At 48.1% G+C, this 63360-nt stretch overlaps 3 protein-coding genes across 10 annotated transcripts; all 3 read left to right on the forward strand.

Annotated features, from left to right (window-relative positions):
• Positions 1 to 42605: 42605 nt before the first annotated feature.
• On the forward strand, positions 42606 to 46208 carry LOC119814255 (granulocyte-macrophage colony-stimulating factor receptor subunit alpha-like). Of its 5 annotated transcripts, none has more exons than XM_038329784.2 (10): positions 42606 to 43241; positions 43402 to 43767; positions 44007 to 44297; positions 44482 to 44807; positions 44907 to 45070; positions 45147 to 45277; positions 45372 to 45392; positions 45488 to 45623; positions 45762 to 46024; positions 46107 to 46208. In XM_038329784.2, the coding sequence occupies exons 2-9, from the start codon at positions 43528 to 43530 to the stop codon at positions 45860 to 45862; spliced, it is 1410 nt and encodes a 469-aa protein (XP_038185712.1). In that variant the 5' UTR covers positions 42606 to 43241; positions 43402 to 43527; the 3' UTR covers positions 45863 to 46024; positions 46107 to 46208. The 5 variants fall into 5 exon arrangements, with proteins under 5 accessions (XP_038185712.1, XP_038185713.1, XP_038185711.1 ...); XM_038329786.2 differs by having other exon boundaries at positions 42618 to 43767; positions 44482 to 44602; positions 44678 to 44807; XM_038329785.1 differs by having other exon boundaries at positions 42606 to 43767; positions 45762 to 46031.
• A 1501-nt stretch (positions 46209 to 47709) lies between these two features.
• LOC119814257 (interleukin-3 receptor subunit alpha-like) lies at positions 47710 to 50025 on the forward strand. 4 transcript variants are annotated; one of them, XM_038329789.1, is made up of 11 exons: positions 47710 to 47778; positions 47894 to 48012; positions 48097 to 48217; positions 48347 to 48479; positions 48627 to 48802; positions 48884 to 49002; positions 49131 to 49160; positions 49245 to 49356; positions 49562 to 49661; positions 49735 to 49807; positions 49906 to 50025. In XM_038329789.1, exons 1-11 carry the CDS (start codon positions 47715 to 47717, stop codon positions 49960 to 49962), a joined length of 1104 nt encoding a protein of 367 aa, XP_038185717.1. In that variant the 5' UTR covers positions 47710 to 47714; the 3' UTR covers positions 49963 to 50025. The 4 variants fall into 4 exon arrangements, with proteins under 4 accessions (XP_038185717.1, XP_038185719.1, XP_038185716.1 ...); XM_038329791.1 differs by having other exon boundaries at positions 47894 to 47976; XM_038329788.1 differs by having other exon boundaries at positions 47894 to 48217.
• A 927-nt stretch (positions 50026 to 50952) lies between these two features.
• Positions 50953 to 55802, forward strand: Sts (steroid sulfatase). The gene is made up of 10 exons (XM_038329782.1): positions 50953 to 51178; positions 51572 to 51721; positions 51914 to 52035; positions 52133 to 52255; positions 52691 to 53114; positions 53603 to 53739; positions 53906 to 54043; positions 54340 to 54499; positions 54589 to 54710; positions 54918 to 55802. The coding sequence occupies exons 2-10, from the start codon at positions 51576 to 51578 to the stop codon at positions 55223 to 55225; spliced, it is 1680 nt and encodes a 559-aa protein (XP_038185710.1). The 5' UTR covers positions 50953 to 51178; positions 51572 to 51575; the 3' UTR covers positions 55226 to 55802.
• Positions 55803 to 63360: the final 7558 nt, after the last annotated feature.

Below are 63360 nucleotides of genomic sequence, written 5' to 3' on the forward strand. Positions count from 1 at the left end.
CCTCCACCCCTCCCTGACCTGACCTGAGAAGCCACACCCACCCCAGTTCACAGGCCACTCTTAATCTAACTAACTAACTAACTAACTAACTAACTAACTAACTAACTAACCTGCATAAAATGTGGAATCTCTTCTCAATAAAATGCTGCTGGCAGCCATTTGATGAATTCATTCTCAGATCCTGTCCTTACAACCTCTTCGGGTCACCCACCTAAACAAAGTAGGAGGTCTCTGTCCAGCAGGGACGTCTTCTTTCCATGTCTTTTGTGTGTTGCAGTCAGTCCAGATGTGCTGGTATATGGTCCCAGAGATCTCTGAGCATAAAATGAGGAAAAAAAAAACAGAATTGCTTTTTATTTGAACAGTTTTAGGTAATTTATTGATTTAATATTCAGCTATTTCCAGCTTTATTTATCAGCACATTTATTATTACCAGTGAACACCTTCCTCTCAAAACATTGGACCATCCTACCCCATCTGTATATGTTGCACACATGTGTGTGTATGTACATGTGTGTGTCCCATCTACCCCTTCACCTGTCTGCCAATGCAACATCAAATTCCATTTCAGGAGCTGCTTTGCTGACACTCACCCAGCACCAGTGAGATGGAGGCCACCATATTCTTAGCCAGTTATGTTTCCAGGACAGTCAGGAGAAGAAGAGAAGGAAGGAAGGAAATAATCGATCTACATTCCTAAAGAAAGAAAAAAGAAAGTAAGTAAAAAAATAAGTAAATAAAAAAGAAAAATAAACATATATATAAAAATAAACAAATAAATAAGCAAAGAATGAATGAATAAATGAATAGAAATAAATAATAAAAAGAAATTGAAACAGTTAGTAAGTAAATAAATGAGTCGGGCTGAGCAGATAAATAAACAGATATATGAAAGAAGATAAGGAAGTGAAGGAATGAATGAACAAATAAATAAGTAAATGACTATGTGGGTCATTTTTTAAAAAAGTAAGTAAATGAGATGGGCTGAACAGATAGTAAGTAAGTAAGCAAACAAATACATAAGAAGTGATCTATCGGTATTCCATCCCGCCCTGCCCCCACCTTGGCCCTTTTGTCTGGGCTGCGACCCTGGGCTGCCTGGAATCCCTGATCCTGTGCCCTGACATTCCATCTGAACTGGTGAGTGAATGCGGACCCTGGGGCAACCTGCCCTGGAAGAGAGCACAGACCCCCTACCCCCCACTTCCCTCTGCAGGCTTGTGTCTCCCAAGCTTTCCCTAGTGTTCTCAGGTGTCCTGCTCCTGTTCTAAGGCCATCCACCCAGAGGAGTCAGACTCTGGGCTCCAGGCAGGTCTGAGGATTCCTGCAAGGGAGTGCGGGCTTCTTCAGATTGTGACGCAAGGAATAGGTCCTCCTCTGGCACTGGGGAGATCCAACCAGTTTCAGTCACAGCAAAGATTGGTCTAGGACACCAAACGCCTCCGGGCTCCTTTTGAAGGAAGAGATGGGCAGGCGCCAATGCAGGAGCTCCTCCAACAACATGAAAGGCAACATGACATCACCACAAGCCAGACATCCCGAAACAACAAGAATTGAATACCCTACCCCAGAAGATATAGAAGAAACCGACCTTAAACAGTACTTTATGAAAATAATAGAGGACCTTAAACAGGAGGTAAAAAACTGCCATAAAGAAATGGAGATGACAAACAAAAAGGTAGAGGAAATAAATAAATCTCTCAAAGATACCCAAGAAAAACAAGAAAGACAAGAAAAAGCAATCAAGCAGGTAAGGGAAACAGTACAAGACCTGATAAATGAAATGGAGGTATTGAAGAAAACACAATCTGAGGGACGACTGGAAATGGAAACTCTGAGTAAACGAACAGAAACTTCAGAGACAAGTATTTCCAACCGAATACAAGAGATGGAAGAAAGAATCTCGGACTCTGAAGATACTATAGAGGAAATAAACTCACAGATTAAAGAACTAAACAAATCTAACAAATTCTTAACACAAAACATTCAGGAAATATGGGACACCATGAAAAGACCAAACCTAAGAATAATTGGGGTAGAAGAAGGAGAAGAATTACAACTCAAAGGCCCAGAAAACATATTCAACAAAATTATAGAAGAAAACTTCCCCAACCTAAAGAAGGATGTTCCTATGAAGGTACAAGAAGCCTACAGAACACCAAATAGACTGGATCAAAAGAAAGCATCCCCACGCCATATAATAATCAAAACACAAAACATACAGAATAAAGAACAGATATTAAGAGCTGCAAAGGAAAAAGGTCAAATAACATATAAAGGGAAACCTATCAGAATTACACCTGATTTCTCAATGGAAACCATGAAAGCCAGAAGAGCTTGGATAGATGTGCTACAGACACTAAGGGAACATGGATGCAAGCCTAGACTACTATACCCAGCAAAGCTTGCATTCACCATTGATGGAGAAAACAAGATATTCCAGGACAAAAACAGATTTAAACAATACGCAGCCACAAATCCAGCCTTGCAGAAAGTAATAGAAGGAAAATCACAAACCAAGGAGTCCAACAACGCCCACAATAACTCAGGCTTCTAGCGACCCTTCACCAGCACAACTAGAAGAAGGGAAACACACAAACTCTACTACAAAAAATGACTGAAGTTAACAACCACTGGTCATTAATATCACTTAATATCAATGGACTCAATTCACCTATAAAAAGGCACAGGCTAAGAGACTGGATACGAAAACAGAATCCAACATTTTGCTGTTTACAAGAAACACACCTCAACCACAAAGACAGACACCAACTCAGAGTAAAGGGTTGGGAAAAGGTTTATCAAGCAAATGGCCCTAAGAAACAAGCGGGTGTGGCCATACTAATTTCTAACAAAGTTGACTTTAAACTAAAATCAATCAGAAGAGATGGAAAGGGACACTTTATACTCATAACAGGAAAAATCCATCAGAATGAAGTCTCAATCCTGAATATCTATGCCCCTAATATAAAAGCTCCCACTTATGTAAAAGAAACACTTCTAGAACTCAAGGCAGCCATCAAACCACACACACTAATAGTTGGAGACTTCAACACTCCTCTCTCACCAATGGACAGGTCAATCAGACAGAAACCTAACAGAGAATTGAAAGACTTAATGGAGGTAATGAACCAAGTGGACTTAACAGACATCTATAGAACATTCCACCCAAATAGGAAAGAATATACCTTCTTCTCTGCGGCTCATGGAACCTTTTCGAAAATTGACCATATACTTGGTAACAAAGCAAACTTCCACAGTTACAAAAAAATATTAGTAACCACCTGTGTCTTATCGGATCACCATGGATTAAAATTAGAATTCAACAACAATGCTACCCCCAGAAAGCCCACAAACTCATGGAAACTGAACAGTCAACTACTGACCCATACCTGGGTCAAGGAAGAAATAAAGAAAGAAATTAAAGTCTTTCTTGAATTTAATGAAAACAAAGACACAACATACTCAAACCTATGGGACACAATGAAAGCAGTGCTAAGAGGAAAGTTCATAGCACTAAGTGCCCACTTAAAGAAAACAGAGAAAGCACTCATTGGTGACTTAAAAGCACACCTGAAAGCTCTGGAAAAAAAAGAAGCAGACTCACCTAGGAGAAGTAGAAGACTGGAAATAATCAAACTGAGGGAAGAAATCAACAAAATAGAAACACAGAAAACAATCCGAAGAATCAATGAAACAAGAAGCTGGTTCTTGGAGAAAATCAACAAGATTGACAAACCCTTAGCCAAACTAATCAAACGGCAGAGGGAGAACTCGCAAATTAATAAGATCAGAAATGAAAAGGGGGACATAACCACAGACACAGAGGAAATTCAGAGAATCATTAGATCTTACTACAAAAGCCTGTATGCCACAAAATTGGAAAATGTAAAAGAAATGGACAGTTTTTTAGATTAATACCATATACCAAAGTTAAACCAGGACCAGATAAATGCTCTAAATAGTCCTGTTAGTCGCGAAGAACTAGAAACTGTTATCAGAAACCTCCCTACCAAAAAGAGCCCAGGACCAGATGGTTTCAATGCGGAATTCTACCAGAACTTCCAAGAAGACCTAATACCTATACTCCTTAAGGTATTTCATAATATAGAAACACAAGAGTCACTGCCAAATTCCTTCTATGAAGCTACAGTCACCCTGATACCTAAACCACACAAAGACTCAACCAAGAAAGAGAATTACAGGCCAATCTCACTCATGAACATTGACGCAAAAATTCTCAATAAAATACTGGCAAACCGAATCCAAGAACACATTAGAAAATTATCCATTACGATCAAGTAGGCTTCATCCCAGAGATGCAGGGCTGGTTCAACATACGAAAATCTATCAATGTAATCCATCATATAAATAAACTGAAGGAAAAAAATCATATGGTCATCTCATTAGATGCTGAAAAAGCATTTGACAAAATTCAGCACCCTTTTATGATAAAGGTCTTGGAGAGATTAGGGATACAAGGGTCATTCCTAAATATAATAAAAGCTATTTACAGCAAGCCGACAGCTAACATCAAACTAAACGGAGAGAAACTCAAGGCTATCCCACTAAATTCAGGAACACGACAAGGCTGTCCACTCTCTCCTTATCTCTTCAATATAGTGCTTGAAGTTCTAGCAATAGCAATAAGACAACATAAGGGAATCAAGGGGATTCAATTTGGAAAGGAAGAAGTTAAACTTTCATTATTTGCAGATGATATGATAGTATACATAAGCGACCCCAAAAACTCCACCAAAGAACTCTTACAGCTGATAAACTCCTTCAGTAACGTGGCAGGTTACAAGATCAACTCCAAAAAATCAGTTGCCCTCCTATACACAAAGGATAAGGAAGCAGAGAGGGAAATCAAAGAAGTATCACCTTTCACAATAGCCACAAATAGCATAAGATATCTGGGAGTATCTCTAACCAAGGAAGTGAAGGATTTATTTGACAAGAACTTTAAGTCTTTGAAGAAAGAAATTAAAGACGATACCAGAAAATGGAAGGATCTCCCCTGCTCGTCGATTGGGAGGATCAACATAGTAAAAATGGCAATTCTACCAAAAGCAATCTATAGATTCAATGCAATCCCAATCAAGGTCCCATTAAAATTCTTCACAGAGATTGAGAGGACAATAATCAACTTTATATGGAAAAACAAGAAACCCAGGATAGCCAAAAAAATCTTATACAATAAAGGTTCTTCTGGAGGCATTACCATCCCTGACTTCAAACTCTATTACAAAGCTACAGTATTGAAAACAGCTTGGTATTGGCATAAAAACAGAGAAGTTGACCAATGGAATCGTATAGAAGACCCGGATATTAAACCACAAACCTATGAACACCTGATTTTTGATAAAGGAGCCAAAAGTACACAATGGAAGAAAGAGGGCATCTTCAACAAATGGTGCTGGCATAACTGGATGTCAACCTGTAGAAGAATGAAAGTAGATCCATATCTATCACCATGCACAAAACTCAAGTCCAAATGGATTAAAGACCTCAATATTAATTTGAACACATTGAGCTTGATAGAGGAGAAAGTGGGAAGTACTCTACAACAAATGGGCACAGGGAACCGTTTCCTGCGCATAACCCCAGCTGCACAGACTTTAAGGGCAACATTGAATAAATGGGACCTCCTGAAGTTGAGCAGCTTCTGTAAAGCAAAGGACATTGTCACTAAGACACAAAGGCAGCCTACTGACTGGGAAAAGATTTTCACCAACCCTGCAACTGACAAAGGTCTGATCTCTAAAATATATAAGGAACTCAAGAGACTAGACGGTAAAATGCCAATTAACCCAATTAAAAAATGGGGCACTGAACTGAACAGAGAATTCTGAACAGAAGAAGTTCGAATGGCCAAAAGACACTTAAGGTCATGCTCAACCTCCCTAGCTATCAGGGAAATGCAAATCAAAACAACTTTGAGATATCATCTTACACCTGTCAGATTGGCTAAAATCCAAAACACCAATAATAACCTTTGCTGGAGAGGTTGTGGGGTAAGGGGTACACTCATCCATTGCTGGTGGGAAGGCACACTTTCGCAACCACTTTGGAAAGCAGTGTGGCGGTTTCTCAGGAAATTCAGGATCAACCTACCCCAGGACCCAGCAATTCCACTATTGGGAATCTACCCAAGAGATGCCCAATCATACAACAAAAGCATATGCTCATCTATGTTCATAGCAGCATTATTTGTAATAGCCAGATCCTGGAAACAACCTAGATGCCCTTCAGTGGAAGAATGGATGAAGAAACTGTGGAATATATACATGCTAGAATACTACTCAGCGGTAAAAAACAATGACATCTTGAATTTTGCAGGCAAATGGATGGAAATAGAAAACACTATTCTGAGTGAGGTAACCCAGACCCAAAAAGATGAACATGGGATGTACTCACTCATAATCGGTTTCTAGCCATAATTAAAGGACATCGAGCCTATAAATTTGGGATCCTTGAGAAGATAATAAGAAGGTGAACTCCCAAAAAAAGATATAGTAATCCTCCTGGATATTGGAAGTAGACACGATCGCCAGGCAAAATTGGGAACTTGAGGGTTGGGCAAGACTGGGCCAAGGGAAGATGGGGAGAGAAAAGTGTGAAGGGGAAGAAGCGGGGGGAGCTTCGGAGGAATGGGGTGCTTGGGATATAGGAAGGGTGGATATGAGAGCAGGGAAGCATATATCCTAATTTAAGAGCTACCTGAGGGTTGTCAAGAGACTTGACCCTAGAGGGGTTCCCAGGTTTCCAGGGAGATGCCCCCAGTTAGTTCCTTGGGCAGCTGAGGAGAGGGAGCCTGAAAAGGCCAGTTCCTATAGCCATACTGATGAATTTCTTGCATATCACCATAGAACCTCCACCTGACGATAGATGAAGAAAATGACAGAGCCCCACATTGGAGCACCGGACTGAGCTCCCAAGGTCCTGATGAGGAGCAGAAGGAGAGAGAACATGAGAAAGAAAGTCAGGACCGTGAGGGAACCTCCAGCTGGCGACAGATGGGGAAGGTGACTGAGCCCCACATTGGAGCACTGGACTGAGCTCCCAAGGTCCTGATGAGGAGCAGAAGGAGCGAGAACATGAGGGAGAAAGTCAGGAACGAGAGGGGTGCGTTCACTCATGGAGACGGTGGGACAGAACTAATGGGAGATCACCAACTCCAGTTGGAATGGGACTGATGGATCATGCGACCAAACCCCTCTCTCTGAATGTGGCCAACAGCGGGGGCTGACTGAGAAGCAAAGGACAATGGCTCTGGGCTCTGATTCTTCTGCATGGACGGGCTCTGTGGGAGCCTTCTCAGCTTGGTCGATCACCTTCCTGGACCAGGGGGGAGTTGGGAGGACCCTGGTCTTAGCATAGAATGGGGAACCCTGATGGCTCCTTGGCCTTGAGAGGGAGGGAGGGGAGGTATGGGTGGAGGGGAGTTGAGGGAAGGGGGAGAAGGAGGGGAGGGAAGGGGGAGGAGGAGGTGAGGGAGGGGGGAGGAGGAGGGAAGGAGATGGAAATTTTTAAATATAAAAAAAAATAAACCATGAGGAAAAAAAAAAAGAAGTGATCGATCCATTGCTCGATCAAGCAAGCAATCAATCATGAAAAAAATGAGAGACATAATTCAATCCATAAAAGACAAAACATGGAAATAAACATGTAAACTGTTTGATCTACCCACCCACGTTCACTCAGCCACCCACCCAAAGCAGGAGGGAGGTCTCTGTCCAGCAGTGCCGTCTTCTTTCCAAGTTGTAGTCAGTCAGATCTCTGGGCAAACAGAAAAGAAAGCAACTATTTTCTATTTTAATATTAACATTTTAAATATTATTTAAATGAATTAATAATCAGCTATTCCCAGCCTTATTTACCACTGGATGACCAGCGAGCACCTTCTTCTCACCACACTAACACCCTTCTCCCCCTTGCCCCATATGTACATTTCATGCACGTGGGACAGAAGAGGGAATAAATAAATAAAGAGATGAGCAAACAAGTAAATTTGGTGAAAAAGTAAGTAAATGGGGCTGGAGAAATGGCTCAGAGGTTAAAAGCTCAATCTGGCCTGCTGACATATGTACAGAATAAATAGATAGATAGATAGATAGATAGATAGATAGATAGATAGATAGATAGATGATAGATAGGTGGATGAATGGGTGGATGGACGGATGGACAGACAGACAGACAAACAAACAACAAATAAACAAACAAAAGTGGTTGAGGGCCGGGCGGTGGTGGCGCACGCCTTTAATCCCAGCACTCAGGAGGCAGAGGCAGGTGGATTTCTGTGAGTTCGAGGCCAGCCTGGTCTACAAGAGCTAGTTCCAGGACAGGCTCTAGAAACTACAGGGAAACCCTGTCTCGAAAAACCAAAAAAAAAAAAAAAAGTGGTTGAGGTGAGCTGAACAGATAAGTAAGTAAACAAGTGAATGGAAAACTAAAAATATTTTTTAAAACTGATCAGTCAATCCAGTATTAAAAAAATCAATACAAAAAAAATCATGTAAAAAGACAAGTCATTGACCCACGTTCAGTCAGCCAACTGGTTGACCTTCCTTTGCAGTTTGTAAAATGGCGGCTGAGTGGTCGACCTGTATGACATGTATATTTTATTAAAAAAAACCCCAAACAAAACAGTCCACTTAGCACTTAGCTTTTAAGGCCAACCTCTTTATAGGACAACTGGTCGACCCGCTTCTAGTATGAAAAAATAAATAATAGAATGCACAGAACCAACTGGTTGACCCACCAGATATACGAATCTCTCTCTCTCTCTCTCTCTCTCTCTCTCTCTCTCTCTCTCTCTCTCTCTCTCTCTCTCTCTACCTATCTATCTATCTATCTATCTATCTATCTATCTATCTATCTATCTATCTATCTATCTAGAGAGAGTCCTGTGGGATATCTGGTCGACCCACTGCAACCATAGAAAATTGCACGAGTGCAGGTCACCCTGGGGAGAGACTATTGGTCTACCCAGGTTCTTTGGAGAAGGAGGTGGAGAGGGGAGAAAAAAAATTAGCACCTACCCTTCTCTGCCTCCCCAAAGCTCACCAATGCGCCATGGCACGCAAGAAGAAGTTGAGAGAGAGAGGGGCCCAGTGCGCAGGAAGACCCTGCTCCATCCTGCATCCTGCATCCTGCATCCTGCATCCTCCATCCTCCCCCCATCCTCCATCCTCCATCCTGATTCCTCCATCCTGCATCCTGCATCCTCCATCCTGCATCCTGCATCCTCCATCCTCCGTCCTCTGTCCTGCATCCTCCATCCTGCATCCTCCGTCCTCCATCCTCCATCCTCCATCCTCCCTCCATCCTCCATCCTGATTCCTCCATCCTCCATCCTGAATCCTCCATCCTCCATCCTGCATCCTCCGTCCTGCATCCTCCATCCTCCATCCATCCTCCGTCTTCCATTCTCCATCCTCCCTCCATCCTGCATCCTCCATCCTGCATCCTCCATCCTCCTGGAAGAGGCCAGGAGAGGAGCAGAGAGAGGCTTCTCCTCCTAGGAGGCGCAGTGGAGAACCACCAGGGTCCGGGGCAGGCAGATGGCGCCACGGAGCCCAGCGCTCCCCGCGGAGGAGCCTTTCCTCGTGGATCTCGGTCCCACCGGCCTCCGCATGCACGCACACCCCGTGTCCATCTGAGAAAAGCCCGCACCTCAGCACCAGGGTGCAGATTCAGCCAGAGTTTTCCCCCTTCATAGGGTGGTGCTGGAAAGAGAGAAAAAAAACAAACCCCTGTGCGCAGGGCTGACTCTCAATAGAGCACAGCGAGGGAGCTGTTCTGCTGCTTCCGAACCCCGACAAGGTTCCACACGATGCCATAGACGGGAAAAGCCACCTTTCTGGCTGCACCCACTTTCCCAGGACACGTGGCTCTCCGCACCTAACCTTGGTCACGATAATAAAATATGCATAATCTTCTGAAAGTGTATTTAGCTTCTCAACAGAACCCTCAAAGAAACACACTAAGCTTTCTGAGAATCATGCACAATACTTTTCAGGTTTCTCTTGACTGTTAGCGCTTTTATAAGCTTTCATGAAAACCACACATGCGTTTCTCTCTAAAGAGAAGCAATTTCTTTTTCAAAATTTATTTATTTATTAAAAATTTCTACCTCCTTCCCTCCTCCTCCCTCCCACTCCCCCCACTTCCTCTCCCCCTCCTTCTTCTGTCCTAAGAGCAGTCAGGGTTTCCTGCCCTGTGGGAAGTCCACGGTCCTCCCCCCTCCATCCAGGTCCAGGAAGGTGAGCATCCGAACAGGCTAGGTTCCCACAAAGCCAGTCCATGCAGTAGAATCAAAATCCAGTGTCATTGTCCTTGGCTTCTAGGTCAGCCCTCATTGTCAGCCATGTTCAGAGAGTCCGGTTTGATCACATGCTCGTTCAGTCCCAGTCCAGCTGGCCTTGGTAAGCTTCCATTAGATCAGTCCCACCATCTTAGTGGTTGGACACACCCCTCGCGGCCCTGACTTCCTTGCTCATGTTCTCTCTCCTTCTGCTCCTCATTTGGACCTTGGGAGCTCAGTCCGGTGCTCCAGCGTGGATCTCTGTCTCCATCTCCATCCATGGCCAGATGAAGGTTCTATGGTAATATGCAAGAAATTCATCAGTATGGCTATAGGATCTGACCATTTCTGGCTCCCTCTCCTCAGCTGCCCAAGGAACTAGCTGGGGGCGTCTCCCTGGATACCTGGGAACCCCTCTAGAGTCAAGTCTCTTGATAACCCTAAGATGGCTCCCTTAATTAAGATATAAACTTCCCTGCTCCCATATCCACCCTTCCTCTATCCCAACCATCCCATTCCCCCAAGCGCTCCCCATCTCCCCATCACTCCTAACTGCCACCCCACCCCCACCCCCGTGCTCCCAACTTTTGCCTGGCAATCTTGTCTACTTCCAATATCCAGGAGGATAACTATATGTTTTTCTTTGGGTTCACCTTCTTATTGTCTTCTCAAGGATCATGAATTATAGGCTCAATGTCCTTCATTTATGGCTAGAATCCACTAATGAGTGAGTAAATCCCATATTCCTCCTTTTGGGTCTGGGTTACCTCACTAAGGATGGTGTTTTCTATTTCCATCCATTAGCATGAAAAATTCAAGATGTCATTGTTTTTTTTGGGTTTTTTTTTGTTTTCTTTTCTTTTTACCACTGAGTAGTACTCTAATATGTATATATTCCACACTTTCTTAATCCATTCTTCTATCGAGGGGCATCTAGGATGTTTCCAGGTTCTGGCTATTACAAATAATGCTGCTATGAACATAGTTGAACAAATGCTTTTGTAGTATGATAGGGCATCTCTTGGGTAAATTCCCAGGAGTGGTATTGCTAGATCCTGGGGTAGGTTGATCCCGAATTTCCTGAGAAACCAACACACTGACTTCCAGAGTGGTTGCACAAATTTGCATTCCCACCAGCAATGGATGAGTGTTCCCCTTACTCCACATCCTCTCCAGCAAAGGCTATCATTGGTGTTTTTGATTTTAGCCAATCTGACAGGTGTAAGATGATATCTCAACGTTGTTTTGATTTTCATTTCCCTGATCGCTAAGGAGGTTTAGCATGACCTTCAGTGTCTTTTGGCCATTTGAACTTCTTCTGTTGAGAATTCTCTGTTCAGTTCAGAGCTCCATTTTTTAATTGGGTTAATTAGCATTTTAAAATCTAGTCTCTTGAGTTCCTTATATATTTTGGAGATCAGACCTTTGTCAGTTGCGGGGTTGGTGAAGATCTTTTCCCAGTCAGTAGGCTGCCTTTGTGTCTTAGTGACAGTGTCCTTTGCTTTACAGAAGCTGCTCAGCTTCAGGAGGTCCCATTTATTCAATGTTGTCCTTAATGTCTGTGCTGCTGGGGTTCTACATAGGAAGTGGTCTCCGGTGCTCATGTGTTGTAGAGTACTTCCCACTTTTTCCTCTAACAGGCTCCGTGTGTTCAGATTGATATTGAGATCTTTAATCCATCTGGACTTGAGTTTTGTGCATGGTGATAGATATGGATCTACTTTCATTCTTCTACAGGTTGACATCCACTTATGCCAGCACCATTTGTTGAAGATGCTTTCTTTCTTCCATTGTATACTTTTAGCTCCTTTTTCAAAAATTGGGTGTTCATAGGTTTGTGGGTTAAGATCCGGGTCTTCTATTCGATTCCATTGGTCAACTTCTCTGTTTTTATGTTAATACCAAGCTGTTTTCAATACTGTAGCTCTGTAATAGAGTTTGAAGTAAGGGATGGTAATGCCTCCAGAAGGTCCTTTAATGTATAGGATTGTTTTGGCTATTCTGTTTTTTTGTTTTTCCATATAAAGTTAATTATTGTTCTCTCTGTGAAGAATTTTGTTGGGATTATATATTGCCTTTGGTAGAACTGCCATTTTTACTATGTTGATCCTACCCATCCAAGAGCATGGGAGATCCTTCCATTTTCTGGTATCCTCTTCAATTTCTTTTCAATGCTTTAAAGTTCTTGTTAAATATATCTTTCACTTCCTTGGTTAGAGTTACCCCAAGATAATTTATGCTATTTGTGGTTATCGTAGAAGGTGAAGTTTCTCTGAATTCCCTCTCTGCTTCTCTATCTTTTGTGTATACGAGGGCTACTGATTTTTTTTTTTTTTGAGTTGAGCTTGTAACCTGCCACTTCACTGAAGTTATTTATCAGCTATAGCAGTTCTTTGGTAGAGTTTTTGGGGTCGTTTATGTACACTATCATATCATCTACAAATAACCAAAGTTTGACTTCTTCCTTTCCAATTTGATTCCCCTTGATCCCTTTATGCTGTCTTATTGCTATTGCAAGAACTTCAAGCACTATATTGAAGAGATATGGAGAGAGTGGACAGCCTTGTTGTGTTCCTGAATTTAGTGAAATGGCTTCAAGTTTCTCTCCATTTATTTTGATGTTAGCTGTCAGCTTGCTATATATTGCTTTTATTATATTTAGGTATGAACCTTGTATTCCTAATCTCTCCAAGACCTTTATCATAAAGGGGTGTTGGATTTTGTCAAATGATTTTTCAGCATCTAATGAAATGATTGTATGTTTTTTCCTTCAGTTTATTTATATGATGGATTACATTGATAGATTTTCATATGTTGAACAAGCCCTGAATCTCTGTGATGAAGCCTACGTGATCATAATGGATAATTTTTTGGATGTGTTCTTGGATTCGGTTTTTTTGAGAATTTTTGCATCAATGTTCATGAGTGAGATTGGTCTGTAATTCTCTTTCTTGGTTAAGTCTTTTTATGGTTTTGGTATCAGGGTAACTGTAGCTTTATAAGAGGAGTTTGGCAATGACTCTTCTGTTTCTATTTTGTGAAATACATTAAGGAGTATAGGTATCAGCTCTTTTGGAAGTTCTGGTAGAATTCTGCATCGAAACCATCTGGTCCTGGGCTTTTTTTGGTAGGGAGGTTTTTTGATGACAGCTTCTAATTCCTCATGACTCATAGGTCTATTTAATTGTTCACCTGGTCTTGATTAAATTTTGGTAAATTGTACTTATCTGAAAAAAAAGTCCATTCCTTTTACATTTTCCAGCTTTGTGGCATACAGGCTTTTGTAGTAAGATCTAATAATTCTCTGAATTTCCTCTGTGTCTGTGGTTATGTCCCCCTTTTCATTTCTGATCTTGTTAATTTGCGTGTTCTTTCTTTGCGGTTTGATTAGTTTGGATAGGCGTTTGTCAATCTTGTTGATTTTCTCCAAGAACCAGCTTTTTGTTTTATTGATTCTTTGGATTGTTTTCTGTGTTTTTATTTTGTTGATTTCAGCCCTCAGTTTGATTATTTCCAGTCTTCTACTCCTCCTGGGTGAGTCTGCTTCTTTTTTTTTTTTTTCGAGAACTTTCAGGTGTTGGAGCCTAGTTTCAGCATTAGAGACAAGTAACTGTGAGAAAGCAGGCATAGAATATTCCTATATACATGAAAGACAAGAAACAGAGCTTACTGCAGCATGTGTGACGATAATAGGGGCGCTTGAAAGAGAAAAAAGTTACAAAATCCAGGAAAATATATAATGATGTGAATGAACCCCTTTCAAAAATCTAGGAAAACATAAAGCGTGCAAGGAAATGATTAAAACTGCTCAAGACCTGATAAGGAAAGTAGAATAGATGAGGACGATCCAAACTGAGGAAACTGGGAATGAAAAGTGTGAGTATTTGAGCAGGAACTACAAAGGCAACTCTCAGCGATAGAGTACAAGAAATAAACAACCAAAAAAAGAAAAGAAAAAAAAAGAAATCAGGCATTGAAGATAAGGTGGAGAAAATGGATACATCAGTCAAAGAAAATGTATCCTAATTCTTGGCTACATTAGGGTAGCTTTTAGGCGGCAGAGTATCTGAGAACAGCACTGCCCTAGTCCACTGCTGCGGTCCATTGAGGAAGACAAGGTCCCAGGACAGGCGAGCAGAAGGTCCTGCACTGCTGGGCTCTCCCTGCACTTGGGCCCCAAGTCCCGAGCATGGCTCTTACCGCTCTTGTCAACACTGCACGGCTTCAGCTCCACATCCCTTTCCCCACACTGTGCTTCCATGGTCTCCTTTCCTTTATCTCTTAGGTGGTAGGTAAAATGGGTTTTCAGGGAGCTTTGTTATACCTACATTATAGAGTCCCCCGAAAACCAACTAGGGGACTGAGTCCTGTAGGTAAAATAAAGAGCCTTTATTCTTAAACAAGTTTGCAAACTCAGTCTCTCTGCATGTCCAGTGTGTTTGAGTGATCTGAAAGCCCTGAGCTCAGTAGGGGTGGTGTTTGTAGTAGCAAAGGTGGCTGAGCCATTTCTAAGGCTCAGGACCCCTACTTGGCTGACATTTGTCTTAGGGTGTCCTGGTCTAAAATGAGTGTGTACTGGCAGATTATTTTACCTACAATGGTTGGAATGTTAGGAAATTCCTTTGGATGGTTTGTTCCTGGGTGGTGCCTGGGTGGTCTCAGTTTGTAGTCTTTCTTGGAACCAGGGTAAACTACTGAGAGTCATGCCTCTATTGAGCTTGTCATGACTGGGTCCTACACTAAAGCTGCTGAAGTTCTTCATTGAGTCTCTATATCCTAAAAAGAAATGAGTTAGACGCATTTAATCTCTTCTAACATTCTCCCATAGCACTCACCCCTTGCCTTGTATTTTATACTGAACACAACAGACCACTTCTCCTTAGGTGGTGTTGGTTTCCCTACTAACGCTATCCTTGCCGGGCTCTTCAGTTTTGCTACCCATCCTTCCAGATGAGATCAGGGGAGAAGTAGCTGAAGCTATAACTGAGAAACATCCTTCAGTGGTCATCTACCCTCAGAGACACCAAACTACACACACAGCTTATTAGCCTCACAGGAACTGAAGAAACCAAGTAGAAACCGCCAGAGAAGCTGGTAGGCTAACTGCAGATCCTCACCCCTCTCTCCTTTCCTCCAAATCCAAGGACCCAGGCTCACACTCAGCTCTGTAACACACCACCTGCTGAAGCCTCTGCTTCCTCTCTGTCCCCATCTCCAGGAGATCATGCAGATCTTCCCCTCCAGTCTTCCTCTCCAATCACGACATTGACCCAGGCCATAATGCCAGCAGACATTCCCTGGGACCTGCCAGCTCAAGTAGGCCAGTGAAGCAAGTAGGCCAGTGAAGCAGGCAGGCAAGCTTGAGACCTTCACCGTCCCTCCTCTCCTCTAAATCCACTGCTTCAGTCTCATGTCCAGCTCTGTAACAGTTACCTGTTGTGGCCTCTCCTTACCCTCTGTCCCCATTCCCAGAGAACTAAGAATAAACCTAGTGAACATCCTGCTTTCCTAACTCCTGGGAATACCCTAAAAACCTCTGCCTTCAAGCCCATCCCCAGTTCTAAGTGTCAGCTCCCAATTCTAAAATGCACATTCTAGTCAGAAGACCCATGGCCTTTTCTTGCAGGATCCCAAAACAATAACCTACTTGGCAACACACAGAAAACACACCCACCTAAGAACCAGAACAGGGAACACAAACCAAGGTATATACAAAACACACACCCTACAAAGACAAAAGAAGCTAACAGTATCAATAAGATGACTCATCCCAAACCCACATGCCAGTATGAAAACACATTCAAAAACAGCCAAAACAAGATATGCCCACTAGAGGGCAGCAACTCTACTAGAGTAGGCCCTGGGAAATACAACATTGCAGAAACACAAGACAAGATCTTAAAGTAGACTATATATACTAGAGAGCCTTAAGAAAAAAATGAATTAATACCTTAAAGAAATCTTTTTACAAAACCATATAATCAGTGGAAGTAAATGAATCAAGCAATTCAAGACCTAAAAGTGGAAATAAAATTAATAAAGAAAACTCAGCCTCAGGGAAAAATGGAAATGATATATTTAGGAAGTCAAACAAACTGTCGTGTTAAGATTCACCACCAGAATAGAAGAGATGGAAGAAAGAATCTCAGACACTGAAGATAAGAAGAAATGATGGATAACTTAGTCAAAGAAAATGTTAATATATATAATCTGGGCACAAAACATCCAGGAAACCTGGGGCACCCTGAAAAGCTGATATCTGAGAATACTAGGAATAGAGGAAAGAAAAAATCCAGGTTTAATGGCATAAAAATATTTTCCACAAAATCATAGAAGAAAGTTTCCCTATCATCTGGATCAATGCCTACCAAGGAAAAAGAAACATACAGAACACCAAATATACAGGTCCAGAGAAGAAATTCCCGTGGCAAATATTAAGTAAAGCATTAAATGTAGGGAACAAAGAAAGAATATAGAAAGCTGAGAGAGAAGAACACAAATGAAATGTGAAGACAGACCTATTAAATAACACTTGACAGCACAATGGAGACTCTGAAAGCCAGAAGAATCTGGACACATGTTGTGAGAACATGATTTAGTTCTGACTACCATCCCTAGCAAACTTTTCTAATGCAATAGATGGAACAAAATTCCAGCATAAAACCAAATTGAAGCTGTAAATATAAAAAACAAAACAAAACAAAAAACCAAAAATACAGCCAGTACAGAAGTTGCCAATAAGATACCCTCAAGCTGAAAAGGCTAACAACACCCCAAAAAGCAAAAGGAATAATAAGCCACATCAATAAATCACAAGTAGGGAAACATGTGTGCATGCACACACACACACACACACACACACATATACACACACACACACACAGACAAACATACACACACAGAGTTCCCACAACTAAAAATGAACAGGAATCAACAACACTGCTCACTGATATCTCTCAAGCTCAATGGTCTCAATTCCCCAACGAAGAGATACAGACTAACAAACTGTTAAAAAAAAGGACCCATCCTTCTCCTGCATCCTAAATCACAGCTTACTTCTCCTGCATCCAACAATCACACCTTACTTTAAGGATTGACATCACCTCAGGGTAAATGAATGAAAATGATATTCTGAGCAATTACTGGACCTAAGCAGAAAGTTGGTCATTCTAGTAACTGACTAAGGAGATGTCAAACCAAAATGAATCAAACTGCACACTCTCTAAAGGAAAGTCCTCCAAGGAGACATTTCAGTTCTTAACATCTTTGTAACAAAAACAAGGCCACCAAACTTAAGTAGAGAAACACTAGTCCAGCTAAAATAAAATGTCGACCGTTGCTGGCCACTACTAGTGGGACACTTCAATACCCCATTGCCCTGGAGGCTGGGGACAGATGTCTCCCTTGACACTGCCTGGAGCCTGGTGCTGAAAGGAAAGGGTGAGGCAGAAAGGTTCTTGTTCTGGGTGTATGTGAAGAATCGAGGGCAGTAAGGAACCCACTGGCATGGGTGTCCTGCTTGTTACTGAGGGCCATAGTGAGGTCTGAGCCTGGGATGCTCGCAAGGACCATATCTGTGTCCATGTCTCTGACACAGCTATGGTGGTCTGTGTTATGTCCATGGCTCCTGTTTGAACCAAAGGCCTGCAGACATCTGGAAATCAGGCAACCTCATATGACCATATCAGGATCTGTGAGATGTGCCTGCTCAGGGTCCATGACATTTAAAAAGATCTATCCTGCTATTCAAGTTCGTGGTGACATCTGGGCCCAGACTGTTACCAAGGACTATAACCATGCCCATGACCCTACAGTATCAAGGATCTCTGTTGCTGTTAGGGGCTCTTGTTGCCAAGGAGGAACGTGTGGAGGCTTATGGTTTGAACCAACATCTGAGGCCTTGTGGTGTTTGAGGGTCATGTGTGTGTTTCTGGCATGCTGCTGCTGGGGCCATGCAAATCTGGGTGACTTGCAATACCAGGTAGGGCCACGATGACATCCAGGCCCAGGCTGATGCCAGGGACCATGTCTGGGTCTGTGGTGACACTGCAGCTTGGGTTTGTATTGGTGTCAATGGCCTGTGTTGCCACTAAATGCCACATCGAAGCCCAAAATTTGAACCTGGTTGGTATCCAAGAACCATGCAGCTGATGGGGCCATACAGACCTCAGTGACATGTCGTACCAACTAGGGCAGTGTTGCCATAGTGGCCAAACTGTGGAAGGGACCATGTCTGGGTTTCTGGCCCAGCTGCAGCAGGGAACTGTGTTGGTGTCTGAAGCTTTTGTTGCCATCAAGGGCAGTGCAGATGCCCTGATCTGGGCTGCCACCTGAGACCATGTCGGTGTTTGAGGGTCACACAGTTGCTGGATCCATCCTCATCTTGGGATCCTGCACTGCCACACAGAGCCATCACGACATCCTGGCCCAGGTTGTGGACAAGAAATATGGCTTGGAATGTGGTCATTTCACAGTCAGGATCTGTGTTGATACCCATGGCCATGTTGCTAAAGGGAAACATGAAAGCACCTGGGCTCTGCTGCCACCTGGGATCATTTTAGTTGCTGAGGTCTGTGCTGCTGCTTATGCCATGCAGAACAGAGTTGCTTGCAGTAGGGCCATGGTGTCTTCTGGACCTGCCATGCTGCTAAGGGCCATGTTTGGGTCCGTGCCCTGCTGTATCCTCTGACCGTGCTGGTATCTGTGGCTCCGATTTCCACTGAAGACAGTGAGAATGGGCTGCACAGAGTTGGCCCTGTGCCTCACTGGCTGCAGCACAAGAGAGGACTGGCCCTACACCCACCAACTGCAGCATTCAAGGGACCTGCACCTCACCTGGGCAGCACAGTGCAGTTGACCCTATTGGTAGGGGTGCAGATGAGTCAGACTTGAAGATATGAGAGTGGGAGAGCTGTCCCCATTATCTGTCTGTCACCAGTGGTGTGGGTGAGGAAGGGATGCCCGCCCCCTGTGTCCCTCAGCATCTACTGCAGGCAGGAGAGCTGGTCCCAAGATCAAGAGAGCAGGAGAGCTGACCCTGTCCCTCGAGAACTGCTGCACTCTGGATACCAGCCCTGCACTTATCCTGGACAGCATAATGGAGTTGACACTATTGAAGGGCAGCAGGTGATCTGACCCCACAAATGTGCATTAGAAAAATACACTGGAAAAACTCCAGGATCTTCAACAGACATTGCAGGTCGACTGCGTGGCTGCATGTAGAAGAATGCCAACAGATGCATACCCATCTGCTACACAGAATTGAACTCTAAATAGATCAAAATCCTCAACATAAAACTAGATATGCTAAACCTAGTAGAAGAGAAGGGGGAATAGCCTTGACCTCATCGGCACAGGAAAAGTCTTTCTGAATAGAACTTGATTAGCACAGGCACTAACATCAACAACTAATGAATGGATCACATCTAACTGAAAAGCTTCTGCATGGCCAAGGAAAACATCATCCGTACAAAATGGCAAGCTAGAGAATGGGAAAAAATTATCATCATCCATACATCCATATATCCAACACAGAGTTAATAATAAAAGAATGTAAAGAACTCAAGAAACTAGATATGAAGAATAAAGTAACTCAATGTAAAATACTGTATAGATCTGAACAGAGAATTCTCAAAAGAAGGAACTCCAATGGCTGAGAAACACTTCAAGAAATGTTCTACATTATTAGCTATCAGGTAAATTCAAGTCAAAACAATGTAGAGATTTCATCTTACATCCATCAGAACGGCTGGGATCACCAGAACAAGCGACAGCTTAGCTGGTGAGGCTGTGGAATACGGACGCCCAGGCGTTACTGCTGGGACTGAGAACTCATACAACCACTATGGAGACCAGTGTGAGGTTTCTCAGGACTATGGGAATCAATTATCTTCCTCAGGAACCAGCGGTAACAGTCATGCGCACATTCACAGGATACTCTCATCATAGCAGAGACACACTTGCTTAACAATGCTCATCGCTGCTCTCTTCAGACGAGAGGGATGGAAAACAACCTAGATGTCCCTCAAAAGAGGAGCAGACAAAGAAAATAAGGTGCATCTACACAATGGAGTATAAGTCAGCCATCAAAGAAAATGGCATCATGAATTTGCAGACAAAAAAATGGAAATATAAAAACTCACCCTGAGTGAGGTACACAGATCCAGAAAAATATGCATAGCATGTATTCACTTATATAAGAATATTCAATTAAATGAATCAAAAACTAAGCTATAATCCACAGACACAGCAAGGTTATGTATACAAGAAAGTATTAGGGAGGACACATGGATCTCCCTAGGAGAGAGAAATAGAATTTATGGGTTAACTAGGGGCTGGGGAAATGATAAACAGAGGATCAGGTGGTGAAGGGAGTGTAGATTGGGTTGAGGGATAAATGCAGAGAGAGGCAGCTGAATTTGAGGGACATTTCAAGGTGATATGGAAAACTAGTGCAGGGAAAACTCCTTAAAATATATGCAGGTGATCCTAATGAAGTCTAATACAGAAGAAGACAGAATCCCAACTGGCCATCCCTTGTCACCAAACAAGACTTCCTGTACCTAGACCTTTTTCTATTCAATTGACTTGTTGGTCAACGGGTACCGTGGAAATTCCCCCAAACAACTCGAGCTGTTGACAGGACAATACGTCGCTCTCCACAAACTGACAAGGTCCCATTGCTGAGGTCTACACCACGTACCTCAGTGGGTATGGAGAATCAAGCTGCTGACCACATGGAGCCTTCACCTTACATTACGGTGTCTTTGGTGCAAGGAAGGTGCTCTATAAGCTACTAAAACACAGACACAAACACAAAATGGCCACAAATCATTTGACCCAAATCTGTTCTGTCTTCAAGATATGCTGGGGCAATGGGGGCACAGAATTTGTGGGAGAATCCAACCAATATCTGATTTGTATTGAGGTCCTCTCCACAATATAGAACCCATACCAACCATTGTTTGTGTGACCAACCATAAAGGACTAGATAGCCCATAATCCTTTGGAAAAGCCAAACACTACTAGTCAAAAAGGCGGGAGTAGTGGTGGACATGTGGCAGAGGCATGGAGCTTTAATCCCAGCAATCAGGAGGCACAGGCAGGTGACACTGTGTTAGCATTCAACATGATCCACACAGCTAATTCCAGGAAAGTCCACTGGCATCGACTCTCAGCATTTTGAAACATTGTACATTCCTGTTACCCAAGCTACACTGTACAAAATCCTAACGAGGTTGGAGATTGCAGTAATTCATGGGAGTAAACATAACAATTTGGTGGAAATTCGATACTCTGACCATTTAGCATAAGAGTAATACTTGCACACATTGAGAAAGGAGCTCTCCAACCTTGGACTCACCATCATATTTGCAGTAATTTTTATAGATGAAATAATTTTCAATGATGAATAGGAACAGAGGATAAATAGTAGCAGAAGTTATACACGTGAATTCACTGATATTTTGGAAAACAACACGGCAGCTCTTGAGGAAACAAAGACATAGCCACCATGAGATCCAGCATTAGCACTGTTGGGTACAGATCCAGAGGACACAGCCATGTGTCAGAGGTTTGCTCAAATACTCACAGCAGGGCCATTCACAGTAGTCAAGGAATGGGAACCACAGGGTGCCTGTCCGCTGGGGAATAGCAAAGACATGGAACAGCCACACAGTGGGAAATTCCTCAGTCATCTCAAACTCTAGTTACAAAATCCAACCCAGTGCTGGCTTTCAGCAACTACGGAACATGGCCTATACGGGAGTAACAGTAAATTATAGCTTATACCATGCTGTCTTATTCTTGTTCCCCATAGTGATAGCCATGTTAATTAAGGTGTCAGCTTTAATGCCCATGTGCTGGGTAAACTTGGGGTCTTTATGACATGGGAACGAGCAGTGAAGGCTCTGAATCCCCACTGGGAACACTGGGCAGCTAGGCTCACACTATTTCTCCTAGAGAGACGGGAAACTGCAGACGCTGGGGGAGATCAGACTGATGGAAAAGTGACGCAAATGTTCAGCTCATCGAGAAGCAAACTTACTGAGGTCATTTAACCCAGACCACATGGACATGTGAGATTCAACATGGAATTAACACGTGAGTTACCTTAAGATGCTAGTGCATGAGACTGGAAAATTAGTTCCACTTTAAGTTCTATTTTCAGGATTTTAATCAGGTTTGGTCAGAATTTGTCCTTGCACTGCTCGAAAGAGGGTGATACTTTAAGAAGAGGGGACAACTTTTCACAATAATGAATGGCACTGGTATCTCTGTGCCAAAATACATCCACATAAAAGCAATGCTCCTTCTTGGATGGTCTGCTACAGCCACAATGAGCCTGTGCAGGCCAGAGCACATGACCAGACTCAGGTCACAATGGCTACTCATTTACCTGCTGTGCAAGCCTGTCTTTCCTTCAGGCAATCCGATTTTACACATTCTACAAGTGACGCCCACAGGGTCCTTGTGCTCATGAGTGCTGGTACATGAGAGGCTACTTGAATGCAAACACACACATTGTGTCTCCATTGAAACATCCTCGTGCCAGAGCTGGGCATTGCCAGGGTAAGTGAGCTAAAGGTTTACAGATTGTGACAATTATATACCAAAATTTTCAGTAATTTGAAACACTACACAGAATGCACATTGGTCCCATGGCCATGTGCCCAGAAATCTCCAGTCATGGGTGTTGGTCATGTTTTACATCCAGTGTCCCTTAATAAGAAACACTGGAAACCTGGCGATTGACAGACTGCAGCTACTGCCCAGGGGAAACAAGAAGCAACAAAGACTCCCAAGTCGGGGAAGGGCTAACACAACCAGCACCCAACACTGCATGACCTGCAAGTCTATGAGCCCAGTGGCTTGAAACACAACTGGACAGAATGATCACTGAGAACCACAGCTATTCAGGTGGAATGTCCACTGAGGATGGGGCAAGGAAAAGCCTGTGCTCCCAGGATTCTCTGCATCTCAAGTGCATTGCACTCTATTGTGAGTCATGCATGCTTTATGTTTATTCATTATTTATCTGTATATTTTACTGCTATTCCCTCTGAAACTAAGGACCACTGGTTTTGCAGGCAAACACTCAGCTAATAAACCACAATCTATCACAAGCTAAAACATTACTTGTGCAGAGAGGTAAGGCAGTAAACAAGGTATAGTGAATTTTGAGGCCAAAGACAAGAAGCAGAAGATGACACCTTGCAGGTGGGTGCCAGCTATAAACCAGGATGCCTATGGAGAATCTGAGATGAAGAGGCAGAGGGTGAGTTCAGACATTTGAGATGAGGATGCAGCATTGTCTACTGTATTCCTGCTCAGAAAAGACTGAGGGCTGACACAGGATGTATGTAGGTGATTCCCATGGAGGTGTCTCTGGGAAACACTTCAAGCTACCACCACAAATCTAGATGTTTCCAGGGATGCCTGACACAGCTTGGGAGAGAACAAGGAGGGACCAAGCTGGGAAGTCACTGAGGCCATGATGCCCTTTGTGATTCCCAGGATGATGAGAGGGGAGGCTTCTGTGATGTCACAGGTAATCCCCTACCTTAGCAACAGCAGTGTTCTTTGCCTGAGGACAACACAGAGTCCCACAAGGAGGGGAGGGATTCAAAGCAGGCCCAAGTGTCTGGGTAAGTCTGGGCTGTTTTCCGGGAGGGACACTACCTGATCAGGACATGAGTGACTCATTCAGCGTGAGGCACTTCTTCATTGGGACCTTAAATATGGAGACTACACAGAGTGAGGGACTGGAAATGTTCCTGCCTGAGGACAGTTCATTCCAAGCAGGATGTGAAAGAGTAGGATGAGAAGTCTCATAGCAGTGGGCCAGGCCCCCAAAGACCACAGGGAGAGAAACCCTCCTCTCACCAGAGGGAGGGGCCTTGGAAGGAAGCTGCACAGGTGTCAATGGACCAGGACTCCAGCTTGCAGCCTAGGTAAGGAAGGATGAACATTGCTGTTTGCTGCCCACATTAAACCATCACTCAGAGCTTGTCCGGGGAAGGGAGGCAAAGCATCCAGGACACTGATGTCTGCTTCACTGAGGACTTCTGTTGTATCAATGTTTTCATTTGTACGCATAGCTGACGCAATATTCGAACAAACATTACTGTCACTATCATAAGAAACACCATGGCAGCGCTCTACCCTCTAATTCTCTACTTCTGTACCTGTTTTTCCCCTTTATGTGTGCTCATGTCTGCAGGTTTATATCAGAGGTATGAAATAACTTATAGAGGACACAGAATGCTGTCCCATATCATCCCTAAAATATACACATTGTTATATGTGTCAGGGTGATTTTATATTCATACTTTGTTAATAAGATGATGACCTCACACATGGGCAGCCTTCTACGTTGTCAGGACAGGGTGCTTAGCACGGTGTGGGAAAACATGGTTGTTCCTCATGCTACACCCAGACACAAAGAAGCTGGACAGAGGTGTGGTCATGTATCTGTTACCTCATAGAACAGCTCATTGCCAAGGAAAAGGCTGTGGTGTTGTTGGGAGGGAATCCTGTGTACAGAGTGGACTGCATTTCAGAAGGATTTGAAGGTATGCAGTGAGGTTTGAACTACGTGGAGAGAGATATGCATGCAGGATATATGGAATAAAGCCTAAACAAGCATCAGTGTGTTATACTGGAAAGTGGAGGATGATAAAGGGTATGAGGCACAATGTGGATTTGAGGCCCCTTTTTTTGTTTTTGAGTCATGGGTTTTCTGTGTAGCTTTGGTGTCTGTCCTGGAACTAGCTCTTGTAGTCCAGGCTGGCCTTGAAATCACAGAGATCTGTCTGTATCTTACTCCTGAGTGCTGGAATTAAAGGCATGTGCTACCACTTCAGGCCAAGGTGCCTTTTAACAGGACCTGTGCCATAGCAGTGGAAATAATTTATCTATTGTGATGTATGCCAAGGAACTTGCCAAACAAGGATTCAAGATGACACCCGCAACTCACCAGAGAATGAGGTCAAGGGATGAAAACACCCAAAGTGTAACACAGACTGGGGCACGATGAAGCCTGCTGTTGTGCCCTACATCCTGGTCACCTGTCAACTATGGCAGCTCAAAGTGTCCAGGGCAGGCAGGAAATGCTTCAAAGACTCCTAATGTAGGGGTTCTGAAGGAACTTTGCTTCTTCCAATTTTTAATATCTAGTGATTGTGCCCAATATGGCTGAAGTTAGAGACAGAATATAAAACAGAACTAAAGCCATCTTCCTTACCCGAAATCCTTCCCATTATCCACATTTATATTAAATGATATGTTATACCATGTACATATATGTATGTGTATATATGTCTATATGTACTCACACACATGCACATGCACACACACGGGTGTATATATAGACACACACACAAACACACGTGTGTGCTTTAAAGGTATGACAAGCAGGTATGCAGGTATTAACACCTGAATGACGGTGACAGGGGCTCAATGCAGTCCTCCAGGTATCCTGATCTAAAACACAGGAATCCTGGTAAGGATCCAAAAGAGCAGTGAATACAAGCCTGTCTGCAGAGTGACATGCCACACAAAATATCCAGACAGGAACCTACACAGCAGAAAGAAAAGGTCTAGAGATGACCTGGTCTAAGACTCAAGGGTAGAAACAACAGAAGGTTTAGGATCAATAACTTACAGCAACAACTTGTGGCAATCTTTCGGGGCACATGCAGCACAAGGAAGACAGGAATTGCTTCACTGGGACCTTCTCTTGTGTGTCTCCAGACATGAACTGCCTGAAAACAACCACTTTTATTCAGGACCTAGGCCCTTCACTACTGGGCCATAGACAGTGATGTCACACTCTCAATATCAAGAATAACTTGTCAAGGCTTATCTCTGTTTCTCCCGTCCCTGCCTCTCCCAAGCCTTCCCTAGCGTTCTCAGGTGTCCTGCTCCTGTTCTAAGGCCATCCACCCAAAGGGGTCAGACTCTGGCCTCCAGGCAGGTCTGAGGATTCCTGCGGAGGGGTGCGGGCTCCTGCAGATTGTGCTGCCAGGTTCCCTGTGTGATATTCCATCCCGCCCTGCCCCCACCTTGGCCCTTTTGTCTGGGCTGCGAACCTGGGCTGCCTGGAATCCCTGATCCTGTGCACTGACATTCCATCTGAACTGGTGAGTGAATGCGGACCCTGGGACAACCTGCCCTGGAAGAGAGCACAGACCCCCTCCCCCCCAGCTCGCTCTGCAGGCTTGTCTCTGTTTCTCCCGTCCCTGTCTCTCCCAAGCTTTCCCTAGTGTTCTCAGGTGTCCTGCTCCTGTTCTAAGGCCATCCACCCAAAGGGGTCAGACTCAGGCCTCCAGGCAGGTCTGAGGATTCCTGCAAGGGAGTGCGGGCTTCTTCAGATTGTGACACAAGGAATAGGTCCTCCTCTGGCACTGGGGAGATCCAACCAGTTCAGTCACAGCAAAGATTGGTCTAGGACACCAAGCGCCTCCGGGCTCCTTTTGAAGGAAGAGATGGGCAGGCGCCAATGCAGGAGCTCCTCCAACAACATGAAAGGCAACAAGACATCACCACAAGCCAGACATCCCGAAACAACAAGAATTGAACACCCTACCCCAGAAGATATAGAAGAAACCGACCTTAAACAGTACTTTATGAAAATAATAGAAGACCTTAAACAGGAGGTAAAAAACTGCCATAAAGAAATGGAGATGACAAACAAAAAGGTAGAGGAAATAAATAAATCTCTCAAAGATACCCAAGAAAGACAAGAAAAAGCAATCAAGCAGGTAAGGGAAACAGTACAAGACCTGATAAATGAAATGGAGGTATTGAAGAAAACACAATCTGAGGGACGACTGGAAATGGAAACTCTGAGTAAACGAACAGAAACTTCAGAGACAAGTATTTCCAACCGAATACAAGAGATGGAAGAAAGAATCTCGGACTCTGAAGATACTATAGAGGAAATAAACTCACAGATTAAAGAACTAAACAAATCTAACAAATTCTTAACACAAAACATTCAGGAAATCTGGGACACCATGAAAAGACCAAACCTAAGAATAATTGGGGTAGAAGAAGGAGAAGAATTACAACTCAAAGGCCCAGAAAACATATTCAACAAAATTATAGAAGAAAACTTCCCCAACCTAAAGAAGGATGTTCCTATGAAGGTACAAGAAGCCTACAGAACACCAAATAGACTGGATCAAAAGAAAGCATCCCCATGCCATATAATAATCAAAACACAAAACATACAGAATAAAGAACAGATATTAAGAGCTGCAAAGGAAAAAGGTCAAATAACATATAAAGGGAAACCTATCAGAATTACACCTGATTTCTCAATGGAAACCATGAAAGCCAGAAGAGCTTGGATAGATGTGCTACAGACACTAAGGGAACATGGATGCAAGCCTAGACTATTATACCCAGCAAAGCTTGCATTCACCATTGATGGAGAAAACAAGATATTCCAGGACAAAAACAGATTTAAACAATACGTAACCACAAATCCAGCCTTGCAGAAAGTAATAGAAGGAAAATCACAAACCAAGGAGTCCAACAACGCCCACAATAACTCAGGCATCTAGCGACCCTTCACCAGCACAACTAGAAGAAGGGAAACACACAAACTCTACTACAAAAAATGACCGAAGTTAACAATCAATGGTCATTAATATCACTTAATATCAATGGACTCAATTCACCTATAAAAAGGCACAGGCTAAGAGACTGGATATGAAAACAGGATCCAACATTTTGCTGTTTACAAGAAACACACCTCAACCACAAAAACAGACACCTACTCAGAGTAAAGGGTTGGGAAAAGGTTTATCAAGCAAATGGCCCTAAGAAACAAGCGGGTATGGCCATACTAATTTCCAACAAAGTTGACTTCAAACTAAAATCAATCAGAAGAGATGGAAAGGGACACTTTATACTCATAACAGGAAAAATCCATCAAAATGAAGTCTCAATCCTGAATATCTATGCCCCTAATATAAAACCTCCCACTTATGTAAAAGAAACACTTCTAGAACTCAAGGCAGCCATCAAACCACACACACTAATAGTTGGAGACTTCAACACTCCTCTCTCACCAATGGACAGGTCAATCAGACAGAAACCTAACAGAGAATTGAAAGACTTAATGGAGGTAATGAACCAAGTGGACTTAACAGACATCTATAGAACATTCCACCCAAATAGGAAAGAATATACCTTCTTCTCTGCGGCTCATGGAACCTTTTCGAAAATTTACCATATACTTGGTAACAAAGCAAACTTCCACAGTTACAAAAAATATTAGTAACCACCTGTGTCTTATCGGATCACCATGGATTAAAATTAGAATTCAACAACAATGCTACCCCCAGAAAGCCCACAAACTCATGGAAACTAAACAGTCAACTACTGATCCACACCTGGGTCAAGGAAGAAATAAAGAAAGAAATTAAAGTCTTTCTTGAATTTAATGAAAACAAAGACACAGCATACTCAAACCTATGGGACACAATGAAAGCAGTGCTAAGAGGAAAGTTCATAGCACTAAGTGCCCACTTAAAGAAAATGGAGAAAGCACTCATTGGTGACTTAAAAGCACACCTGAAAGCTCTGGAAAAAAAAAGAAGCAGACTCACCTAGGAGAAGTAGAAGACTGGAAATAATCAAATTGAGGGCAGAAATCAACAAAATAGAAACACAGAAAACAATCCAAAGAATCAATGAAACAAAAAGCTGGTTCTTGGAGAAAATCAACAAGATTGACAAACCCTTAGCCAAACTAATCAAACGGCAGAGGGAGAACACACAAATTAATAAGATGAGAAATGAAAAGGGGGACATAACCACAGACACAGAGGAAATTCAGAGAATCATTAGATCTTACTACAAAAGCCTGTATGCCACAAAATTGGAAAATGTAAAAGAAATGGACAGTTTTTTAGATAAATACCATATACCAAAGTTAAACCAGGACCAGGTAAATGCTCTAAATAGTCCTGTTAGTCACGAAGAATTAGAAACTGTTATCAGAAACCTCCCTACCAAAAAGAGCCCAGGACCAGATGGTTTCAATGCGGAATTCTACCAGAACTTCCAAGAAGACCTAATACCTATACTCCTTAAGGTATTTCATAATATAGAAACACAAGAGTCACTGCCAAATTCCTTCTATGAAGCTACAGTTACCCTGATACCTAAACCACACAAAGACTCAACCAAGAAAGAGAATTACAGGCCAATCTCACTCATGAACATTGACGCAAAAATTCTCAATAAAATACTGGCAAACCGAATCCAAGAACACATTAGAAAATTATCCATTACGATCAAGTAGGCTTCATCCCAGAGATGCAGGGCTGGTTCAACATACGAAAATCTATCAATGTAATCCGTCATATAAATAAACTGAAGGAAAAAAACCATATGGTCATCTCATTAGATGCTGAAAAAGCATTTGACAAAATTCAGCACCCTTTTATGATAAAGGTCTTGGAGAGATTAGGGATACAAGGGTCATTCCTAAATATAATAAAAGCTATTTACAGCAAGCCAACAGCTAACATCAAATTAAACGGAGAGAAACTCAAGGCTATCCCACTAAATTCAGGAACACGACAAGGCTGTCCACTCTCTCCTTATCTCTTCAATATAGTGCTTGAAGTTCTAGCAATAGCAATAAGACAACATAAGGGAATCAAGGGGATTCAATTTGGAAAGGAAGAAGTTAAACTTTCATTATTTGCAGATGATATGATAGTATACATAAGCGACCCCAAAAACTCCACCAAAGAACTCCTACAGCTGATAAACTCCTTCAATAACGTGGCAGGTTACAAGATCAACTCCAAAAAATCAGTCGCCCTTTTATACACAAAGGATAAGGAAGCAGAGAGGGAAATCAGAGAAGTATCACCTTTCACAATAGCCACAAATAGCATAAGATATCTGGGAGTATCTCTAACCAAGGAAGTGAAGGATTTATTTGACAAGAACTTTAAGTCTTTGAAGAACGAAATTGAAGAGGATACCAGAAAATGGAAGGATCTCCCCTGCTCGTGGATTGGGAGGATCAACATAGTAAAAATGGCAATTCTACCAAAAGCAATCTATAGATTCAATGCAATCCCAAAGAAGGTCCCATTAAAATTCTTCACAGAGATTGAGACGACAATAATCAACTTCATATGGAAAAACAAGAAACCCAGGATAGCCAAAAAATCTTATACAATAAAGGTACTTCTGGAGGCATTACCACCCCTGACTTCAAACTCTATTACAAAGCTACAGTATTGAAAACAGCTTGGTATTGGCATAAAAACAGAGAAGTTGACCAATGGAATCGTATAGAAGACCCAGATCTTAAACCACAAACCTACGAACACCTGATTTTTGATAAAGGAGCTAAAAGCACACAAGGGAAGAAAGAAAGCATCTTCAACAAATGGTGCTGGCATAACTGGATGTCAACCTGTAGAAGAATGAAAGTAGATCCGTGTCTATCACCATGCACAAAACTCAAGTCCAAATGGATTAAAGACCTCAATATTAATCTGAACACATTGAGCTTGATAGAGGAGAAAGTGGGAATTACTCTACAACAAATGGGCACAGGGAACCGTTTCCTACGCATAACCCCAGCTGCACAGACATTAAGGGCAACATTGAATAAATGGGACCTCCTGAAGCTGAGCAGGTTCTGTAAAGCAAAGGACATTGTCACTAAGACACAAAGGCAGCCTACTGACTGGGAAAAGATCTTCACCAACCCTGCAACTGACAAAGGTCTGATCCCTAAAATATATAAGGAACTCAAGAGACTAGACTGTAAAATGCCAATTAACCCAATTAAAAAATGGGGCACTGAACTGAACAGAGAATTCTGAACAGAAGAAGTTCAAATGGCCAAAAGACACTTAAGGTCGTGCTCAACCTCCCTAGCTATCAGGTAAATGCAAATCAAAACAACTTTGAGATACCATCTTACACCTGTCAGATTGGCTAAAATCCAAAACACCAATAATAACCTTTGCTGGAGAGGTTGTGGGGTAAGGGGCACACTCATCCATTGCTGGTGGGAATGCACACTTGTGCAACCGCTTTGGAAAGCAGTGTGGCGGTTTCTCAGGAAATTCGGGATCAACCTACCCCAGGACCCAGCAATTCCACTCTTGGGAATCTACCCAAGAGATGCCCAATCATACAACAAAAGCATATGCTCATCTATGTTCATAGCAGCATTATTTGTAATAGCCAGATCCTGGAAACAACCTAGATGCCCTTCAGTGGAAGAATGGATGAAGAAACTGTGGAATATATACATGCTAGAATACTACTCAGAGGTAAAAAACAATGACATCTTGAATTTTGCAGGCAAATGGATGGAAATAGAAAACACTATTCTGAGTAAGGTAACCCAGACCCAAAAAGATGAACATGGGATGTACTCACTCATAATCAGTTTCTAGCCATAATTAAAGGACATCGAGCGTATAGTTTGGTATCCTTGAGAAGATAATAAGAAGGTGAACTCCCAGAAAAAGATATAGTAATCCTCCTGGATATTGGAAGTAGACACGATCGCCAGGCAAAATTGGGAACTTGAGGGTTGGGCGAGACTGGGCCAAGGGAAGATGGGGAGAGAAAAGTGTGAAGGGGAGAACGGGGGGAGCTCAGAGGAATGGGGTGCTTGGGATACAGGAAGGGTGGATATGGGAGCAGGGAAGCATATATCTTAATTTAAGGAGCCATCTGAGGGTTGTCAAGAGACTTGACCCTAGAGGGGTTCCCAGGTTTCCAGGGAGACGCCCCCAGTTAGTTCCTTGGGCAGCTGAGGAGAGGGAGCCTGAAAAGGCCAGTTCCTATAGCCATACTGATGAATTTCTTGCATATCACCATAGAATCTCCACCTGACGATAGATGAATAAAAATGCCAGAGCCCCACATTGGAGCACCGGACTGAGCTCCCAAGGTCCTGATGAGGAGCAGAAGGAGCGAGAACATGAGGGAGAAAGTCAGGAACGAGAGGGGTGCGTTCACTCATGGAGACGGTGGGACAGAACTAATGGGAGATCACCAACTCCAGTTGGAATGGGACTGATGGATCATGCGACCAAACCCGTCTCTCTGAATGTGGCCAACATCGGGGGCTGACTGAGAAGCAAAGGACAATGGCACTGGGCTCTGATTCTTCTGCATGGACGTGCTCTGTGGGAGCCTTCTCAGCTTGGTCCATCATCTTCCTGGACCTGGGGGGAGTTGGGAGGACCTTGGTCTTAGCATAGAGTAGGGAACCCTGATGTCTCCTTGGCCTGGAGAGGGAGGGAGGGGAGGTATGGGTGGAGGGGAGGGGAGGGAAGGGGGAGGAGGAGGGGAGGGAAGGGGGAGGAGGAGGGGAGGGAAGGGGGAGGAGGAGGGGAGGAGCTGGAAATTTTTAAATATATAAAAATAAACCATGAGAAAAAAATAAATAAATAAAAAGAATAACTTGTCCTTTTATTTAAGAAACTTGTGTTACTCTACCTGTTATCTGTGGGTAAATCTTTACATACATGTTCATGTGTGAGTGTTCAATGTATGTTCTTTGCGTCTACTACACCTGTATTTTTTGAAAACATTGTGAAATCAGCTGAGGCAGGCAGTACCTGTCTCAGGACTCCTGGTTCCAAACATCAACAGGAGGAAGCTCTGTTGTTATTCTGTTCTGCAGGGATAAACATTCTCAGAAGTCATTGACTACACCATAAGGGCCATGCTTGGAAACTTCATGGTATCCTGTTTCATAGGCAATCCTATTTTAAGCTGTGTTCAATGGTGGTGAAGGGACAGGTTACAGGGCAAATTTAACAGTCAGATGGGTGTCCAGGATCTAGCAGATGGCACGCTCTAATTCTCCTGTCTGTACAAACTTTGTAACTGCCTGATAATCAGAAATGATTTACCAAAAATTATGCTTTGCACATTGGGCTTGGGTATGACTCATGCCCACTGAACCTGCTCCTGCTTGTTGTGGAGTCCCCTAGAGGAGGAGGAGGACTGGATGTGAGCTTTTCCTCAAGATATGGTCAGAAAAGGAGCCTTTAGGTACTTCCTGAAGATACCAGGCCAAAAAACAGTTGTGTGCTACAGTTTCCTGTCTCTCCTCACTATAGATTTCATCTCTCTATTTGTACAATGTATAATTTGTATCATCTGTATTGTGGGGAATAGATGTCTGTGTTTCTACATGTTTCCCTGAACACAGGTCATGGAGATTCCAGAAAACTGTAGGAGGGAGGACTCGCTTGTTTTTCTTAAGTCCTTAAACATGTTAAATGCCATAGTCTGAAGGTCTCTGAAAGATCTGAAGAATACTTGTGAAATATATCCCTATACCTCGAGAAAATCTAACTAACATGACTACAAGCTTGATTATTATAGATGATTATCTATTAACATACATTTCTTAATTACACATTACATTTTTAAAATGAACTACACAACCACAGCACCTTAATCAATAGCAGAAATATACATATAACAAGATTGACCTTAAATTTGTGTCAATAAACCAAGATTTATTCCAGTGTAAATTATTCATCTCTATAGCATATACACCTTTAAATGCAAACAAACAATTATAAAAATTATTTGGGAATATGGGCATAGTTCTGTCCATACCTCTTCCTGCTGTTTGGGGCACTGTTAATCAAGTCTTTCATGGTGTATCCTGTGTGATAGGTTCATCTCAGTCAGCGGTTAGGCAAAGTAACTTTTTGAGTCTGTTCAGAGTGACCTTTCAGGGGCCATGGTCTATCAAATCATATTTTCCTGGAAGTATTCCACAGGTTCTCATCTTCTGTGGGAACAAAAGTAAAATATCTTTTACAAAACACCATATCCTGAGACCCAGATTCTGAAGTCAAGATACCTTTATAATATACATGCTGGTTTAGCTTAGCAGCCCATAGAATGAAATGTTTCTCTGTACTTAGCTCCTTCACAGTGAAAAATTCAAAGAAAACAATAATATACATAATCCAGACTCTCTGTGAATTTTCCATTTTTTCGTGACTTATTTTTCTTTACTGTTTTTAATCTATGACTGTCTATACTCTGTCTCTTTAAAGACTTCTTAAAACAATTAACTTCTTTTACAATTCTCTATACTTTTCTCTCTCCTAAGCCTATGTACATTTATCCAACACTGACCCATTTATAGGTCTTTTATGTCTGAATCTGTCCTAGTGCGTATCTGTAATTCTTTTTTGTCCAGAAGTACTTCTGAAAATGCTAAAGATTCTTAAAAATTTAAGCTGCATCATTGCTGGGTCAAATACAGTAGTGCATGCCGGCCCCGCCCAGTCCAGTGATAGTGGAGCCTCCTGCACCTCTGAGCTGCTTGTGCCTCTGACCTGCCTGTGTTGCCCCACGTCCAGGCCCAAAGTGAGTCCATGGTCATCAAGCAAGCCACAGCATCCTGCTCACACACACAACTCAAATGCTCTGTAGCTGGACCTCCTGCCTGAAGGAGTCAGAGGTCATGCTGGCAGCACAGCCCAGAAAGCTGGCATTTAAAAAAAAAACACAGGTTTTTTTTTCTGCTGCTGCTGAGTCATGAAAATCTTTCTAGAAGAAGCTGTGGCATGCTGCCAGCAAACAGCAAAAAGCTATGTTAAGCTTTATAATTTTTTTCTAGAATTCTATTTCATATTTTTTCAGGATATACGTTGATTTAGCTAGCACACACTGGATGGCCGATCTTGATCACTTTTGACAATTCTATTGTTGTGATGTTTCTCTTTCTCTTTCTCAGAAAAGCTAAGCTGATATGAACACTAATGGAAAAGGGTTCATCTTTTACACCACATCACTTTGCTGGGTCAGTTGCTGAACCCCAAAAATCCCAGGCCCAAGGAAGAAGAGGGGTGGCCCTAAGACTATCCATGTTCTTCAGGGGCACACAGCAAAACAAGAAACCACGTAAGCCTGAGACATTAGGTAAGAATGAATGGCCCCAGTCCCTAAGAATAGATGCTGATCTTGTCCCACCATTTATCATTAAGAGGCTATGACAGAATGGAGAAGATATGTAGGCAAAGAACATTCACTTACCAATAAAAGGTTCAAAGAAGAAGAGGTATGGGGCTGGACCAAAGAATTACCCTGTAAAGACATTGGCCAAATGAAAAGCCGAGAGTGCTTGGACCTACCACTTACCATGAAAAACACGGACCTGATTAAAACAGATATGGGGGCCTGGTCTTAAACCTTACAAAATATGTCTGGGCCTAATGAGGAGGTGATGTGGGCCTGGGCCTAACACTTACCCTGAATAGGCCTGTGCCCAGTGAAGAAGAGATGGGGGCCTGGTCCTATGCTTACCCTGCAAAGGCCTGGCTCCAAAGAAGAAATGTGGCCTTGGCCGAACCCTTTCCCTGAAGATGCCTGGATCTAATGAAGAGCAGATGCAAGCCAGGCCTAATCATTACCCTGAAGAGGCCTGGGCCCAATGAAAAAAGATTGGGGCCTGGGCCTAACTTTTTCCTGATGATGCCTGGGCCCAAAAAAGTAGTCACACACACATACTTCATTTGATGCAGACCACACCCTCAACACATGTAAGCATGTATGAACCACCGCTGTAATGTGCCATGGGCTCACGGAAATGATATATCAATATAGACATAACATATGAAAAAGAAAGTCCTGCTGTGCCTGCAGCTGTCTGAGACGTACATACCCTTACCTTGTACTCAGGAGATCTTAAACCGATATTTTTAGGAATGAACAGATCTCAAATGTAACTCACACAACAGCCTGTTTTCTAAGAATTGCTGACTAATGCATATTTGGTCTTCTGAGTAACTGAGTCCTGGACACCTTATTTCTCCCAAGATTCAGATCCTGATGATGACCACCTGATTACTAACCTAGGAGCCAGGCCATGAACAGACCTCAAAGGCAATCAGTCTGCTCCTGAACGGCAGGTAGCCTGAGTGACCATCTTCAAGGGTGTGCGGGCCGCACCCTTGCTCCCTGCGTTCCAGGACAAAATCCCACCACAAAGGAGCCAGGCTTCAAAGGGACCAAACCCCATCTTAAGGATCAAAGGAAATGGACACCCCAGTAACCATGACCTGGTCTCAAGCCAGGACTTATCTTCATGTCAATTTTTTTGACCACACCGCTGCCTCATCTGTGACCAAGGCCATGCCGTGTTCACCAAGACAATGAGAATCTTCACCAGCGAGTGACATCAGATCATAGGCCATGAACTCTGATCAATAAGGAGATTGTCTATCAGCTCCTTTTGGTTTTGTTCTATTCGTGATTGTCCCAACACAGGCAAATTCTCACAAATGTGCCAAGGCAACATCATGGCTTCGAAATAATCTGTACCACACACGAATGTCAAACAACAGGGACACAGCTTGGAATGGAGGGTGAGCGGGCCGCACCCAGCAAATCCTCTGTGTCCAGGTCAAGAACAACTGTTTGACCTTTGGTCTGACCTTTGTCATGTACACATTCTACACAGTTTAACACCATGTGTTGGGTGTCTGAAGATTGAGATAAGGACAAAGACCATAATCTGGCATCAATGAGGCCCTGCCAGATTCCTGATTACCAGTACATCAGGTCAAGGTTAAATTCATGGTGTATTTTCCACACCCTATCTTTACAAGGCCCTGTATTTTGCTGATAGTAAGGGAGCCAGGACCACAAACCATGGCCTTGAATGTGACAAAGACCAATCTCCTTTGTGATAAAAACATTGTCATAACTTATTATCAAGTGTGATTACTTGGCAGATGATCCTACACCGACTTTACCAGATTTGGTAGACTCTGTTCATGAACCATAATAAATGCAGAAAGAAGGCTTACTGAGTTGATGACAGACCCCAATTTGGATAGCAATGTGGCTTGTGGCTCACTTTCCACCCAGAAACCTGTGTCAAATTTGTATTCTCTTCATCAAATGCAGGAGATATTCTCACCATGGAGAGGACTCAGGACCAGGAAACATGGCTGTCATCACATATTGGAGACATAAGAGAAATAATCCGGGCAGTTTTGGCAAGATGGGTCTGTGGGCCGCACCCATGAGCTATCATGTGTGCAGCTGTCTCCAATAGATCCAGGAAAGTGATCATGTTTGTGTTGGCCAACACCATAGTCAGAGAAAAATGGAACAACCACAATGACCAGAGTTGGTTTTGTCGTATGTGACATCAGCCTCACAAGCTTCCAGAGTGTTGTCCAAATCTTCATTTCCTGATATGCCAGGTTCCCCACCTTCTCATTGCTGACTTTGTCCCTCAGCATGACCTGATTAGAAACATCAAGTAACCATTGGATTAAGATGACCCAGGAGTACAGACGTAACTTTAATAAAAATGTGTAACAGAAATCCCTGAACTTCCTCCTCTGGGGGCACATGTGGTGGCTATCAAAGACATGTGTTCCTGTGTTTCTTCACAGGAACCCACCTAGAAGACGCCAGAGTTATAACCTGATGACTACAGATCCCTTCTCTGTCTAAAGTTTGTAGTCATCAGTATTACTGTGAATGTCGTTCCTGCAGTTTGTATATAGTTTTGAATAAATATGTTGATATGCTATTATGGTTCACCTTGAAATTTCTATTTTCCCTTCCCTTTTTCTGAAAATTGATGAACCTCCATCCATGGTTTGTGTCTTTGTCATTTGCAGGAATTGCTTTAAAAAAATAGTAAAAGGGGCCAAGTAGGCAAGATCCCTCACCTAGCTATAAAATCACTGGGATAAAATTTCTAATTTGGTGGGGCTGCTCCCAACCCCATCTGGTGCCAAAATCTGATTCAAGTTGCTGAGGAAGGTGTGGGAGGCAGAGCAGTAACTGAAGGTTCAGTGTGGACACAGGACACCAGCATCTGGACATTGTCCTCCAGTGAGACCCCACATGAGGGAGAATGGACTCCCACTGATGTCCTCTACATGGTGCCACAACACAGCCAGGTAGAGTCCATGTTAGAGGAACAGTCACATGTGCTCTGCTCCTTCAATTAGAGGCCCTAGAGGCTGACCTGCTGCATCTCTGGACTTGCCCCTCACAGACTTTGAAGCACAAGTTGCAGCTTTGTTGGTGAGTTCCATATTTTAACAGACACAGTGAGGGGGTCTCCCAGAAATGACATGGAATCTGCACCCAGGAAACCACAAAATATGGGAGCCAAAAATGAGCTGTGGGTGGAGGAAACCTCATGGGGACACAACCTGAGACAGAGGGCTATGGGCAACCGAGGATTGCTGATAGAGGGAGAATGAGCTGTCCCTAGAGATGAGTCCTCTGCCTGGTCATCCAGTACCCAGTACGCAGACCTGACGTCTACTCATGCAGCATCACTGAACAGGCATAGCCTACTGGAGTCACACATGTATGCATTTTTCTAAAAATATGTAACAGTAAGAAAAACTGTTTCCCATTTATTTCGGGAAAAGAAGGAAAAAGATAGAGAACAAGAAGGATAGTGTAAATGTTGAGTTTTTATTTTCAGTTTACAAATTATAATTGTAAAATTGTGGGAACTATTTAATGGGAGACTTTGACCATGTTATATACTGAATGTTGTAACATTTATGCAGTGAATCAGACTTCCTGTGTAGGTATTATATTTCAACACTCTTGTCTCCACACCTAGATCTCTCTTCTCCCAAGGAGACACAAATACATGCATGTGCTCTGGCGACAGGGGGAGCCATCGCGAGCCTTTAAATCAGCTGACATCAGGACATAAAGCTCTATCCTCTCCCACAACCCCTCCACCCATACATTTCCCCAAGCCCATCTCTCATAGTAAACCAATGGCTACTGTGCTGCCTGCATCTGGAAGGAAAGCACCACACAGAGAGGAGCACAAGCTCACTCAGCCGCTCACTGGACCCTTTTGTTTCAGATTTGTACAGGTAGCCGAGTGAGTCAGACTCCAGAAAGCCAGAAATTGACCTATAATTTTTAAAAATTTATTATTTCAGTAACCTGAGAAGAATTGATTCCGATACGACATTCAACTACTTTCCCATGCTATGAATACACTTAAAATGCTTTTTAAAATCTTTTTGCATTTTAATCACCTTTGTAGCTGTGAAATATACAGCTCTTGTGTTTTTAAAGATTTTTTCTGTCTCTGAGTAAAGAAATTGTCTTTTACAGTCACAACCTCCTTGTCAGGCTGGGTCACCTGTCTCCTAGGCTCACTCGCTGGCCAGTGTCTTTATATTTTATCTTCTGACACCTCCTATTGGAAGAGAATCTGCATGCAAATGAGCAGTCAGGATGTATTGTACAAGAGAAGAGTAAATAAAAAGAAAAAATTCCTGCTTCTACCATAATATATTCCAAAAGTTGCGGGGACAGGCCATTCCATGTAGAATCGCATGTCACGGCAAAATAACAGCAGTCACAGTCTAATGACTTTTTGATCCAATGAAGTTTTTCACTTATTGTTATCCTCGTCACAGTTTCCCCTCCTTCGTCTTCTTCCGTTCCTCCCCCTCTATCTGCCCATCCACTCCTCCTCTGCTTCTCTTCAGAAAGCGGAGGCCCCTTAGGTGTCAACAGAGCATGGCCTATCAAGTTGAGGTTGGACTAAGCTCCTCCCTCTGTGTTAAGGCTGGGACAGGCAACCCAACTGATGGATCGGTTCCCATGCACTGGTTCAAGTGTTAGGGGCAGGCCCTGATCTCAGTTCCAGGTGTGGGGCCGAGTGTAGAACACGCCACACAACTGTCATACATGTGCAGAGTGCAGCCTCCTCGGCTGTCAGGAGCTCCCAGGAGCCCGGGGTGTTTGATTCTGTGGGTTCCCCTGCGATGCCTTCACCCCCAAGGCTGATACAATCCTTCCTCTCTGTCATCAGCTGGATTCCTGGGCTCCTCAGCCCGGCTCGGCTGTGGATCTGCTCTGCCGCCATCGTCACTGGACAGGGAGGTCGCCAATCTGCGGACAGTAGACGCCGGTTCAAGCGCCCTCTCCACCATTACCAGGGATCTTGGCTGGGGTCATCCTTGTGGCCCCCCGAGGGCTCCCTGGCCGCAGGTCCCCCCTAACCTCGAGATGGACCCCATCAGGAAGTCTCCTTTGCTGCTCCCCCTGTCCTGCACCCACCCAGCCCACCAAGCCTGCTTCCTCCAGTTCCCACCCCACCCCCACCCCCCGTTAGCCCCATCTCCTCTACTTCCCCTTCCCAGGGACCCTGCTTCCCCCTCCGCGCCCTCCTTGCCGTGCAGCCTCTGCGGCTGTGGTTTCGGGTTGTTCGTCCCAACGCCCGCCCGTGAGCTCGCACCGCGCTCGTCTCTCCGGTTACCTGGAAGCAGCACAGCCGCTGCGCAGCGCTGGTCGGCGAGGAGAAGGCTCAGCTGTGCAGCGCGGCGGCCGCGTCCTGCACAAAGCGTTTCCACTGGAAATGCCGGCTGCTGTGGCGCTGCGCCTCCCGCCTCGCACAGCGGCGTTTTACACCGATTCTCTTTCCCTCCCCGGGCCTCAGTGAAGAAAACTGAGCTTAGGGTCTTGCACGGCCCTCGCCCCTTTCCTCTTTGGTTGTCCGTTTAGTTCCCCACCGAATTTTATCTGTCTGTGATTGGTTTTATGTTTGAAAGTATGATTACCTTACTACACAATTCTACAATAAAATATATACTAACATCAAAACATTTTCTGTGACCATATGTCTTTAATCGTGAAATTTTCTCATATTATTAGTTAATACTTAATTGATCAAAATGACAAAACTTATGAAAACATTTGTAAAATAATTTGTCAGAAACTTTAGTTTGAGAGGTGTACCTCTCAGTGGCTAAAGGAGCCTTCTTTAATGCACACACACAGACACGCACACGCATGCATGCACACACGCACGTTATACTGGTCTAGATGAGACAATGTTTGGCATTAATACTATTCCTGTTTTTTCCTCTTGGTTTGGCCAGTGCTGGCCTTGGGCCATGTTTTCCACATAAAGGAATCAGCGGGAGCGGGCGCGGTCTTCCCTGGTGCCGCCCCCGACGGCGCCTCGTGGGCACTGCGGGGCCTGCGGGTTCCCTCGCCGCCCACTCGAGCCCGTGGGGTCCGGATCTGTCCACGCCGTCATCTGTGGACCCAGCCCGGGCTTGAGACGCCAAGTCTGAGACATGGGGTTTGCGGTGTTGTGCGTTCAGCAGGCGCTGCGCTGCGCGTCTGTTTCTAGGCGACCTGGTCCGTTTTTATCGTCAGCTCCGGGCAGCGTCGGGCGATGAGACGGACGCGGGCGCGCGGGGCCCGGGCTGTGCACATGTGCGCACACACACGCACACACACATGCACACGCACACACATGCACACGCACGCACACGCATACACACAAAAAAAACCCTCAAAAAGTTGTGTAACAACATTTCTAGACTGGGCCAAAATCAAAACAGCAAACTTAAGAGGAGCCAGCGAGGGCGGAGCCTGCGGGACCCGACGCCAGCGCAGGGCGGGGAGGAGACGACGCGGTGCGTCCTGTGTCCGTGTCCCCCGCCCCGCGTCCCTGCCCCGTGTCCCTGCCCCGTGTCCCTGCCCCGCGTCCCTGCCCCGCGTCCCTGCCCCGCGTCCCTGCCCCGTGTCCCCTGCCCCGCGTCCCTGCCCCGCGTCCCTGCCCCGCGTCCCCTGCCCCGCGTCCCTGCCCCGCGTCCCTGCCCCGTGTCCCCTGCCCCGTGTCCCCGCCCCGTGTCCCCTGCCCCGTGTCCCTGCCCCGTGTCCCCTGCCCCGTGTCCCCGCCCCGCGTCCCCGCCCCGCGTCCCCGCCCCGCGTCCCCTGCCCCGCGTCCCCTGCCCCGCGTCCCCTGCCCCGCGTCCCCTGCCCCCTGCCCCGTGTCCCCTGCCCCGTGTCCCCTGCCCCCTGCCCCGTGTCCCCTGCCCCGTGTCCGTGTCCCCTGCCCCGTGTCCCCTGCCCCCTGCCCCGCGTCCCCTGCCCCGCGTCCCTGCCCCGCGTCCCCTGCCCCGCGTCCCCTGCCCCGCGTCCCTGTCCCCTGCCCCGCGTCCCCTGCCCCGCGTCCCCTGCCCCGTGTCCGTGTCCCCTGCCCCGTGTCCCCTGCCCCGTGTCCCCTGCCCCGTGTCCCTGCCCCGCGTCCCCTGCCCCGTGTCCCTGCCCCGCGTCCCCTGCCCCGCGTCCCCTGCCCCGTGTCCGTGTCCCCTGCCCCGCGTCCCCTGCCCCGCGTCCCTGCCCCGTGTCCCTGCCCCGCGTCCCTGCCCCGCGTCCCCTGCCCCGCGTCCCCTGGGTCGGAGAGCTCCCCGCGGGATTCGTCGTCCTGGGGGAGAGCGGGTGCGCGTGCCTGCGCGCGTGCGCGTCACGGTTTACGTTCTCCACCTGCCTCAGGCTCAGGTTCCCCCCCCCCCCCCGTCCCACGTGACGTCAGAGACGAGGCGGGGCCGCGCGGGGAGAGACTGTCACTCGGGACCCGGAGGCGGGACTTCCGGCCCCCAGCCTCTCCGTCACCCGCGCCTGATTCGATCCCGGAAGTGGAGGACCCCGCGTCCCCGCCCCCTCTGATGTCACCGCGACCCCCGGGCCGGGCCCCACGTGACCCCGCGACCCCCGTAGACCACGCCCCCCGCTCTCCCGGACCTGCAGCAGGAGGATGACGGCGGTGGACGCGGCGGGGCCGGGCATGGCGGGGACCGAGCACCGAGTACCATGGACACCGAGCACCAAACACCCAGCGGACTGAGCACCGAGGGAACCGAGCACGGCAGGGACCGAGTAACCCAGGGACTAAGCACCGAGCACCGATGGAATTTAGTACCTAGCACCGCGGGGACTTAGCACCGAGCACCCAGCGGACTGACCACCGAGCACCGCGGGGACTGAGCTCGGTCTCCCCACCCGGCCCTGGCATTTTGGGGACGTCTAGGAAGGAACTGCGCGTGCGCGGGGGCAATGGGGCTCTCGGCTGACTCAGCGATCAGGGGTCAGATATGGGGTGGGGGTGCTGGGTGATCCGGGTGCTGTGCTGAGTACTCCCGGCTGGGCTGCTGCGCTCAGTCCGCCTCCACTGCATCAGGGGTAGCAAAGCATCCTGGGAGGGGGAATCCCAGGCCTCCTGTCAGCTGCGCCCCCTTGATTGACAGGTGCCATGGCTATGAGGTCATCTATGGCCTCAGACCACCTGACCTCAGTGACATTGGCGATCCCTGGTGATTGACAGGAGGCGGGGCGTGCGCCCACCGCCACTTGCTGTCAGCACCAGACACCCCATGATGACGTCATCAGGGACCGCTGTCAATCATCACCCCGGGTTCCTCCCCTCCCCACTGTCAATCACCTTGAGGCGGTCCCTGCCCACTTCCCGTTTCCTGCTGTCCATCACCCGCCTGTCAATCACTCAGTTCCTCTCCCAGAATAGGAAGTGCAGTCGATGGCGACCTGGTGAGGAGCAGGGAGCTGGGGGTGCTGGGTGCTGTGCTGAGTCCCCAGGTGCTGTGCTGTCTCTCAAGGTGCTGTGCTAAGTTCTCCTGAGTGCTGGGTGCTGGGCTGAGTCCTCCTGGGTGCTGGGCGCTGTGCTAAGTCTTCCTGGGCGCTGTACTGAGGTATCTCTGGTGCTGTGCAGAGTCCTTCCTGGTGCTGTGCTGAGTCCCCAATTGCTGTGCTAACTTCTTCTGAGTGCTGGGTGCTGTGCTAAGTCCTCCCAGGTGATCAACAGCTGACACCATAGCCCTTCTGTCTTGATTGACAGGTGACCGCCCGGCCCCGCCCCCCGCGAGGCCCTGTCCCGGCCGCCATGTTGCTCCTGCTCTTCATGGCCCTGACCCTACATGTGGGGGCGGGAGTTCCGGGTGACCCCCTGCTGACATTGCTCCGCCTGGTGATAGAAGGCCCCGCACAGGAAGTCCCGCCCTCTGCCCTGAACCTGACTTTCGACCCCGGCACCTGGACGCTGACCTGGCTCTGCTCTGGTGACATCACAGTGACGTCATGCTTTGCGAACCAAACCCTGCATGGGAGGCCGAAGAGGCAGAGGATGCAGGTGGAGTGGGGCCCATGGTGATGTCATCCGTTCTGGGCGGGGCGGGGCCTCCGGTGACGTCATTCCTCCCTGGAGCTTTAGGAATTACCCATGACGTCAACCCTAGCAGAGGGTCGGGTTTTTTTAAATGACATCAATCGTCCTGGGAAGGGGGCGAAGACTCTGATGATGTCATCTCCCCCAGAATCCTCGCGGGTGTCACTGCCAGTTCCGCCCCCTGACCCTGCACCTCGGGGTCACGCTGGAGGTCAATGCCACCATGGGAAACGTCACTTTCCAGGAGAGGCTGGACTACGTCATGCCCGGTGCGGGAGCCGGACTTCCGGTCTGGGGTGGGGCTTCCAATGTGCGCGATGATGTCATCCCTCTCCTCCCCACAGGGCCCCCGGGGTCCGAGGCCGTCAACATCTCCTGCGAGATCCACGACGCGACTGCCATGACGTGTGCCTGGAGGGCGGGGCCTGCAGCTCCACCGGATGCGCGCTACTTCCTGATCCTGCGCAACGCCACGTGAGGCTAAGGGTGATGTCACGGGGGCGGGGCCATAGCCGAGGTGCCGTTGTAGTTAGGAGGGATGATGTCATCGCCATGACCCCGCCCCTCCCCCAGGGGCCACCAGCTGCCTGGATGCCCTGGCGGTCCCACCCCCTCCGGCTGCCGCATTGATGATGTCACGGGGCTGCCGCGCCTGCTGCACGTGACCGTGGCCGGATGGAGCTGGTCGGGTGGCGCCCTCAGGGCCTACGATGTCATCCTGAACACCAAGGCCATCGGTGGGTGACATCACAGCGGGGGCGGGGCCTCCCTGGGCTCGGGCGGGGCCTCCCTTACCACTGGCCCCTCCCCCAGAGCAACTGTCCCCGCCCCGTGACGTCACCGGAAGCTGCAACTTCTCGCACTGTGCCGTCTCCTGGGCGCCGCCCCAAACCTGGGCCGCCATGGGCTTCGCTGACTTCCGCTATGAACTCGAATTCCTGTCGGTGCGACCCCATTTCCTGTCTCCATGGGGGATGCTGGGACACGACGGGGGAGGGGCGGGACTTCCTGTCATTCTGACCCCTGTCTCTGCCAAAGGACACGGACCTGGACGCCATGGTGAGCTAACCCCATGGTGACCCCGCCCACAGCCCCCGCCCACGCCGGAAGTCCCACCCCCTACGTGACCCCGGAAGTCCTGCCCCTTCTCCCAGGTCACCGTCTCCAGCCGCCCCGAGAACCGGTTTGAGTTCCCGAGTCCCGAGCCCCGCGCGGGTCACGTGGTCCGGGTGCGCGCAGGTGATGTGCGCAGCAAGCGGTGGAGCGCGTGGAGCGAGCGTGTGGAGTTTGGTGGGTCTGCCCCTTCCTGTGTGAACCCCGCCCCTTCCTGTGTGAGCCCCGCCCCTTCCTGTGTGAGCCCCGCCCCTCCCCACCCAAGCCCCATCTCCCATGGCCCCGCCCCTTCCGGCCTAAGCCTCTCCCCCGCAGGTGCCACCCTTCCCGCCCTTCCCCGCCTGCGCGTCTACATCATCGTGGTGGCCGCGACCCTGACCTGCGCCCTGGGCCTGGCGCTCGCCTGGAGGAGGTGAGGGGGGCGCCCTGACCAAAGATGGCCAACCCGTCTCACACTGGTCACCCTGCCCAACATGGCTGCTGTGACCCCCGACCCTAGGTTTTCCGGGCGTGGCCTCCTCCCCCGCATCCCCAACATCCGAGACAAAATCAGCGACAATGCCCTGGTCAACCCGCAGGTCAGAGGTCAGATGTTGGGAGGGCGGGGCCAGGCCTGTCCATGACCTCGTGACCCCTACTGACCCTGCCCAATCCCCACAGATGCTTAGGAAAGACCTGGCCGTGTAGGAAGCCCCGCCCCCGCCGACCCGGAAGTGATTTACTCTTCTACTTTATTTTAAATAAACCCGAGCATGGCAATGATGTCAGCATCATGTGTGATCCATCACCTGTCAATCACCCCCGGCGAGGGGGAGGCGGGACTTAACGGATTTACACACTGGTCAGGAATCCTCTGCTGTCAATCACCTGTACCTGGTGACGTCACCACAGCCACCACAGAGTCGGTGACGTCACTTCCGGGAATCACAGCTCCTTCCTGACCCCAAGAGTGGGCGACTTCCTGGTGTCCTGTGATGTCATGGTGGGGTGTCAGGCCAGCGATGACATCAGCTCTGCCCCAATCCCGTGGACTCAGCAAACCCTGGAAAATACAGGAAGTGTCCTGTGATGTCACAACATAGACCCCGCCCCTCCTCTGTCGATCACACCGAAGCTCCACCCACTGCACTTTGGGAGGAGCCTGAACCTATGTCCCGGAAGTCCCGCCTTCCATGCCACCGGTGACTGGCATGTAGTCTGCCTGGGAACAGGTTCCTCTGAATGAATGAACGAATAAAGGGATCTGCGGTGTGGTCGGAGCAGGGGACTGAGAATGAATGCTACGTGTGCGGTGTGACGTCAGCGGGGCAAGACGCGAGACACCGGGCCCTAAGGGCTGCGCGTGTGCGCACGCGCGATTGGTCACTGGTGACAGCAGGAGCGCCTGTGGTGACCCATGAAGAGGGCGGGGTCCCTAAAGACACTAAACTCCCCCAGCTCCTTCCCCCCAAATACAGGGAGATTCCGTGACGTCACAGCCTAGAGCCAGGCCGCTCTGCTGTCAATCACACCGAAGCCCAGCTAGAGAAACGGACTCCCGGAAGTCCCGCCCTCTCCGTCTGACTGACGCTCATGGCGGTCGCCCCCGCTGCCGTGACCCCTGCGACCCCACCGCTCCCGGTATGGCGCCCGCAGCTCTCAAGCCCAGGTTTCCCGAGAACTTCCGGCGGCGGAGGCGGGGCCTGCGCGGCTGTCAGTCACTCCGCACTTATGGTCCCCAAGCCCGGGAAAAACAAACGGGAGCGTGGCGAAGTCACCCTGAACTCCGTGACGCCACCGCGACCCCGGCTACGACCCCCGCGCGCGCGCTCCCAGCATGCCCCGCTGCCGCGCAGGAAGTTGCTCAACCCCGGGCCCAGGGATCCGGAGCCGCAGCCGCCGCAGTCGCCGCAGTCGCCGCGCGGGGAGCGAGCAGCGCGGACCTCGCAAGCGCTGACGGCCGCGACCCGCGACCCCGCGACCCGCGACCCCGCGACCCCGCGACCCCGCGACCCCGCCCCTCAGCAGCCAGCGTCAGGTGCGCACTCCCGGGAGCCCTCGCGGCCAAGGCGGACGGGGGCGGGGCCGTAGGTAGTGGTGACGTCACCACACACGCGGGCCCCCCACGCGGATTCTTGGGGGGCCGTCAGGGTAATGTGGGAATTCCAGCGGGAGGGGGAAGACGAGGGGAGCGACTTCCGGTTCCCTGTCGTGATGACGTCATAACTAGCGCTCCCCAGGCGCCACAGCTTCTGCCCTGCGCCCCGCCCCCCGAAGACCCCCGCGGTCATGGCTGCCCGGCTGCTGCTGCTGACCCTGGCCCCCCTGGCCTGCACGCTGACGTCAGAGCCGGGTAGGTGACGTCACCGCCCGTCCAGTTGGTGCTTGGCCCTGCCCCTAACCCTGGGATGGATGACATCACCCAATCGCTGTTCCCAATGATGTCACGTCCCGGCCACGCCCAGCAGCCCCGCGTTTCCGGAATCTGCGCCTGGAACCCAATGAGCTGCGCCTGTCCTGGGACTCTGACATCACTTCCGGCCCCTGGGAGGTCGCCTGCAGGAAGGGGGAGGAGTCGCCCGTGTGGGTGAGTGGGCAGGGCCTGGGATGTCAATCAATGTCGCTGCCCCCAGCTGACTTCCGGGCCCGCCCCCTGACCTCCGCCCCACAGGCCCCGACAGGCCACACGTACTGCACATTCCTGTCGCTGTCGCTGTGTCACGTGACCAACTTCTCTGTCTTCCTCCGCGGTGACCCGGGCTCCACCGCCCAGATCCGGTTCCCTGAGTCAGGTGACCCTGCGATCCCCGGGTGCTGCGCTGAGTCCTCCCCTCCCTGCCCTGGTGACCCCGTGACCCCAAGAGTCACTGACTCCGTGACCTTCAGAGACGACCCTGCTCCCTGACCCTTGACCCCCGCAGACCCCGACCGAGCCTTGGCGGCCACCGACCTGCGCTGCTGGGTGCACGACGTGGACGTGATGACATGTCGCTGGGGGCGGGGCCCCGGGGCGCCCGAGCACGCTCAGTACCGGATGTTCTGGCGGAAGGCAGCGTCAGTGGGCGGGGCTAACGGGGGGACTTCCTGTGTGGATGGGGCCTGGGCAGTAAGTGACATGGGCCTGGTGGGCGAAGCCTGGGCTGTGAGTGATGTCAATCTGGTGGGCGGTGTGTGATGTCACTTCCTGTCCCCCCCCTGCAGGCTTGGGCGGGACCAGGACCGCGAGTGCACCCACTATGACGTCACCGACCCCTGGGGCGTGCGCCTGGGCTGCCGGGTGGATGGCGTAGCTGCGCTGCCAACCCACGTGACCGTGTCGGTGTCCGGAGGGGGCGGGGCCTCCTGCAGTGACATCTCAGTGGACCTGCAGCGCGTGGGTGAGCGAGCAGCGCGGCTGTGCGCCAACTGTTTGTTTGCCCCGCGCCTGCTGGCGCCGACTGTTCGTTTGCCCTGGGCAGAGGTCCTGACGCCGCCCGAGCTGAGCGCCGCCTGCAACGGGAGCGAGGACGCGCGGCTGCGCTGGGAGATGCGGAGCCACTTCCACCATGGCTTCCAGTACGAGCTGCAGATCAACAAGGTGCTGTGTGTTGTGCTGAGTCCTCCCCGGGTGCTATGCTGAGTCCTTCCTGGTGCTGCGCTGAGTACTCCCCTGGGTGATGTGCTGATTACTCCCTGGGTGCTGTGCTGAGTCTTCTCCTCCAACAGTCTTCTCACTTGGAGCCCGAGATGGAGAAGGTGAGTGTGGTAGGTGTGGCCTCCCCGAGAGTGGTGACGTAATAGCCCCCTCTGGTGACGTCAAGGCCCCGCCCCTGCCCGCAGACCTCCGAGAACCACTTCCGGGTCCTGATCCCTGGCTCCGCCTCCTTCCGCATCCGGGCGAAGCCACAGGAATCTGCACGGTTCAGCGACTGGAGCCCTGCAGTGAGGCTGGGTGAGGTGGAGCCCCGCCTATGACGTCATCGTCCCAGGCCCATGACGTCATCGGCCAGCTTCGAGGCCCTGCGAAGTCACAACCCTCGCCCAGACCCCTCCACTCAGCAGCAAGGGCAGGGGTTCAGGGGTCATTTCCGGTTCCAGGCGGGGCCGGGCCATGTGACCGACACCTGACGTCACCACCTGACCTCTGACCCCCACAGACTGCGCCCCTGCCCGGAAGCATGTGACCGTCATGGCCGCCGCCCTGGGCGCCCTGGGGGCAGGGCTCACGGTGCTGGTGACGCTGCTGCTCTGCCGGAGGTGACATCACGGGCAGGGGTGGGCACGCCTCTGGGCGGGGACAGCGGTGTGTGACGTCACTTCCTGTCCCCAGGCACCTGAGGGCAAAGCTGTTTCCTCAGATCCCGCGGGTGAAGGATCCGAGGGGCGTGGCGGAAACAGAGACGGTGAGGGCGGGGCTTCGGGCGACGAGGTGGGGGGGGCTGGGCGTGGCCTCCTAGCTGGCGGGCGTGGCCCTCACCTGAGGCCCCGCCCCCTCCTCCAGGTAACCTGGTCAGCGGCACCCGAGGACCCGGAAGTAACCTTCGTGACTGAGGCCTGAGGCCCCGCCCTCCCCGGTTGTCAATCACGCACAATAAAGCCAGGAGGATTCTGGGAAAACGGAGTCCGGGTGACACCTGTCAATCACGGGCATGGGGCGGGCGCTCTGGTCTCCCCTGCCAATCATTCCCCAGGAGGCGGGTGCTTCCGTTGCCATAGCGACGCCGCCCTGTCACTCACAGGCTCCTGGTGGGTTCTTTCTGTCTTGGCCGAGGCGGGACTTCCGCTGTGCTGAGAAACCGCGTTGGTCAATCATTGCCGGGGGGCGGGAACTTCTGGTGGTCGCTGTCAATCACCTGCGGACCTATCCGGGAAGCCCCGGGGAGGTGATTGGAGCTGAGTCTCCCGGGTGCTGTGCTGAGTCTGCCCCACGGATGCTGATGACTCGGCGCTCAGTACCCGGATTCCTCATCCGCCCGCGGTGCTGATCGCTGAGTCCTCCTCATTCCGCGCGGTGCTCAGTCCCCCGCCCTCCCGGAATTGCTCGCGGCTCAGGACTCAGGGCGCTGGCAGCCGCGGTGCTTGTGACGCGGTGCTAAGTACCCCCGGGTGCTATGCTCGGTGACCCGCCCTCCCGGAAGTGTCCTTAGTCCCGCTCCTCTCCTGCGGCCCCGGGTGCGTGGTACTTAGGACTCGGTCTCCCCGGGTGCTGTGCTCGGTACCCACGATCCCGGAAGTCCCGCCCGGACACCGTGACTGACGGCGGCCTACGCAGCGGAAGCGCTGGTCCGTGAAACCGGAAACGGCCGTTTCTCGGTGCCCGCGGGCTCCTCCGCGGTCGGCTCACCGGAAAGGGGGCGGGGCCGGGTGCCCACGTGATCTCGTCGCGGTGACGTCACCGGCCCTGCCGGTTTACATTTTTTCCACCCGCGGGTGCTGTGCTGAGTCCTCCGCCTGCAGGGTGAGCGCGGCCTTGACCTCCGCCCCCGCGGGCCCCGCCCCCTCGGCGATGACTGACGCCGCGGGCGCTCAGGGGGCGGGGCCCCGGCCGGGGCCAAAACAAACAGCGCAGGGGCCGCGGTCGCGCAGTCGGTCGGCAAACGCGGAGCGGCGAACTCGTGCGCGACCCGCGCGGCCCCGGGCGGCGGCAGCGGTGACGTCAGCAGGGGACCCCGACTCCGCGCTCTGCTAGGCGCTCGACGAAGGACGCGCGGGACCGCGAACTCCTACACGGGCCGCGGAGCCCAGGCCGCGGCGCCCACGGTGACGACGAACGCGTATGTGACCCGCGGGGGGCGGGGGAGCGGGATTGTGGGCGAACGGCGGAGCCCCAGCCGCGCCCCGGTGGGGACGTAAACACGAGTGTGATCGCGACACAGGGTGTGTGTTTGTGTGATGTGTGTGCATGTGACGTTAGCAGGCACGGCGTAAACACACGTGACAAGCACACATGATGTGAACATGGGTGACACGCACCCTCCACAAACATTTCTTGCACACGCGTGTGTAAGTTCACATACTCAGCAGAAGCAGGCATGAACTACGCATGACATAAACGCACACGAAGACACACGTAACATGTAAACACGCGTGAACGCACATGGTCTGCCAGTTTCTTGCACACACGCGTGCAAACTTACAACCGCACGCTTACACACTTCCCACCCTAGGACGATGTCACTGCTCCAGGCCCTCATGCTCTTCTTTGTCCTGCTCTGCGTGTGCTGCTCCCGCGACCCCGCGAGGCCCAACTTCGTGATCATCATGGCCGACGACCTCGGCATTGGGGACCTCGGCTGCTATGGGAACAGCACGCTCAGGTGGGTGTGGGCGGGGCACACGCTTGCACACTCACGGGCACACACGTGTGCAAATACAGGAAGGGAACATGAATTACACGGATGCCCGCAAAACCACGCTTCATCATCCAAAACACTCGCACACACAAACTCAAGCGTAAGCACACGTGACACGTGTGCACATCCTCGGACACACGCGTGTTCCTTCCCCAGGACGCCCAACGTCGACCGCCTGGCCCGCGAGGGCGTGAAGCTGACCCAGCACCTGGCGGCCTCACCCCTGTGCACGCCCAGCCGTGCGGCCTTCCTCACAGGGCGCTATGCGGTGCGCTCGGGTGAGAGCGGGGGCAGGGGCGGCGTGCACGTGTGTTGGGTCGGGGTGAGCAAGCCAGCGCGAACCGGTCTGAACTGGCTGGGTCCCAACCCCCCCAGGCATGGCATCGCACAACCGCTTCGGCGTGTTCCTGTTCACGGGGTCATCGGGCGGGCTGCCTCCCCACGAGGTCACCTTCGCACAGAGGCTCCGGGAACACGGATACCACACAGGGCTGGTCGGTGAGTGATCACGTGACACGCGTGCATGACGAGACGTGATGGACATGTGACATCATCTCTCGAACATACAACACAGGATTGACACATGACCCATTGATCTGTGGCATCACATGATCAGTACTGTTTACATGTGTGGCATCTCATGACCCGTGACAACCAGTGACATGCGACATCCCTTTTCTTACCTGTGATGTCACGTGACACACCTATGACATGTCATCGACACATGATCGACACCTGACAGCTCATGATGTCAGCGTTCGTACCCTTGACTACATACGATTGACACGTGATGACTTGTGGCTGCCCCTTTTCACACATGTGATTGACACATGGCACCACCATTGGCACCCGTGTGTACGTTTTATTGACACTTAATGACATATGACATGATCTTTGCCCCACCCTGACACTTGTGTCTTCTCCCACCCACAGGGAAGTGGCACCTGGGCGTGAGCTGCCACCAGCGGGATGACTTCTGCCACCACCCGCAGCGCCACGGGTTCGAGTTCTTCCATGGCTTTCCGCTGACTAACCTGCGCGACTGCGTCCCGGGCTCGGGCTCCGTGTTCAAGTCTGCCACTCGCTGGGTTGTGCATGGGCCCGTGCAGGCGCTGCTCGTGTGTGCATTCACGCTCGCACTGCTGCGCTGCCTGGGGCTGGTGCGTGTGCCCGTAGCGTTGGTGGCGGCACCTGTGCTGCTTGCGGTTGCCGTGGCTGGCGGCTACCTCGCCTTCTTGCACTTTTTCCGCCCCGCGAACTGCGTGCTCATGACCGGGTTTGAGGTGGTGCAGCGGCCAGCGTCCTACGAGGAGCTCACACAGAGGCTCACAGGGGAGGCTGTGGGCTTCCTGGAGAGGTGAGTGCGAGGTCAAGCGTGTGTCATACATGTGCATAGCACATGTGAGCTATGTTAACACGTGAGGTCACACTTCTTGTGTGTAGTCTAATGTGTCGCATGGCCCGTGTCCCACATGGTTGATGCATGCGTGTTACCAGTCTCAGATGCATGTCCAATCCTGTGGCATGTCATGCGTGTGTCATGTGTATGTTGACACAGGCCACATGAACAATATCATGCATGTATTCCAAGGTTAGACCTTATATGTGCCATGTGTCACATTCCAGGGATCATGCATGTATAACATGTGTCACGCTTACGATCACAGGATAGACCACTGCATGCTTGTTTTAATTTGTACACACTTGTCTCAGGGTTGGACACGTGAGTGCGGTCACGTGTGGTGTCCAAAGCTAGACTGTATCTGTGTCCCATGTCACATTACATACATCATGCATGTAATGTATGAATTCTGAGGCTACACCCCTCCCCCTTCCTGCCCGCAGACACGCGCACGCGCCTTTCCTGCTGTTCCTCTCCTTCCTCCACGTCCACACCGCACACTTTGCGGCCCCGAAATTTGCTGGACACAGCCTCCACGGGGTCTACGGGGACGCGGTTGAGGAGCTGGACTGGAGCGTGGGTGAGCGGGGCGGGGCCTGGAGGACACGGGATGGCCTCACATGTGTGATTGTGATGTCATGTGTGTTATTACATGATGATGTTGTTTGCGTGTTCATGTAATGGTGTCATGTATGTGATCAAGTGATGATGGCACGCATGTGACTGTGCCCTCCCTGCCCCCGCAGGGCAGATCCTGGTTACGCTCGACCGCCTGGGCCTGGCAAACGACACGCTTGTCTACTTCACGTCTGACCATGGCGCCCACGTGGAGGAAGTGAGCGAGGAAGGCACGATGCACGGCGGCAGCAACGGGATCTACAAAGGTCTGGGGCACCGTTGCGGGGCGTGTGCGTGTGTCGATCCCGTGTGCATGCGAAAACATTCGTGTGTCATGTGATTTCCATGTTGGTGTGTGCTTCTCATATGTGTCCTTGACGTGATTTCATGTGTGTTGCTGCATTACTATTGTGTGTGATTAGCGTCTGTTTTCCATGTTTGCGTGAGTCCATGTTTTTCACATGACGTTATGTGTTGTGTGTGATTGGCGGATGAGGTCATTGACAGGTCGGCTGTCTCGGCCCCGCCCCTTCCCATGATCCCCTCTGTCCCACCATCGCAGGCGGCAAGGCCAACAACTGGGAGGGCGGCATCCGTGTGCCTGGTGTCGTCCGCTTCCCGCGTGAGCTTGGCCGTGGCTTGGAGCTGGCGGAGCCAACGAGCCACATGGACGTGTTTCCCACGGTGCTGGCGCTGGCGGGGGCGGAGCTTCCTGCCGACAGGTGAGCTGGGGCGGGGCTTCCTGTGGCTGGGCATGATGAGGGCGGGACTTTCTTCCCGCATCCTGTGTCTCACACGCGTGTCCGTGCAGGATCATCGATGGCCGGGACCTGATGCCACTGCTGCGGGGGATGCGTGCTCGGTCAGAGCACGAGTTCCTTTTCCACTACTGCAATGCCTACCTCAATGCTGTGCGCTGGCGGCCGCCAGACGGTGAGTACACACGTGCATGACATAGGTCATATGTGTGTCGAATAGATGGCAAATGTGTAAAATAGGACATGGGAGTGTGAAATAGGTCATGGGTGTATGAGAAAAATCACACATGTGTCAGGTAGATCATGTGTGTATGAAATGGGCCACACATGTGTCACCTGTGTCACTCGCTCTTGCCACGTGTCTCACGCGTGTTCCCTGCAGGCTCCGCCCTTTGGAAAGTCTTCTACTTCACGCCCAACTTTGACCCGGGCACCAGTGGCTGCTTCTCCTCGCATGTGTGCTTCTGCTTCGGCAAACATGTCACACGCCACGACCCGCCGCTGCTCTTTGACCTCACACGTGACCCCGGTGAGCACCGCCCCCTGACCCCGGAATCCGAGTCGCGATACCACGCGGTCCTGGCGGCTGTGGGGGAGGCGGTGGCCGCGCACACGCGCACACTCAACCCCGCGGTGCCCCAGCAGCTGTCACTCGGCAACCTGGTTTGGAAGCCATGGCTGCAGCTGTGATGTCACGTAATACGCGTGACCATGTGACTCCGGCGATATCTGTCCCGGGGTCACATGACAATCATGGATCCCCCCACACACACGTGAACAGAAATGAAGGATGCGGGCCTCGCACGCCCACCACACACGAACTACTCGCACTCACTGCCAAGCGCGAAGACACACGCTTGTGAAAACCCTGCCCATGTGAACCCCGCCGTCCTGCTGGTGACACGTGTGTGCTACAGTCTTGACTCGGTCTGAAGTCTCACACACGCGTGTGAGCCCCACGTGCACATCCTGGCCAGTTCCAATCAGTGTTTCTGAGAAGACGGCGCAGAAGCCAGTGCCGCCCGACATGCGTGTGCAAGCGCCAGGACACACACGAAACCCGCACTTTATGATTATTTCATTTTATTTTATTTTCCTCTCATTTTGACCCCGTGTGGGACCCAGAAGAAATGGACCCGCGAGTCCCATCCGGTGTCCACGGTAAAGGAAAATTTAACACACGTGAAACATGTGATCTCATATTTAATTCCCCCCCACACCCAACCACGTCAACACAACACGGGAATAAAAGGACACTTGCAATAAGGGCGCTGCTCTGTGGAGTCCGTGATTTCCATTCCGGACGTGTATGGGATTTTGGGTGACATGTGACGTCGTGTGTGAAGCCAGTGAGACATGTGACGTCATGCGTGTGTGTGGCAGAAAGTCCCACCCACCCGGTCACATCCACGTCCATCACGCGTGCTCAGCCTGTCCTGTGTGGCGGGCAGGGTGCCAGCCTGACCCTTGACCCCTAGGCCCTCGGGAGTTGGGGCCTTGATGCATTAATTAGAGCTCACATTAGCATATATGTAAATGAGTGGCCGCCCACCCATGGCTGGAGCTTTGTAGTCTGCGCATACATCACAGCCGGATTAACATATGCAAATGAGAGCCACATCATGCATCCTGGGATTGTGTTGGTGCCAGATAATTATGTGCATAAATTACATGTGCAATCTACATATATCAAATGCATATTCTGTAGCTGTCAATAATTATGTGCACAAATTAACTGCTTGATTTACATATATGCAAATAAGCATTTGGCGGCTATGGGGAGTTTCTGGTTTCTGCTTAAGCGCACACTTAGATTATAATAAATCTGCATAAATTACAGGGTCATTGTTATAAACTCGCAAATAACTTATAAAATCAGAGCCTCATTATCATAAAGTGCTTGCTGGTTAGCATATGCAAATGAGCCTCCGCAGCAACTCGGATTTCCAGAATCTTCTGGCTGCTTGCATATGCAATGACCTCATTAGCGCATATGCAAATGACCCCTGACACAGGGCCTCGTCATCCCCTCTGTCCAACTCCTCATTGCAAACACGAATGTATTAGTCCATGATTAGCATATATGTAACTGTCAGGACCGGAAGTGACATCATCCCTGAGTTTCACCTAGTAATTATGTGCTGTAACTGAAGGAATCATCACGTTTAATGAGCGTGTATGGCGCTCACACAAACATGTGATATGAACAACATCACATAGCTCCTATCTGGACGATAATGATTATTAAATAATAATTATATGATGATTATTACAGCACGTTTATTATTAAGATTATTGTTTTCAATGATTTTCTACACAAACAGTCACAGGTAATTAAAGCTACAGCAGAACAGCGTGAGTTTCGCAGACTGCAGAGTTTTGCCCTTGCGGAGCCATCTCAGGAATGACGCGGGCAGAGCTGGGATGCGCGCTGCTGTCCTGGTTCCCGTCCTGTGCAGAGTGGGACCCGGGTCTGCTCTGTGCATGTGTGGTGGACACGGGAGCTGCGGACATCCGGGCGATTCCGGACAAACCGCAGTTAATTCTGCTCCTGTGTGGAGGCCGCTGTGCAGTGATGTGCGGAGCACATGTGTAGAACGTGACTCTAACTTCCTGAAGTTTTAGTGACTCCAGAAGCCCCACCCTGTGACTTCCTGAGGTCTTACAAAAAATATTAGTAACCACCTGTGTCTTATCAGATCACCGTGGATTAAAATTAGAATTCAACAACAATGCTACCCCCAGAAAGCCCACAAACTCATGGAAACTGAACAGTCAACTACTGATCCACACCTGGGTCAAGGAAGAAATAAAGAAAGAAATTAAAGTCTTCCTTGAATTTAATGAAAACAAAGACACAACATACTCAAACCTATGGGACACAATGAAAGCAGTGCTAAGAGGAAAATTCATAGCACTAAGTGCCCACTTAAAGAAAACGGATAAATCACTCATTGGTGACTTAACAGCACACCTGAAAGCTCTGGAAAAAAAAGAAGCAGACTCACCTAGGAGAAGTAGAAGACTGGAAATAATCAACTGAGGGCAGAAATCAACAAAATAGAAACACAGAAAACAATCCAAAGAATCAATGAAACAAGAAGCTGGTTCTTGGAGAAAATCAACAAGATTGACAAACCCCTATCCAAACTAATCAAACGGCAGAGAGAGAACATGCAAATTAATAAGATCAGAAATGAAAAGGGGGACATAACCACAGACACAGAGGAAATTCAGAGAATCATTAGATCTTACTACAAAAGCCTGTATGCCACAAAATTGGAAAATGTAAAAGAAATGGACAGTTTTTTTAAGATAAATACCATATACCAAAGTTAAACCAGGACCAGGTAAATGCTCTAAATAGTCCTGTTAGTCGTGAAGAATTAGAAACTGTTATCAGAAACCTCCCTACCAAAAAAAAAGCCCAGGACCAGATGGTTTCAATGCGGAATTCTACCAGAACTTCCAAGAAGACCTAATACCTATACTCCTTAAGGTATTTCATAATATAGAAACACAAGAGTCACTGCCAAATTCCTTCTATGAAGCTACAGTTACCCTGATACCTAAACCACACAAAGACTCAACCAAGAAAGAGAATTACAGGCCAATCTCACTCATGAACATTGACGCAAAAATTCTCAATAAAATACTGGCAAACAGAATCAAAGAACACATTACAAAAATTATCCACTAAGATCAAGTAGGCTTTAACCCAGAGATGCAGGGCTGATTCAGCATACAAAAATCTATCAATGGAATCCATCATATAAATAAACTGAAGGAAGAAAACCATATGGTCATCTCATTAGATGCTGAAAAAGCATTTGACAAAATTCAGCACCCTTTTATGATAAAGGTCCTGGAGAGATTGGGGATACAAGGGTCATTCCTAAATATAATAAAAGCTATTTACAGCAAGCCAACAGCTAACATCAAATTAAATGGAGAGAAACTCAAGGCTATCCCACTAAATTCAGGAACACGACAAGGCTGTCCACTCTCTCCTTATCTCTTCAATATAGTGCTTGAAGTTCTAGCAATAGCAATAAGACAAAACAAGGGGATCAAGGGGATTCGATTTGGAAAGGAAGAAGTTAAACTTTCATTATTTGCAGATGATATGATAGTATACATAAGCGACCCCAAAAACTCCACCAAAGAACTCCTACAGCTGATAAACTCCTTCAGTAACGTGGCAGGATACAAGGTCAACTCCAAAAAATCAGTTGCCCTCCTATACACAAAGGATAAGGAAGCAGAGAGGGAAATCAGAGAAGCATCACATACACAGTAGAGGGGTTGACTCTAGAGGGGTTCCCGGGTTTCCCGAGAGACGCCCCCAGTTAGTTCCTTGGGCAGCTGAGGAGAGGGAGCCTGAAAAGGCCAGTTCCTATAGCCATACTGATGAATTTTTTGCATATCACCATAGAACCTCCACCTGGCGATAGATGAAGAAAATGACAGAGCCCCACATTGGAGCACCGGACTGAGCTCCCAAGGTCCTGATGAGGAGCAGAAGGAGAGAGAACATGAGAAAGAAAGTCAGGACCGTGAGGGGTGTGTTCACCCACTGAGACGGTGAGGCTGATCTAATTGGAGCTCACCAAGGCCAGCTGGACTGGGACTGATGGAGCATGTGATCAAACCAGACTGAACGTGGCTGACAATGGGGGCTGACTGAGAAGCCAAGGACAATGGCACTGGGTTTTGATTCTACTGCATGTACTGGCTTTGTGGGAACCTAGTCTGTTTGGGTGCTCACCTTCCTAGACCTGGATGGAGGAGGGAGGACCTTGGACTTCCCACAGGGCAGGGAACCCTGACTGCTCCTTGGACTGGAGAGGGAGGGGGAGAGGAAATGTGGGGAGGGAGGGAAATGGGAGGTGGGGAGAGGAAGAAATTTTTAATTAAAAAAATAATAAACAAAAACAATCTAATGAATCAAATAAAAGAATATGAGGATGTGAAGAAAAAGTAGAAAATTTAGACAAAATTATCAAATAATATGAAAAAAATAAAAAGGCACACTAAAGGATCAGGCATAATATTTTAGATAACAGCAAAGGATCAAAGTTTTGAATTATATATACATAAATGAGGAAAAAGAATTCTACATCAATATCATAGACCAGATTTATGAAAATATCACAGAGGGCTTTTCACCTAAGTAAGGCAAGATATACACATACTGAAATGTGAATCAAACAAAACCCAAATCAGACAAGACCAGAAAAGAAGACTGCAAAGCATATGGTAGTAAAACATCTAAAATATAGGACTAGTAAAATATTGAAAGATACAAGTAGAGAGAGCATGCGAATCACTGAGAAATGAAAATTGACGTGAGCAACCACTGATTTATCAAACAGAACTCAGAAAACCAGAAGAGCCTGAAGTAATGAACATCAAATATTAAAGGACCATGTTTGGCAACCAGTACTCATGTGCCCAGTGAAACTGTCTGCCTTAGCTGAAGGAAAAGCAACAATTTTGCATGATAACAGCAACCTAAAACAGTCATATCAAATAAAAAATCCTAAACAGACTACTGAGTCAACAGTTATAACTGAAGAGAGGAGGAAGTGTAAGAGGAGACTTTCAGAAAGGAAACAAAGTGATAATTTAAGGAAATATAAAATACATTGAGCACCACAAAACAGAAAGGAAAGAAAATATTCCAGTTGAGGCACAGCTTTCAAATACACTAATCACTCCTATCAAAAGACAAAGGCTACCTAAACAAATTAAGAAACAAAATCCAAATATCTATTTTCTACACAAAAACTCATCTTAGTTTTATAGTCAGGTACTATCTTATAATGAATGTATAGAACAAGTTTTATAAGTAAATAATCTCAGGAAGCAAGCAAGTATGGCTGTCCTAATACCTGGAATATAGTTATCATACTAAAATAAATCAGGAGAGACAAATGTGTACTTCATACTCATTAAAGTGTCAATTAAGAAAAATTAGAAGAGTTAACATATACACACACTCATCAAATATTGGTGCACCCAATTTCATAAGAAAAATCTAATGGAATGAAAGACACAGATCAATACAGATTCAATAATAACAGATTATTTCAAATATCGTTTTTCAATAAATGGGTATAAAGCAAAAATATAAATAAAGAAACCTCAGAACTAAATGATATCCTCATTCAAGGACCTAACAGATAATTAAATTAATATTCTACCTAGACATCAAATAATATTTAATTCACCCAGCAGCTCATAGTGTTATTCTTTTGGTCCCCGCCCCTTTCCACAGCCCACTCCCAGCGACCTCTGGTCTCTTGGAGTCATCCTGAATCTCTTCCCTCTCTCTTCTTCTCACTGCCCCCTTTTGGCGTGTGCACACGCGCCCTCTCGCTCTCTCGTCTCTCTCCCCCTCCCTCCCCTTCTCTCTCTTGCTCTCTCGCTTCTCTCTCTCTCTCTCTCTCTCTCTCTCCTCTCTCTCTTTCTCTCTTATCCCCCCCCTCTTTCTTTTACTCCCTCCCCTGACCCGCACTGTCGAGCACACCCTTCCTTAATAAATAATCCTCCCACACACATGGTCGCGTCCTGGGTCTCCCTTCCTCCGGCTCCGCAATACACCCCACGCCAAGAAAGAAGAACAACATTGAACCCGACGGCTGTGTCCCCCGGATTTCAGGACTGGGGCTCTGGGCTTGGCGCCAGCCTGGTTCCCCGGACCGTGCCAGACCAGCTGAAGAACTGGAGACCTGAGACCTGAGGACCGGAGGCCCTATGGACTAAACCACCTGCTTCACATCTCAACACCTGCCTGTGCGCGGCTCTTCGTCCAACACCGGCTTCAACCGTGAGTTAGTTCCCTTCCAGCTGGTCAAACGACCCTGGTCTACCCACTGGTCGCCACTGAGCGCTTGGCGGCCTGTGGGCTGTTTCTAGGGTCGGGGGGGGGGACTTCTCTGATCCCCTTCTCCGGCCTTCAATCCGGCTTGCGTTCCCAGCTCTGACCGTGATTGAGATGGCGAGAAAGCCTCTCACTCCGCTCGCACCCGGGGCCCGGGGCTCCGGCTCTCTTTTCTTTTCTTTTCTTTTCTTTTCTTTTCTTTTCTTTTCTTCCTTCCCTGCTTCTGACTCTCCACGTGATCACTACGGTGTGATCTCCCGTCCAGGACGGAGGCTTGGCCTTGCTATACCCCTCCTGTCTGAGAAACAGTTCTCGTACACTTGTGGGTTCAGCCAGCCAAGCATAACATTCCGCGCGTGGCACCGGGATGCTGGGCCACGCGCCTGAATGTTCGTTCCATCTGCATGCATTTCACCTGCCAGAAACGGTTCTTCAGGTTTGAAGTGCTACGGTTTTTTTTTGCGGGCGTGTTCACGGTCTAGCTATGGGAGCCAAGCAGTCCAAGCTGTTTGGTTTCAGCCTTTTGTCCCTCCCCTCTGTGGCTTCTGTTATGTCATGGCGGCTCAGCAACAGAGCAGATCATGCCTTTAGGTCCCTCTCATTAAACTTAAAGTCCTTACAGCTCAAAAATTGTAACTTTTTTCCCCCGCAACACGTGGCTGCCGCCATCTTGGCTGAGGGCCAGGTGGATCTGGTGACTCGTCGCCATCTTGGCTGAGAGCCAGGTCAGGTGACCAAGCTCTCCCAATTTCACCCTGCCTCTTCACCAGGTCTCACTAAATTCTCCTGTAACTCTGCTTACATGTGTGTTTTTGTGCAAAGGCTTGTCTCTGAGAGGGCCCCCATCAGAGTCATCCCCGTTGCTCAATGTCCTGTTCACTCTATGTATAATAATTGTTCATTACATCTCATTTCAGATTACAAAATCCTAAATCTCATATTTTTAAATGTGGTATGTACTTTTAAGGTCTCTTACAAAAAATGGCTTCTCTTAAGCTGTCTCTACCATGTCAATTCTGACATTACCTTCTCAATTGCCAGGCAGTTTTCTTTCTGCCTTTTTACAAGTCTGGATCTTACCCTGTTAAGAGCCAGTATACTGCAGCTATATTAATCCCAGCCCTCAATGTTCATGAGATCTGGGGGAATGTGATATTTAAATATTTAATTATTAAAAAACTTTTCATAGCAAAAAGAGGATCAGGTTGGCTCCTAGCAGCAGCTCTCTGCTCCCTCCAAAGAAGACAGATGCGGCGCACGAAACAACGTCCTGCAGTTTGCTTCGACTGCCGAGCGCTGACCAAGAAGACAGACGCGCACAAAACAACATCCTGCAGTTTGCTTCAACTGCCGAGCGCTGACCATTAGGCAAAACTGCCTTTCATCCAAAGACCTCCAGACGTGGACAGAATCACTGGAATTGACAGCCTAGCTGCTCAGGTCAAGGTAGGCCTGTCTTCCTACAGATTTCTTAGCCCACAGAGTCTTCTGGAACCTGGCAGGACTGCGCTAAATAAAAAAGGTCAAGCACAACCTTCAGCGACCATGGAGGACCTAAAAGAGTAGCTCTGGGTGCCAACCAAGTAAGTTCTCTGTCATTTTTTTAATCGGTAACTCAAGTGAAATCTTATCCTTCTCAAAGATCTCTGACAGTTTGACAGCTGAGAGGTTTTACCAGGTTGAGGTTTTACCAGGTCACCTCACCAAACAAATTTCAAAACAAATTTATCTCTTAAAACTTATGTTTCACAAATTCAAGGAGTTCTTGTGAGTTCCAGAGAGCCAAATTAAGGAATCCATCGTAAACAGGTCAGATTACCCACTCAATTCCCTGGTCCAAAAAATTTTTTTCCCTTCATTTAACTTTGTTCTTTGTTCTGCCAATACCTTAGAGACACCAGACATTTCCATGCCACAGACACCAGTCAGAAGCAAAGAG

The sequence above is a fragment of the Arvicola amphibius genome, chromosome 5 (assembly GCF_903992535.2).
Source record: "Arvicola amphibius chromosome 5, mArvAmp1.2, whole genome shotgun sequence".
NCBI classification, from domain to species: domain Eukaryota; kingdom Metazoa; phylum Chordata; class Mammalia; order Rodentia; family Cricetidae; genus Arvicola; species Arvicola amphibius.

Excerpts from the sequence above, each read along its gene's own strand:
- Sts (XM_038329782.1), top strand. The coding sequence starts at position 51,576 with ATGTCACTGCTCCAGGCCCTCATGCTCTTCTTTGTCCTGCTCTGCGTG. Across the intron at positions 52,036-52,132 it reads GCGCTATGCGGTGCGCTCGG|GCATGGCATCGCACAACCGC; the intron begins GTGAGAGCGGGG and ends CAACCCCCCCAG. Across the intron at positions 52,256-52,690 it reads ATACCACACAGGGCTGGTCG|GGAAGTGGCACCTGGGCGTG; the intron begins GTGAGTGATCAC and ends TCCCACCCACAG.
- LOC119814255 (XM_038329785.1), top strand. The coding sequence starts at position 43,528 with ATGATGACGTCATCAGGGACCGCTGTCAATCATCACCCCGGGTTCCTC. Across the intron at positions 44,298-44,481 it reads CGAAGAGGCAGAGGATGCAG|AATCCTCGCGGGTGTCACTG; the intron begins GTGGAGTGGGGC and ends CATCTCCCCCAG. Across the intron at positions 45,071-45,146 it reads CCTGAACACCAAGGCCATCG|AGCAACTGTCCCCGCCCCGT; the intron begins GTGGGTGACATC and ends CCCCTCCCCCAG.
- LOC119814257 (XM_038329788.1), top strand. The coding sequence starts at position 47,715 with ATGGCTGCCCGGCTGCTGCTGCTGACCCTGGCCCCCCTGGCCTGCACG. Across the intron at positions 48,803-48,883 it reads AGTGGACCTGCAGCGCGTGG|AGGTCCTGACGCCGCCCGAG; the intron begins GTGAGCGAGCAG and ends TGCCCTGGGCAG. Across the intron at positions 49,003-49,130 it reads ACGAGCTGCAGATCAACAAG|TCTTCTCACTTGGAGCCCGA; the intron begins GTGCTGTGTGTT and ends CTCCTCCAACAG.